This window comes from Ascaphus truei, chromosome 12 (assembly GCF_040206685.1).
Source record: "Ascaphus truei isolate aAscTru1 chromosome 12, aAscTru1.hap1, whole genome shotgun sequence".
In the NCBI taxonomy this organism is placed as follows: Eukaryota; Metazoa; Chordata; class Amphibia; order Anura; family Ascaphidae; genus Ascaphus; species Ascaphus truei.
The window spans coordinates 19,667,778-19,739,866 of NC_134494.1; the positions used below are offsets into that span (position 1 = coordinate 19,667,778).

At 41.8% G+C, this 72,089-nt stretch overlaps 1 protein-coding gene across 1 annotated transcript; it reads right to left on the reverse strand.

Annotated features, from left to right (window-relative positions):
• Positions 1 to 14,058: 14,058 nt before the first annotated feature.
• On the reverse strand, positions 14,059 to 56,233 carry LOC142463850 (uncharacterized). The gene is made up of 42 exons (XM_075566662.1): positions 56,164 to 56,233; positions 55,644 to 55,724; positions 54,358 to 54,405; positions 53,804 to 53,914; positions 53,535 to 53,597; positions 53,068 to 53,329; positions 52,085 to 52,199; positions 51,787 to 51,877; positions 51,595 to 51,698; positions 51,054 to 51,270; positions 49,894 to 50,019; positions 49,563 to 49,680; positions 48,973 to 49,111; positions 48,647 to 48,757; positions 48,439 to 48,508; positions 48,050 to 48,187; positions 47,686 to 47,850; positions 47,227 to 47,321; positions 46,746 to 46,872; positions 46,082 to 46,337; positions 45,731 to 45,783; positions 44,530 to 44,630; positions 44,009 to 44,160; positions 43,687 to 43,825; positions 43,327 to 43,434; positions 42,969 to 43,148; positions 42,189 to 42,428; positions 41,096 to 41,252; positions 38,560 to 38,688; positions 37,535 to 37,685; positions 36,896 to 36,936; positions 35,273 to 35,518; positions 22,996 to 34,506; positions 20,755 to 20,991; positions 19,237 to 19,335; positions 18,735 to 18,775; positions 18,348 to 18,476; positions 17,406 to 17,504; positions 16,514 to 16,642; positions 16,223 to 16,277; positions 15,641 to 15,767; positions 14,059 to 14,580 (listed from the first exon to the last, which is right to left on the reverse strand). Exons 2-42 carry the CDS (start codon positions 55,702 to 55,704, stop codon positions 14,403 to 14,405), a joined length of 16,719 nt encoding a protein of 5,572 aa, XP_075422777.1. The 5' UTR covers positions 55,705 to 55,724; positions 56,164 to 56,233; the 3' UTR covers positions 14,059 to 14,402.
• Positions 56,234 to 72,089: the final 15,856 nt, after the last annotated feature.

Genomic DNA, 72,089 nt, shown 5'->3' on the forward strand with positions numbered 1-72,089 from the left:
GGAAGGGGTGGGGGGAAGAGAGGGGGCTCGTGAGGTGTGAAATGGGGAGGAGGGGGGGCGTCGGGCAACACCGCCGACACGGGGGGGGCCTGCTTAAAATGTTTGTCCCGGGCCCCACGATTTTCTGTTGGCGGCCTTGATGACAGATAACAGAATTTGGCCTACTGTACCTTGTCTGCCTATTTTGCCTTCTTGCTACAAAATCATATCCACCAGATACGGGAGAAGGAGCGGCTCAGTGAGTAAATACACTGACTAGCACTGAGTTTGGAGCAGGGGAACCTGGTTCAATTCCTGGTGCTGGCTCCTTGTGACCTTGGGCAAGTCACCTTATCTCCCTGTGCCTCAGTCGCTAAAAACATAGATTGTAAGCTCCATGGGGCAGGGACCTGTGCCTGCAAAATGTCTCCGTAAAGCGCTATGTAAAACTAGCAGTGCTATACAAGAACACGCTATTATTATTAGTATTATTTGTATTATTATATAAGACCAATTTTGGGCACATCCTTCTTTTTAGGGTTATCAAGTGTCTATCGCGAACATTTTTGAATACCTGTATTAGCCTCTACAACCTTTGCTAGATGACAGTTTCACGAGTCCACCACCCTCAGGAGAGAAGGACCCTCACTTTTCTTTGAGTCTCTGACTCGCCAGTTTCAGAGCATGACCATAGCATGGTAATTCATGCTCCAGTTTCAGAGCATGACCATAGCATGGTAATTCGACCTATAGTTTGAGCATGACACATACTGTAGCATTCCTCTTTGTCTTAATTCCATTATGCACCATACTGACATCCTCTATGTTTTAAAAAGCCACTCTCTAAGATACCCTCATTCTCCTCCTTGCAGTCTGTCCATTCTTTTTTTATTTCAAACATTTTTATTGTTTTCTGACAGGGGTACATTCACATCACATGGTTGTTTATAGACATTAAACTTAATTAACATATACATTTAAAAGTGAACAACCCGAAGCATCTCAAAGTTGATTGATCAAGAAGAGTCGATCTGCTCCTAGTATTTTGTAACCTCCTATGCATTTAGATTCTATTATGTAGATCCCCGTCCGGGAGAATTAACAGTTATAGGAGGATCTTAGATCAAACCCCTTATATTAGTACTGTAAAGGATAGACAGAGAGAAAGAGGGGGAAAAGAGAGAAAAACAGAAGAAGAGGGGAGAGACGGGATAGGAACGGGGAAACCATATCTCATTTTTAATCTCTTTAATTATAAGGCCACTGTGCCCAAACTTTCTCATATTGTACTATATTCTGTTTCAGGAGCGCCGATAGGTATTCCATAAGCTTGACCTCGCTTACCTTGCGAAGGACCATTTGCTTCGAAGGGGGTTTAATCTTTTTCCAATTAGCTGCTATTGAGCAGCGAGCCACAGTCAGGATGAACGAAGCCAATTTTTTAAGAGGGACAGAGATATCTTCGATGGGTTTCGCGAGTAGGCATATCAGCGGGTCCATCCGGATCTCAACTCCTACCGTCTCCTCAACCAATGAGCATATCATATTCCAGAAAGTCTGGATCTTTGGGCATGTCCACCATATATGCACCATATCTCCTCTCTGGCCGCACCCCCTCCAACAGAGGTCAGACAGGCCAGGGAAGATTCGGCTCAGCCTACTCGGGATTAAGTACCATTGATATAGAATTTTATATATATTTTCCTTAGTAGTAGTGCAAATAGAAGTTTTGGCTGCTGCTTCCCAAATATCCTCCCATTCATCTCTGTCTATATCAAGATTGAGGTCTTCAGCCCATTTCATCATATAATTGTGGTTGACGGGACTCCTGGACCGTGCTAGCCCCGCGTAAATCTCTGAGATCAGACCCTTCCGGTATGTGCCTACCATACACATCTTTTCAAAAGACGTTGGACCTTCAAATTTGGATGTTTGGGAAATTGTTAGGAGAAAGTGTCTGATCTGAAGATAACCATAAAGTGGGAGTTTCAAGGGGAGGCATTTCTCCTGTAAATCAAGTAACGGAATAATAGTCCCTTTGTCTATTAGATCTCTTGCTGATTTCATATTAGCCAAACTAAATGCTTTAAGGTTCCCTGGGACACAACCCGGAGGGAATTCTGGGTTACCAAAAATGGGAGTGAGTATGGAGGGTGAAGACGTCAGTTTATATTTTTTTCTTGTTTTTGTCCAAATTTTCCACGTGCATCTCATTGCTCCCAGGCCTGTTCTGTCCGATATTATCTTCTCTCCCCCTCCGGACCAAAGTATTGCCCCGAGTGAGAGGGGAGCGACACAGGAGGACTCAATTTCCAACCAGCCACAAGACACTGGATCGTTGTTCCAAACTATCGCTTGTTTTAGGTGGGTCGCTTGATAATAATTAATTATATCTGGTACTCCCAGACCTCCACACTCCCGTGGTGCCAACATTACCGATCTAGCCACCCGCGGCTTTTTGTCCTTCCAGATGAATTGGAAAATACTATTTTGAATGCTTTTGAGGTCTGCCAGCGGAACACAGACCGGGAGGGTCTGGAAGACGTATAGTAGCCTGGGAAGGATGTTCATCTTAACAGATGTCACTCTTCCGAGCCATGAAATGTGGTACTTGTTCCAGCACTGGAGGTTTTTTTTAATATCTGTAAATAAGGGGGGGAAATTATATTTATATAAGGTAGCATAAGAATTTGCGATTCTGATCCCTAGGTATTTAATGTTGTTAGGGCTCCATTTATAACTAAAATTAATTTGCAATAGTTTTACCTCGGGGTCGAGGAGAGATAGGTTCAGGGCTTCAGATTTATCGCTGTTAATTTTATACCCTGATACCCGGCCAAATTTTTCCAGCTGTGACTGGAGGTTAGGTAAAGTCGTCATTGGGGCCGACAATGACAAAATGATATCATCTGCAAAAAGAGATATCTTGTATTCTCGCACTCCAATAACAATCCCTTTTATATCATCGTCATTTCTAATTGTGGCCGCTAGTGGTTCAATCGACAATGCAAACAGAAGTGGAGATAAGGGACAACCCTGCCTTGTACCATTCGTAATTTTTATGGGACTTGAGTCTCCTCCCGGGAGTTTTACAACCGCTGTTGGGTTTTTGTACAGAGCTCTGATCCCCTGTAAGAAGGGGCCCCGGAAGCCGAATTTAATCAATGTTTGGTCTAAAAAGTCCCACTTAATTCTATCGAATGCTTTTTCGGCATCCAAGCTTAACAAAAATGCTCTTGTACCTGAGAGATGCACGTGGTCCACAATGTTTATTATTTTCCGAGTATTATCTGAAGCTTGTCTGCCCGAAATAAATCCAACCTGGTCTTTATGAATCAAGCTCGGAAGAATCGGGTTTAGTCTGTTTGCTAAAATCTTACTATATATTTTTAGATCAGAATTTAGGAGAGATATCGGCCTGTAATTGCCACATTGCAGTGGGTCTCTACCTTCTTTGTGAATTATTGCCAGGTTGGCTGTAGACATAGAGGCCGGGACATCTTCACCCCCCATAAATGCATTGAAAACTTCTACTAGGTGAGGAACCAGCACGGCCTTAAACTTCTTGTAATATTGGTTTGAGAACCCGTCTGGCCCTGGAGTCTTATTTATTTTTAATTGTTTTATTACTTCAAATAGTTCTTTGGGCGTTATTTTTTCATTTAATTGTGAGATAGTTTTTTCTGGAAGGGCCGGAAGGTTGCATTCCTCTAAGTACTTTGAGATGGTCGTCAATCCGGACTGAGTATTTTGGGAGGGATTTAAATTATAGAGTTTCGTATAATATTCTGAGAATTCTTGGGCAATCTCGCTTTCTTTAAATGTTTTGAGACCAGATTTGGTTCGGATTGCTGTAATTTGGTTTTTGACCCTTTGACCTCTTAATTTATTGGCCAATAACCGGTCTGCCTTGTTTCCTTTATCGTAGAAACGTTGATTCGTCCATCGAAGTGCCCGCTCTACCTCCTCTAATTGGACTCTTTTAAATTCAGTCCTTGTTTCAACTAGGGTCTTATATATTTTTTTAGTAGGCTTGGATTTATGTTCAGTCTCCAGAGCCTGGACCTTGTCCATTAATTCTTTATATTCTTTTTGTTTTTTTTTCTTTTTATATGACGCTAGAGAAATGAGAGAGCCTCGAATAGATGCCTTATGGGCTTCCCACAGCGTGATCGGAGACTCGACTGACCCCTTGTTTAGGTCAAAATATTCTACTATTTTTTGAGTAAATGTGCTCACTATTTCTGGGGAATTTAACAGGGAATCATTTAGTTTCCATTTATAGCTGGAATTCTTTATAAAAGGCAAAGAGAGCTCCATTTCGATGGGGGCATGGTCAGACCAAGAAATTGAGCCAATATTCGACTGGGAGGACGCCTGGAGAACATCCCTGGTACCTAGAAAATAGTCAATCCTCGAGTAGGTCTGATGTGGGGTTGAGAAGAAGGAGTAATCTCTCTGTCCCTGGTGTTGGGACCTCCAGATATCAAACAGTGGGAAATCTTTCATTATTTCCTTAAATTTCTTAGCATTAAGGATAGTAGTCTTGGGTGGGACTGTGCCATGATCATTGGCTCTATCATGTTCCGGGGAACTGATCATATTAAAATCACCTGCAAGTATTACTGATGTGTGATTGTGTCTACTTACTATCTCCAACACTGTCTCGAGGAAAGGAACCTGGTTTTCATTTGGTGCATAGATGTTCACCATGGTGATCGGCACCCCTGAAAGAGAACCCAATAGGATTAAATATCTTCCCTCCGGGTCTGCAACGGATTTATCTATCGCAAAAGGAGTGTTACTACGAAATAAAATGGCCACTCCTCTCTTCTTCTTGCAGCTTGATGCATAGTACGCCTGAGGATATGTGTTATTAAAAGTGTTGGGGGGTGAAATAGAGTTGAAATGTGTCTCTTGCAGGAAAAGGATATCTCCTTTGAGCTTATTCAGTTCCTGCAGAGCTAATCTTCGTTTCCTCACTGAGTTTAAACCTTTCACGTTCATGGATATAAGTTTTAATGTTGTTGTATTAGTCATTTCATGGCTGTTGGATTTGAGACCCTTGACTCGGCCGCTTTCCCAAGGCAGCTTAGGTCTGGGATGGGGAGGGAAGGAGGGAGAGGGGTATAGGACAGGAGATAGAGTAAGAAGATAGGAAAGGAAACAGATGGGCTTTTAAAGAGCCCTAACATTGGATCCTCCGGTGCCCTAGTGGCCGAAGGTAAGAGCTTATTGCTCTTTGGAGAACTTCCTGTGCGCCCCCGCAACGGCTCCCTGAGAGAGGACTCCGAGCCCTCCTTTCGTGCTTCATTTCTACCAGTTATGTACATAAACTAATTAATAAAGGCACTTTAACTTTTTCTAGCATACATATTATTTTCCCTGTCTCCAGGTCCTAGGAGGCATCTGTGCATTGCAGTTTTTCCCTTTTTTTTTTTAACTTTAAACAAATTAACATCTTATAAACGAAATTAACTCTTCAACATATATGTGACTTAAAATATTCAGCCTAATACCCCAACCCTGAAATTGACCCTCATTGTCCACCATTGCTTCCTATACGCCAGATCTGGTTTCTTCATGTGTTGGACTCTCATTCTTTTAGTAGGATTTTGGCGCCTAGCCTTCGTGGTTTCACAATTCATCGCAGCGTGGGGTCCCCAAACCTCTCCCCCCTCCCCTGCCAGCCCCCAGGCCTGGAGTTATTCCTGAATGCAATTCGAATAGATGCTCGCCTGTTCCTCGTTTGCACCGAGTCCACGTCCACCTCCTGCTCCTCCTCTGCGACCGCCGTTGGGGGCAGGCCTATATCCTTAAGGAAGCGTGGTGCGTCTTCTGGATAAGTAATTGAGTGGAATTTGCCATTGATGGATACGATTAGCTTGAAGGGAAAGCCCCAACGATAGCGTATATTGTGGCTTCTCAGAGTTTCCGTAATTGGACGCATTTCCCTTCTTCGCTCTATCGTGGCCCTGGAGAGGTCACTGAAGATCTGGAGTTGGGCACTTCGAAAAGTTATGACACTTTTTTGCCTGCTGGCATTTAGGATTTTCTCCTTAACAGTGTAAGAGTGGAACCTTACCAGGATATCTCTTATTCTCCCTGGATCCGGGGATTTTGGTCCAGGCGCCCTGTGTGCTCGATCTATTTCAATGTCCTTTAGAGCTAGTTCTGGGGCTATTGTTATAAAGAGATCCTTAAGATATGGCCCCAAGGCCTCCATTAAAACATTTTCAGGAACGTTCCGGATACGGAGGTTTTGCCTCCTGTCTCTATTTTCCTGGTCTTCAATTTGATCCTTCAGTGCTCTGATTTCGAACCCCATCCGGCTCATATCATCTTCCATGGAGGATTGTGCTCCTGCCACCTCCTCTATCTTGTGTTCTAGCGTATCTGTGCGCTCTGTAAGGGAGTGTATCTCAGACCTCACCTCTTTAATTGCTGAGGCTAGGTCCTCCTGAAACCCCTTTCTCATTCTGGAGAATAACCTCTCCATGTATTCTCGATTGATCTCCCCCCTCAATCCGCCTCCCTCTATCACCGAGACCTCAGCGGGCTCTTCAGGTATACACTCGGAACCGCCATCTTGTGAGGCTTCATTGAGGTGGGACGGCCGTGGACCCGGCGAAAAATATGTGGAGACACTTGGCGTTTTATTTTTATGTTTATTTGACATCTTCACTCCTTGCTCCTGTTCAGTGTATTTTAAAGTAAATAATTTGTGTTTTAAAGGTTTTACTGTTGTGTTTTTTTTTTTTTTTTAAATTTATTTATTTATTTATTTATTGACACTCCCCCCCTCTCAGTTTGGAGGCTGGAGTCAACGAGGCCCCAAGGCTCCTCCCCAGCACCCCCCACGGAGCTACCAGGGAAAAGATACAGGCCACTACTGGTTGGGGCAGCTCAAAATGGTGGTTCCTCCTCCTCAGCCCTGCGACCGGGATAGGAAGGGACTTTATTTAATTGGAGTTGGTCCAGAGTTCCTTCCTCCCGTCTTAGATCCAGGTTAGTTTTATTATTTTATTGTTTATTTATTTATTTAAATATGCACCGGAAGGAGGAGGGGCCGCGGGGTCCACAACGCTGCAATGCTGATCCGGCTCAACCTGCTGGTTTTCTCCGCGATCTCCCTCTGTGATGCTCCACAACTTTGCAGTCCAGCTTGCTCCGTAGGTTAGTTATATGTAGTGTATGTTAATTAATTTATTTTAGCGTAGGGAGGAGGAGGGGCCGCGGGGTCTGCAGCGCTGCGATGTCGACTCAGCTCACCCTGTGAGAGCTTATACTGCTGTTAGTTTTCTCCGCAGTGCAATGGCGGTTTCTTCCCTCCTCGGCGCCGACCACCTCTTTTTGGGGGGTAGAGCAAAATCGCTCCTACAACCTGGAAAGATGTTGTAGAATTATGTCCTGGAAGCTTTAATTAAACATTTCTCAACTTTTGGTGTGTTTTTGTCGTGGTATGTGCTTGTGCTATTATTTTCTTTTGGATGGGCTCTGGAGCTCGTCTCTCAAACCGCCATTCTCCTTGACGTCACCGGAAGTCTCCCGTCTGTCCATTCTTTTAACCTTTCCTAAGAAGTAAGACATTGCACACTCTGTCCCATATTAGTTTATCTTCTTGACCCCTTTCAAACATTTGTATTTTTTCTGGGTTGTTTTATATACTGTATGCACTAAAGTTTGACTGATTGGGCTTTTTATAACAATGCCTGTTATTTCCCTCAGATCATGCATGAGAGGTTGCTACAGTATTAGTATTAATCATCTGTTTTAGACATTGTGCTTACCAATTAAAATAGCTTTGAACACTACCTAATGAGTCCCATTATTGATGGGATTCTATTATTGGGCCAATATGTGTCATATGTTTCTTCATTTAAAATGATTTGTTCCTTTTTAACGGACCGTAGACTCATTTGTTGTACATGGGGCCGCATGGATTCCAGGCAGTTCATTAATTTTCTTAATCATTTAACCTAAAAATCACAAACCAACACAAAGGTTTGTTTCCACGATAAATGATTGAAACTGAAACATTGAGCAAAAGAAGCAGAGAGACCCATGCATCCAATTCTCTTTCACATTGACAATAATGGCGAGCCACGGAGGATGTGTTTCCACCGTGGCTGTAACTGGAAGTCACTGAGCAGCTCACACAGGGAGCCTATGCACCTTATTTTCACAGTGACTGTAGCTGTGTCAAATACCGTAGCCAGCTCACACAAGGATGCGAAGCAGCTGATTCTCTCACACAGTGGCTGTGGCCCTGACTGACACAGCAACACATGGAGGGAGTCTCTGCACCTCATTGTCAAACAATAACTATAAAATAGCTGGGTGTCCCAGAGCAGCTCACACAAGGGGACTTCTCCTACATCCGCTGAAGCAGCCATTCAGGTAGTTGTTGACTCAAATTCCCATTGATCTCATACTGTAACAGAGCGGGTGGTAAAAATGACATTTAAAAAAAAAATTTCAATACTCATCTCTGTTACATGACAGAAGAAGCCTCACATTCCCCTTCTTTTCCCACTGATCCCATCACAGGTTCCCTCTCCAAAAGGAAAGGACACATAAAAAAAATATTAGGACTTCAAGGATCACAGAGCAGTGGAGATCAGCCCGCCCTGACTGCACAGGGTTCACATGATCTTAGCACCCAGTCTACAAGACAATACAAGTGTGTCATGCCAAGTGAACCCATTGTTAGACTCGGAATGAATCAGAAATGTGTGCCCTGTACTGAGAGGTAAATGTGTCAGCTGAGATCCCTTGTAATGAAATATAATTTAGAGTAGTTTCACAGCTGTGTTTGCACTGTAAACCTTCCAATATCTGTGCAAGGTGAGGTGTAAATAGCAGAGCTACATGACCTTTCAGCCAACTCAGGAGACAGATGTGAAGTGTTGAAGTTAGGATAATACTTTAAAAGCTCTTATTTTAATAGATCCGTTGTCATTTCTGAGACAGGAAGTGGCGGTGAAACCTTAGCACATGTAGCCCCCCCTCTTGGGGAACTACTAGTTTATGCAAAGGGTTGATTGCCTTACGGGGTTAACAGTGTGATGTATGAAGTCAATGTAAGGGTATACAGTATATATCTGCCCCTTATGTTCTAGAAGCAGGTTCTTCAGAGTTCTGACTGGGGTCCTCACTGTGAGTCCTGTATATACAGTAGGGTTTTTCCAGTTAGTAACGTGCCCCTTTTAAGCTAGCACACGTTAAAGAAACAGGAAACCCACGTTTGTGAGAGGGAGATGCCAATCTCCTGGTCTTATAGGGTTTCCCCTACTGCAGCCTGATCGCCACTGTCCTCATATGGTTGCCTATACTGCAGTGAGCACTCACACGGAACTTGCCCATCCCGCAGGTTCTCATTGCAACCTATCCTCCCTGCAAGCTGTTTCCACTTCATCCTTTTCAATGGGTAATGAAGTACTGCTGCTCCACTGCATAGGAGTGGGAACTACCAGGGGATAACATCCAGAGAATTATAGATTGCCACAAATTTTTGTCAAGGTACACCATACAGTATGTCAATACATGTGAAGTGTTTTAGACGGCTGTCAATAAAGCCTGACTTTGTTTTATAGAATTTCCAGGAGTCCATCTTTTTCTCCATTCACTTACATCCACGCCCAGCCGGCACCTACCCTGCAGCCTATGACGGCCTGAGAGGCTGAGCATTGCCATTGTACATAACTAATCTGATGTGAAGTCCTTTAGAGGGGGGTTACACAGATTCCTCACAAGTACTGTAGTGTTTTTTGGCTTCTAGTCTCATTTTCTCTATTCTCAACTGAATGAGGGATGGAAAAAGCACCAGGGGTGATGTCGGCGCCGTGACGTTGACATAGGCGCTTCACGGGCTATTGGCCCAGTGGCGTCAGTGCCCCGCCTCCCGATCGCGCACGCTGGCTCGTCTGCTAGTTCATGCAATCGCTCCTGATTGCGCAGACGAGCCTCAGCGTGAGCGCGGAGGAGCACTGACTGCTAAACTATGGATGCAGCCTTAGTCATAAATCGCATACTGCACAGGGGGGGAGGGATAGGCTTCAGTCAGATACATTCCAGGATGCACTGCTTTAAAGTAAAAACCTCTCTTGCTTTATCCATTGTAACATCGCCGGAAGAAGAGATCAGTGTATCTTGAAAGCTCGCACAAATAAAAGCATTTCGGTAGCCACAGAACTATATCGTCTGTTCATTTTTGACTTTAGATTTAAGGTCTCACAAGATGTGATAAACTATCCACCCCTTTTTATACTGTCCGTGGCCTAAGGTTTCAACCTTTACAAACCAGAGTCTATTGCAATCCAGTAGGCACAAATGATTACAAATACTGTATGAAACCAATGTTTGTAAACTTTCAGGTAGAATCTCCTTTATGGCTTAAAATACAGTGAGCAGTCTGGATGCTAATAGGCTGGCTATGGTGTGACACTGGAGTATGATACCTACGGTGCTCGAGGTTACATATGTAAATTGAGGGATAGTTGATATGAATTTTAGATTTTTCAAAAATTATTTATATTACATAATCCTTCTTTTTCCCTGAATATACTTCATGAATGTACTGGCTACTTTGCATGACCCTTTAATGAATTATTCGGTTAAGATTTGGGTTAATAAACCTTTTGCTGAGAGCGTTTCGAAACATGATAATATCTTGCAATAATGTGAAATATCATACATATTCCAATATCAGGTACTTAGGCCTCTAGGGAGTTAGTATTGATACATAACAATGTTTTAAAGTTGCGCTATATTTCTAATCAATTTGCTGCTACTAGTTGGCAGTTTGTCATTTATTTATCTGTGATTTACTTTCTATGAATGTTTTCCACTCTGTCGCATTCACTAATATGCCACATTGGCTTTTATTGATTATTGATTATTCGTTGTGTCAGCGTGTCCATCTCTTTTTGCAGTCTTTTATTCTTTTTTGTGTTTGATATGTTTTGTTAGAATTCACAATTTATCAAGGGTTAAGATATCACTGTTGATCGCTGATGATTTCCCTACACCATGACAGCCGTATTGAACTTTCCGCCTGCCTCTTTTCTGTTTTTAAACTGCTGCCAGGTAACTATTTGTATACACTGATGTAGCAGCGTCTGTATAAAAAAACCAGAATGGCGTCTGAATTGTAGCTAACTTGATGACACTAATTTCACAGGTGTTTAATCATTTAATACTGTATGTATATACGTGGTGTTTGTAAGGTACATCATTATCTTGACAAAGGTCCCGAGTTACGGACCGAAACGTCGATTCTGGTTAATAAATAATTTGAAGCAGGTTTGTATTTTATACTGACTGCGTCCTTTTTGGTGTTGAGCGTGCAACCGAAGCAATTCATTTGTGAGAGTCAAAGAAGTGCACCTTTTTCTTCAACTTGCTTTTTGTTGGTTGAGAATCCATGGGGATTAGTTCGTAGGGGTGCTAGAAACTCAGGCACCCTCACTAGTAAGTGATTTTAGTGCCAATGAGGTTACTTCGGCTTTCCAGTGGCACTCAAGAGGTTAATTATCCCCTAATATCTATTTATATATTTATATATATATATACTGTTTTTTTGTGCATGTATTTGTATTTATTTTTACATATTGCTCGTCGTCATCTGTGAACAACAACGGCTGCCCTCGGTACCAGTGGAGGGCGTAACCTTGAGGGTCGTCAAGCCGAATCACCCACACAGCAGTTGGCTCAGATGCTGGCTGCAGATCGGTGGACTTCTGATTACACAACGGACAGGCTGAGTGTCGTTGTCAAAAGCGCTTTTAAACGTACTTTTTTTGTACGTGCATTACTTACCTTTTTCACATTGCCAATATAATTTTTATATTCTATACTATGAGTGGTGGTGCGCTCTCTTTTTTTCTTTTCCTTTTGATCTGTGTTGCGGAGCCGACAATTTTGAGAGGCAGCAAACCAGAAGTGAACTGATTATTTGCACTGATATGTTTTCTATTTTTCACTGCATCGGGACTGTCAATAGTTTATATATATATATATATATATATATATATATATATATATATATATATATATATATATATATATATATATATATATATATATATATACTACTTGAGTCTCCGCGCTGGAAGACTTTTTCTTTTTTCTACAAAGCTGTTTCTGGAGGGACTGGAACTACCTCCTTGGACTTTAAGTACATTATAATATTTATATATATATATCCGTATTTTATTGTATTTGTACTTATTGTTTTAGTCAGAGTTGGGTCCTGGTTAACTGACTGGCGCTACTTCCCTTTTCTTTGTATTCTTCACTGTAATTGGTTCCTGTGAGGGGTTGTCCCACTACGTTGGGATCCCTCATCAGGTGGAGGTGCTGTACCAAGAAGGGCGAGAGCACACCCAAGGCTCCCAGCGGCTGAGGCTTAGGCCTTCTGTGAGTCACAGGTAACGTCAGCACGTGTAGTTCCTATTGTCATAGGGAAAGGGGGCTACATATTGTTAGTGGTGATTCTAGACACCATTACACTTATTAGCTGTGCAATTCATATTTGTATTCAGTCACAACAAATTGAGCGCAGCTCTTATTGTTTTTATAATCTTTATACATACATACATACATGTACTATACATACATACTGGCGGGTCCACTCCACAAGAGACTGTGTACCCACACCCCCACTGAGGAAAAGCTGTTAGTCACTGCTCTTCTCTTTTACAAAGCCTTGTATAGCGCAAACTCAATGCATTGCAGAACACGATCTCGCAGAGCAGCTCAGTGACTGACAGCTCGGTCTCCATAAGGCTATGTCCCCTGTGACCACTGATGCGTGTGCTATGGCATGCACACTACATACCAGAGCACAGCCCTCTATGGGGAAGGCCCCAGTCGGTGTGTCTGCGTGCACTCACAAGGCGCGATGAACGACCGCCTTGGCCAAAAGACAAGGATTTTGTTTTTTGACGCGACGGCCGAGCATTGACAAGGTCACATCACGTGGCGGTTCAGTTAATGTGGGCGAATTAGCCGCGTGGCGTCATGGCCACGCCCCCGCCACACACCTTCCCCCTCCATCGGATTTCCTGCTCTCCACTGCAAGCGCAGCCGCAGACCACAGGTCGGGCTGAATCGGGTGCACTCATTCCCAGACGTGCAACCGTGACCAATGGGGCCGTAACCTAGGGGTACATGTGCGCTGTCTCTCTATTCTTTACAGAATCTCGCTGGCATGTTTTAGGCTTCTATGTTGCACATACATGCATAAATGCGATCTTTGATATAAAACTGTTAATATGTGACAAGATTACACAGCAATTACAGTCGTTTTAAACTTAGTAGTATTTATTTAATACTGTGGTGTGGTCAAACAATTCAAGTATTTTCACATCCAAGCAGATGTTGTAAATATTAGGAATTAGTGTTGAAAATATGTACTGTAGCACAATAAGTCTTGAAAACGTATTACAGCTCAACCTCGTTATAGCGCGATCCGCTACAACACGGATCCACTTATAACGCGGTGTGAGCGTGGCTCCCGTTTAAAAATATATTTTTTGGGGGGGGGGGGGCAAACTTCCAGGATTTGCCGAGAGGAATGTCCATGTCGGTATGTTACAGGATCGTGGTGCTGGGGATTGTGGGGCTGGTGCTGCTGGGGCTGATGCTGCCGGTGCTTCCCTCCCCTCCCCCCTCTCACACAGACACACACCACCTCCGTTGGAACCCATGATCGGGCGCAGTGGCCATTTTTTCCCCACGATCCCCGTTATAACGCGGTGGCAATATGTGGACCCCAAGTACCGCGTTATAAGGGGGTTTAGCTGTATAAGTATTGGATGAGGTTTTGAAATATATTTGTCTGTTGTTAAATGTTGTGGCCATGTGACTGGAACAGTAGATGATATTTGTCTTCCTCTGTCTTTTTATTTTGTTATAATGAGTAGATTACCCTCCCGGTAAGGGACTGATATTATTTCCTATATAAGCACACCATCTCTTAAATTTCCCATGCAACGCCTCTCCATGCAGTCACAATGAACAAAGTAGTACATTTGCTGGTTATTGCTTTGAACTTTGAAGTTTATTAAGGTTTACATAAAAAATAGGATTAACAGAAGAAGAAAAAAAGTAACACTAATAAAGGGTCTCCATCCATCGCTTATCATAACATACATCTTAGAGTTATATCCCTAAAAGCCTTAAGCTATTTCATTGGACTTGCCATTGGGCAATTTGAGAGCTTTGGTCACCACTACACATTTCCAATTTAGAGCCAAGAAGGAATAGGAGAACTCATGTGAAATTCTACTCATTTAGTTTCTAAAATCATAATATAAGATTCGGGTAGGGAACAAGGGACATTTACAGAAGATGGCTAGCTCTCTGCTCTCATAGCTCTAGTTTCTCTTCTGACTTTCCCTGAAATATTTGGACAATTGTTAGTAGTTCTTCTCAGGGGTACAGATGGCCCCAGCGCAGCCACATCTTATCACATCAGTGTAAGTGTAGCTCTTGCGTTGTCCATTGGTGCACAGCAATTGGACGCTCTTCTGTCCCACCTCTAGATCTGAGCAGCAAGTACACTTATGGTCAATGCTGTTCGAAGTCATTGAATACCTGGGAAAATAAAGCATGTGTCAGATATTTGTTTAGATATTAGTGTAGGGTTGAAGTCACCATTATTGGCCTTGAAGAAAACTAGGTTTTTTCACAGGTAATTTGTCTCCCTAATGGACAGTTATGACATGTTGTTATAAGTGGATTTAGAACATGAGCTTTAAAAATCTCACACATTTTAAAGCTTTACAGTGCCAGGGATCCAGCAGCACCAGAGCGCCATGGGACCTCTAGCACTTCCGGAAGCCAGAAACAAAAGTGGAGGGGGATCCACTGCTGTTTTTATCAAGCTGGCTGCTTCATCAGAGTGGTCAACCCACAATCAACTTCTAGAAAATAAGGAAATGTCTATGTCATACCTGGTATGCTACAAGGGTCTCTGGCATGCCAAGACCCATGCTATACAAGACATATCATTAGAGCACTGTAAAGGTTACAGAAGTGGCGAATGAGTTCTGTAAAAACATACTGTGTGGTTACTACACTTTGATTTAAAAAAAAAGGGGTGAACAACGTTGAGCTTTTTGTGGGTTTTGGCTTGATATTCATTTTGATTCCAAAATTATTTCCAAAGTTTGACTCGAACGTCAAATTCTCAAACTGCTGGGAATTCAAATCAAATATTTCATCCATGGTATTCAGATTTCAAACACAAGAACGTGCCCAACCTTAATTGAAAGTTTAACATTATACATAGTGGGCTGTTACAGTATATGCCGTTGTTGTTCCTATATTATACCTTGCTATACTTTTGTTAATTGCATTAGTAGTCCCCCGTTTAGCATAAAAAATATAGATGCTTTTAAATCTACAGTATTAACTGTTTTGTGTATCAGAATTATTTTTAAATCTCTTACTCTCTAAAGTTGTAGAGATTGTTTAGATCCCGTGCTTATTAATCATTGAAGCTTGGATCTAATGAAATGAGTTTAAAGGCCCTGTATGATCACATTATTTGGAATCCAGTTGGTGAGTATGTTGGGCTTGTAGGAATGCTGTAAATGAAGTCCCAGTGTAGTAAAGCCCCCTCTGACGGTGAATGGGTGAATAATTGACTTACATGGAAGATCCCATACAGGGGCCTCCGCAGTATGAGAGTTCCACCGCCAGCTCGCAGTCATCTTGTCTCAGGACTGTCACATTCTTTCGAACACCGCAATTTTCTATGATCGTCGGTTTTTCTATTACTTTAATTTATATATAAAAAAAAGTATTAATCAAAGAGGAACTTTCATTACACAATCAGTTCCCTGGACTTTCTAGGATCTACCGGTACCCATTCACTAAGCTATGTCCTGGAGGTGTACTATGTTCTGAGTCACATCACTTTTGTCTAGCGCTGGTCTTCTCTAGATGTATCACAAGTGCCATCCCCCAGTGATGCTCTATCCCAGGGTCAACATGCTCTGGTTTTCCATGCCCATTCCCTTAATTGTGTATTAAGAAGCCCTATGCTATAGTATGTATGGCTGCCCAATTCTGTTCAGTTGTTCTGTCTTAGAGATGCCATTTTTAATATCCCTTTGCATACCTCCTGAACCATTAAGCCCACTAGTTCACTAATCCATATAGTACCCAAGTTTCCTGAGCCATACAGTCCCGGTGATGATAGACTCTTGTCTACTCCGTATACCCTTCTTACCTGATTTAGGTGTACATGTCTGACAGCAGCCGTCCTCATCATATTTAAGTGTACTCTAAAATAGACAAGGAGTTTGAGCTTAAAATACTACCACTGTTATGAAGCGGCAAATTCATCTTGATAAGTCTGTCTCTTACTTGTCTACTAGGTACAAAGTGTTAAGGTTATTCCAAAAGTGCAGTAATGGTAAATAAAATAATATGGTACTGTATATCAATAACATAATATACTGTAGTACATCATAAGCATTACTTGGTCAGAAAATGTTAAGTGATTGAGTGTATAACATACCAGGTCACACTTGGCGATGTCCAGCTCCTGGCAAACCTTCTTCACCTTGGTCAGGATGGGCTGGCCATTTTCTTCGTTACATTCATAGTAGCTGCAAGTGCTTCCCTTGGGACGATAAGTATCCCCAATCTACAGAATGAAGACAGGATTATGAATCTTCTAGTATCTAAATTAAACCTCCAAGGTGGAAATGATCGGACCTCAAAGTAGTCCAGAGAATGAGATAATATGAAGTCTGCGACAATTAGGGTTGCCAAGTGGCTTCCTCAAAAATACTGGACACAATGGTGAAAGGTGCGACACGCTCGAGACACATACACAAACCCTCACCTCTCCATGGTGTTTCCTTCTCTCCTTGATCCTACCCCCAGGCTCCTGACACCTCCTCCTGATTGGTTGCATTACCCAGCAGCAGCCGATGAGGAGCTGCTGGGCAGGAAGCTGCCCAGCTTTCTAGAAACAGCCCTGCTCTCTCCTTGCTTGGGGAAATCCCATGGCCCCCCCAAGCCGGTCAGGTTACTATGTCCGGAGAGGTAATACCGGACACATACGTGTCCAGTATTAAATCTATTTTTTTACTGGACAGTGTCCAAATTCAGGACAGTCCAGTTCAATACTGAACACCTGGCAACCCTAGCCCACAAAGTGTGACTGCCGCATTGTGAAATAACTACAGTATGTGATATAAGGTGCTGTGAAAGAGAATTTAAGGATATAAGGCATCTGACATATTGGAGGTGATAATATATAAAACAGTGAAGAAATAAAGTAAGTTTTGTGTTTGCGAGAGTTGAATAGAGCATTGTTAAAATACAGTGTCCCATACATTTTTTTTAGTTGAGGCTCATGCCCTGAGCCTGATACAGTTTGACACATCTTGCTTAAGAGTTACCTTAATGTCTACTTCTGTATTTTTCTCTCCCTTCATGGTGCATTGTTTGGCCACACACTCACCACAGCACTGCCCTGTCTTCTCCCTGTATACATAACCCTAGGGTAAAAGTTAGAGAGAAGAGGCGATCGTGGTGAGAACATACAGTATACAAAACGATCTGCTCATTTAAAAATGTCTGATGAGCAAGAGATGTACAGCTGCAGCGGCCGTTTTTTAAACAAATCACGCGTTGTGTACATTGGGATACCGATGTCATGACGCGGGATGTCTTCCAACCTTTCCGCCTTAAGACGCGAGTCTGGTTTTTAAACACCTTAAATTGGCACAGTAGCACAGTACTGTACACATTGCAATTCATTCATTTCATTGCACCCAAAGAAACAGAATCCATGAAATTCAACAAAGCAATTGCGATAAGCGCAGGTGCCTGGGGCGATTGGCCGCGTTCATGCTGCGTGGAGTACAGCAGAGCACACGAAATCGGCGCCGTGGTTTTTTTGAATACATGCCGCTGCAGCTGTAATTGGTGCCAAAATTATGTCGTTCAAATATTTGAATTTGAACTATGTAATTATCAATTACATCAGACATATCATAATGCTGTCTCCTGTGCAACATCTGCTGTATCTGAGGTACAGTATCTTCACTGACAACAGAAACCTTATTTAAGCAATACAGAACAGGTGTAGTTGTACTGTATATATGGAGTTCCCTAAAGCTTGTTATGACTTGGCATAAAGCATCTACATTTACAAAAAGGGAGTATTGGTTCTTTTTTCATTGATAGCCGATATTGACAAGTTTAGAATTGGTCTAGTACCAACTGGGCTCAGGGCGTATAGAACAGGGCTGAATCCACACGTGGTCTTCAGCTAAAAAAGCAGCATGGAATATAAAAGATTCTCATGGAAAAGGTTTTACCGCAGGGAGAGAACTTACTTCCTTGCAGGTCTTCTCACACACAATTGGCTGGCATTTTACAGCATAGAACTCGGATTCCATGTCCATATTGTGGGAGCATTCACACGTCTGACAGGCATCCTTGGGTTGAGGGATGATTGATCCACGCTGAGGAGAAAGAATGGGGTAACACATTAATTCACCACCACCTTTAACATTATAGTCCATAAAAGACGTGCAAATTAAAGTCCTCTAGCTGAGAAAAAATATACCAATAATAGTAATAGAATATCCCCCAAAAGAAGACATCTATCTTTATGTGGGATCTTCATTGTACCATTGCCAGAGCATTATGAACTAATTATACATAGTAGTCTCCAGCTCAGGTGAGTAGGTATAAAAAGGTATATAATAGCAGTATTTTACCTGGTATACATCATTTCCAACCACGCACACAGAGTCAGGCACTGTTGATAAAAAAGACAAGGTAGGATACAACCACTTATTTTTTTTTGCTTATTTCCATGTTGAACTGTTGGAAGTTGTGCTACCATTTAATGGGTCTTAAGAGGTCTTCATACAGTAGATGAAATAATAGTGTACCCTTTAAACTTTGTTTTCATATAACTTATTCAGTATATTCTGCTCTTTCTTTATAAAAGATTATTTAAATGCTAGAGATTCCACATCAAACTAATGTGCAACAGGTACTGAAGCATTAAGGGAGACTGGTATTGGCAGTGCTTTTTCATTCAGTCTACAATAGGGACTCATGTATTAGCTAGAAGGAATCCTATTGAAGGATAATAGGTAACACTGTAAGAATTGGCTTCTATCAGATATGGAATATATATTCATGACTCATCTTGCACCTTTGCATGACTGCTAACTGCTAAGAGGCAGAGTATGTCCGTGAAATGGCACTTACCACATGTAATGTTGGCACAGCAGGCTCCTGGTGGCAGGAAGGAAACCACACGATAGCCGGATCCACATTTTGGCATCTGGCACACACACGGCCCACAGGCTATAGAATATTCAAATAAATAAAAAAGAGTTTAATACCCTGAACCTTTCAACTACAAAGTGTTGGAGTATCAATGGCATACTTTTATTTAGCTACCTGTATCTGGCAAATATATATATATATATATATATATATATTACAGTATGTATGTATACATCATAGTTGGCAGCTAATAAATTGTACTAGAATGTAAATATATATCCCCTGATGAAATCCGCCGAGTCGGAAGAAACGCGTCGGGTCACGTGGTATAGGAACTATGGTGGTGGAGCAGTCCAGACCCTTAAACACAGACACCAGTACAGGAGTTCCCTGTCATCTCATCTGAGAAAGAGCCGTGCCGGGCCGTGCTGATCAGGAACTGCAAGTTGCTCATTCGGGTTGCCGGAGAGACGCTGAGACGGTGACACCAGCAGCAGTGAAGCCTTGCGGTTTGCACAGCTAGATGGAACGGAAGGAACTTGCTGCGGTCTGACATCTGTTTGGTGCATGGGCTTGTCCCATAAAACGCTTATAATACACTGGCAAAGTGTGAGTGTGCAATTGTCTGTGTTCGTGGTAAATTAAACCTTTATTATTGGATTTTACACATGGATCGGGCGCTTTTTCTTTCTCTTTTTTTCTAATAGGTATCGTTTGGGAGGTTGTTGACCCCAAGAATGAAGCTGCCCGGACCACAATTTTCCTTTAAGGTTTTTTACACAGTTCCAGGACATTTTATTATTATTTTTCATTTTTTAACAGACATTTTTTGAACTTTTTATTATTTTTTTATGTTAACAATTTAGAAATTTTGTTTATTTGTATGGTTATATTTTATATCATTTTTTCATTTGCCCATTTTGTCACTTTTATATATATATTTTGCATATAGGCATCTGTGCAGGGTGTGGCATTTTATCAATCAGGACCAGGGTTGCAGCAATTTGGGTGTATGGTATCACAGGCGCTGTCTATTTATTTCTTTACCAATATATATACAGTATATATATATATATTACAGTATGTATGTATACATCATAGTTGGCAGCTAATCAATTGTACTAAAATGTAAATATATATCATGTGTCCCAATGTGACAGCAGGTTGATCTTAACTTTTAATTGGGCAGTTCTGCTGGCGAACTCATACTTAGAAATATTGTAAACTATGTATCAAGTCAATTTGGCAAGAAATAGGAATGCAAAGAGCCTTATTTTCATTTTAAGTTCTAAAGCATCAAGGTATCCAGCTATTTTTCTCCAATTTTGTGTCAGCTTACAATAGGAGTTATACAGTACGTAGGAAGAAGTTAGAAGATGTCATTGCATTGTAATATAACCCTGCAGAATGAATCATTTTTTAAGGTCCCTGAATCTAAATAATACTACTTTACCACCTTGTGCTGGCACTGAATACACCCTGTAAATTCATACTCACTTGGACTGCCGGTTACTGGAACAGCTGTTGATGGTGTTGGACTTGACTCAATTGAAGTTGTATACAGCGAGGTGGATGGGGTAGTTGAAGGACTACTAATAGTGGACTCCGTTGAAGATGAGGTGGTGGGAGTTGTTGTAACACATTGACCCACAAACCTTTCAGGTGTGCACACATTGCTACATTTTGCATAATATTCACAGCCATCAATGTCTGAGGTTTTGTAGATAATGTCACCTGGGGCACAAGAAAATAATTAATGAGGCTTCGACATTCACATTTGCGAATAAGAGAAAAAACTGTCGTTAGATTCACCATGATTGGCTCACTCTAACAAATAATAATCTGAGACACATTTGCTATTGTCATATTATAATAATGATACAGAACACTTATGAGTACATTGTCATCTCACGCAGATTCCCTACACCTGTCTTACCCCCATTGTCACACAGCAGGCATTGAGCACTCATACTGTGTCACTTTCACTTGCTATCAATTAGGTGTAAATATTGTCATATTGGATGGTATTCTTGTTTAGGTTGGAAAAGACTAACAGGCCACCAGACCTGATTTGTAGCCGTGCTATATCATTGTCAGGGATTCAAATGTATTAACTACCAATAATATTGATCAGATTTTACTGCATAGTATATACCCTTAACTGTTTTCAACAAAGAACATTTGCATTGTACAGTATGAGATTACCAATTTTAGTATCCTCTCTGCATGTGGCATATATTGACTTCTATCCTTTCCTTACTTTAGTGACTACTCACCATGGGACCTACAGTATGTATGAAGTGACGTTAAAGGCATTTTGTCGTGATGTTTGGATGTTGTCTGTGGTGCACATACTGTATGCAACTGATATCTATAAGAAAATTGTGAGCACATGCCACTCTTGTGCACCATAAATCTATTGAAATCGTCTGTCAACTTTTCCTTGCAGATAAGTAGACACAAACAATTCTTAGCGCGTTCTTATGTATGAACCCGATGGACTCTTCGTAGTGTACTGGAGAAGGAGCACTCAAGCCATGCTGGGGTATACTACCATGAGTGCTAAAGAAAGCTGGAGAAATCCAGATGTGTCGTTAGAAGAAGGAGACTAGCATTCATGTGCTACTCTGCTTCTACTAACTGAAGTTAATGTAGACGGTACAAAGAATAAGAAAATATGCGCCCAATGTAAGAACATGAATAATTACATAACAAAATATGCTGCTAATAATTTGTGGGGAGAAACTGGCTTTATGTCGCAATGCACACTTTCAATTCACTTTTAAAAAACTATTCTTAACACATAACCTCCCATATAGTTTTCAATGTTTGTTTTTATACATAGTATTTGTATTCATACAGCAAGTGGTGCCAATTATTGTATTTCATCTCTAAGTGCCTAAATATCTAAAACAAAGTCTATATTGGATCAATAGAAGCCGTTGGGGTTTCATTAAAAGGTGTGATTACATACAGCAATAAGGATTGTAGGTGACTGAGAAGGAGAGATTTTATGGATCAATAGGAAGAGTTGTAACAGCTTAAAGTAGGGCAAGAAGAGAAATTAGAGGGATAATATAAGATGTCGTGGAATAAAGCTTAAGTCTCCCCTGATATCCAAGCAACATGTATTCTAAACTTGATTGTATTGTACAGTATATGTTACATAAAATATTTATCTATATATTTTAAATATACAGGTTTAATATTAATAAATATATAGTACTGTATTTGGGTATTTTCATGCCCAGGTCTATATGAGCATTATAAGGTGTTTTTAGGGAAGCTAAGACCACGAATGGCTGTGTATTTCCAAGAAGGACATGTGTTGGCCGAAATATGTTATATGTAATAAACAAACAAAAACCTGGATATTGTATCATTCCTAGATAAAACAACAGAGGTTAAATACATAAATGCCGGTGCTCTAAATCCATGGTCTTTTCTGTAATTGTCCTGGACATGCAGAATGCAAAAGATGAAGGATGGGCACTTTCCGTTTTAACATTCAAAGACGAATTTGTCGCCAAACATGACCGACGTTTCAGCTGTCACAGCACCATGCCATTGTTCTGAGTAAAGGCTGTTCTAATAGCTGAAATGTCAGTCATGCTTCGCTGAATAGATCGTCTTTGAATTTAAAATCCCAAAATGCCATTCCTCCATTTTTCTGTATCACACGTAATATATAAACATAATCTCGTATGAATGTCACAATGGAAAAATGTTTTAACTCACCTGGAGTAAATAAGGTTTCATTTACTCTGCAGAAGCATGATGTTGAGCTGCTGATCATTGATTCCGTAGTTGGTGATATGGTATGTGAGGATGTTGACATGATGGTCGATCCAGATGTAGTGGTCTTTGTGCTCTCAGATGTGGAAATCGTTGTAGATAATGGTATAGTACTATCAGTAGATGATGTGAATGATGTAATGATTGGAGTGGTAGATATTGGAGAAGTAGTTGTTCCAGAAGTTGACGTAACTGTGACAATTGTGGAGGATGTGATAGTAGTAGAAAAGGTTGTTCCAGAAGTGGTGGTCAATGGATGGGAGGGAGATGTAATTGGAAGGCTGGTGGAAGGTGTTGGTGAAATAGGTGTTGTAGTTGATGTGGAAATTGAAGGAGTTCCTGGAGTTGTTGATACTGTTGGTAAAGAGTATATTTTCTGAGTTGTAGTTACAGTCACTGGCGTTTTTGATGGTATGATAGAGGTAGAAATGGTCTGTGTTGTTGTTGGTTCGCAATATTTAGAACAACACTCGATTCTCATCCTATAGTTATGACACTGTTTGAACCACCCTTTCTGATCTTTATTGTTACAAGCCAGTCCACTATTCAGGTCACATTTGTAAATTTGTATTTCATCTTCACTGCTTGAACCTGAAACTTCTATAGCTTCGCATTCAATTTTGTTTTCGATTTCCTTTTGCGTACAGATCTGATATCCTCTTGCTTTTATTCCTACCAGGCTTTCTGTCTCTCCTCCCCAATAGCCAAATGTAGGTTTATTGGTATCAAACCAGCTTGTCCAATGACATTGCATTTTATATACACAACTTGTCGAAGAAGTAGTGGAGGGGGTAACTGGTGTAGAATGTGTGGTTGATAAGGAGGAATACGGTGCAGGAGTTATTGTTGTTTGTGATGGTTTGATAGAGGTAGAAATGGTCGGTGTTGTTGTTGGTTCACAATATTTAGAACAACACTCAATTCTCATCCTATAGTTAGAACACTTTTGGAACCATCCTTTCTGATCTTTATTGTTACAAACCAGTCCACTATTCAGGTCACATTTGTAAATTTCTCTTTGTTCTTCACTGCTTGAACCTGAATAATCTACAGCTTCGCACTCTATTTTGTTTTCGATTTCCTTTTGCGTACAGATCTGATACCCTCTTGCTTTTATTCCTACCAGGCTTTCTGTCTCTCCGCCCCAAAAGCCAAACGTAGGTTTATTGGTATCAAACCAGCTTGTCCAATGACATTGCATTTTATATGCACAGCTTGTCGAAGAAGTAGTGGAGGGGGTAACTGGTGTAGAATGTGTGGTTGATGAGGAGGAATATGGTGCAGGAGTTATTGTTGTTTGTGATGGTTTGGTAGAGGTAGAACTGGTCGGTGGTGGTGTTGTTGGTTCACAATATTTAGAACAACACTCGATTCTCATCCTATAGTTATGACACTGTTTGAACCAGCCTTTCTGATCTTTATTGTTACAAGCCAGTCCACTATTCAGGTCACATTTGTAAGTCTGTATTTCTTCATCACTGCTTGAATCTGCAACTTCTACAGCTTCGCACTGTATTTTGTTTTCGATTTCCTTTTGCGTACAGATCTGATATCCTCTTGCTTTTATTGCTACCAGGCTTTCTGTCTCTCCACCCCAAAAGCCAAATGTAGGTTTATTGGTATCAAACCAGCTTGACCAATGACATTGCATTTTATATGCACAACTTGTTGAAGGAGTAGAAGAGGGGGTAACTGGTGTAGTTGGTGTGGTTGATGAGGGGGGATGTGGTCCAAAAGTTGATGTCTTTGTTGTGGATGGAGTACTTGTTGAAGAGCTTGAAGTTGATACTGTTGGTAGAGAGTGTATTTCTGGAGTTTTAGTTACAGTCTCTGGCATTTGTGATTGTGTGATAGAGGTAGAAATCGTTGATGTTGTTGAACTTAGTGAAGAAGTTGTGGAGAGGGTAACTGGTGTAGTTGATGTTGGGGGTTGCGGTTCAGAAGCTGATGACACTGATGTGAATGGAATACTTGTTGAAGGGGTTGTAGTTGATTCTGTTGGTACAGACTGTATTTCTGGAGTTGTAGTTACAGTCTCTGGCGTTTGTGATTGTGTGATAGAGGTAGAAATCGTTGATGTTGTTGAACTTCGTGAAGAAGTAGTGAAGAGGGTAACCTGTGTAGTTGGTGTGGTTGATGTTGGGGGTTGCGGTTCAGAAGTTGATGTCACTGATGTGGATGGAGTACTTGTTGAAGGGCTTGTGGTTGATTCTGTTGGTACAGACTGTATTTCTGGAGTTGTAGTTACAGTCTCTGGTGTTTGTGATTGTGTGATAAAGGTAGAAATTGGTGATGTTGTTGAACTTGGTGAAGAAGTAGTGATGAGGGTAACTTCTGTAGTTGGTGTGGTTGATGTTGGGGGTTGCAGTTCAGAAGTTGATGTCACTGATGTGGATGGAGTACTTGTTGAAGGGCTTGTGGTTGATTCTGTTGGTACAGACTGTATTTCTGGAGTTGTAGTTGCAGTCTCTGGTGTTTGTGATTGTGTGATAGAGGTAGAAATTGTTGATGTTGTTGTTGAACTTGTTAAAGAAGTAGTGGAGGGGGTAACTGGTGTAGTTGGTGTGGTTGATGTTGCGGGATGTGGTTCAGAAGTTGATACTGTTGGTAAAGAGTATATTTTCTGAGTTGTAGTTACAGTCACTGGCGTTTTTGATGGTATGATAGAGGTAGAAATGGTCGGTGTTGTTGTTGGTTCACAATATTTAGAACAACACTCGATTCTAATCCTATAGTTAGAACACTTTTGTAACCAACCTTTCTGGTCTTTATTGTTACAGACCAGTCCACTATCCAGGTCACATTTGTAAATTTGTTTTTGTTCTTCACTGCTTGAACCTTGATATTCTACAGCTTCGCACTGTATTTTATTTTCAATTTCCTTTTGCGTACAGATCTGATATCCTCTTGCTTTGATTGCTCGCAGGCTTTCTTCCTCGACACCCCAATAGCCAAATGTTGGTTTATGGGTATCAAACCAGCTTGTCCAATGACATTGCATCTTATATGCACAACTTGTTGAAGAAGTAGTGGAGGGGGTAATTGGTGTAGAATGTGTGGTTGATGAGGAGGAATATGGTGCAGGAGTTATTGTTGTTTGTGCTGGTTTGATAGAGGTAGAAATAGTCGGTGTTGTTGTTGTTGGTTCACAATATTTAGAACAACACTCGATTCTCATCCTATAGTTAGAACACTGTTTGAACCACCCTTTCTGATCTTTATTGTTACAAACCAATCCACTATTCAGGTCACATTTGTAAATTTGTATTTCTTCATCACTGCTGGAACCTGAAACTTCTTCTACAGCTTCGCACTGTATTTTGTTTTCAATTTCCTTTTGTGTACAGATCTGATATCCTCTTAATTTGACTGCTTTCAGGCTTTCTTCCTCTACACCCCAAAAGCCAAACGTAGGTTTATGGGTATCAAACCAGCTTGTCCAATGACATTGCATTTTATATGCACAACTTGTTGAAGTAGTAGAGGGGGTAACTGGTGTAGTTGGGGTGGTTGATGAAGGGGGATGCGGTCCAAAAGTTGATGTCTTTGTTGTGGATTGAGTACTTGTTGAAGAGCTTGAAGTTGATACTGTTGGTAGAGAGTGTATTTCTGGAGTTTTAGTAACAGTCTCTGGCGTGTGTGATGGTGTGATAGAGGTAGAAATCGTTGATGTTGTTGAACTTTTTGAAGAAGTAGTGGAGAGGGTAACTGGGGTAGTTGGGGTGGTTGATGAAGGGGGTTGCGGTTCAGAAGTTGATGTCACTGATGTGGATGGAGTACTTGTTGAAGAGCTTGAAGTTGATACTGTTGGTAGAGAGTATATTTCTGGAGTTTTAGTTACAGTCTCTAGCGTTTGTGATTGTGTGATAGAGGTAGAAATCGTTGATGTTGTGGCTGAACTTGTTAAAGAAGTAGTGGAGGGGGTAACTGGAGTAGTTTGTGTGGTTGATGTGGGGGGGTGTGGTGCAGAAGTTGATACTGTTGGTAAAGAGTATATTTTCTGAGTTGTAGTTACAGTCACTGGCGTTTTTGATGGTATGATAGAGGTAGAAATGGTCTGTGTTGTTGTTGGTTCACAATATTTAGAACAACACTCGATTCTCATCCTATAGTTATGACACTGTTTGAACCACCCTTTCTGATCTTTATTGTTACAAGCCAGTCCACTATTCAGGTCACATTTGTAAATTTGTATTTCCTCTTCACTGCTTGAACCTGAAACTTCTACAGCTTCGCACTGTATTTTGTTTTCAATTTCCTTTTGCGTACAGATCTGATATCCTCTCGCTTTTATTCCTACAAGGCTTTCTGTCTCTCCTCCCCAATAGCCAAATGTAGGTTTATTGGTATCAAACCAGTTTGTCCAATGACATTGCATTTTATATGCACAACTTGTCGAAGAAGTAGTGGAGGGGGTAACTGGTGTAGAATGTGTGGTTGATGAGGAGGAATACGGTGCAGGAGTTATTGTTGTTTGTGATGGTTTGATAGAGGTAGAAATGGTCGGTGGTAGTGTTGTTGGTTCACAATATTTAGAACAACACTCGATTCTCATCCTATAGTTAGAACACTGTTTGAACCATCCTTTCTGATCTTTATTGTTACATACCAGTCCACTATTCAGGTCACATTTGTAAATTTGTATTTCTTCATCACTGCTCGAACCTGAAGCTTCTACAGCTTCGCACTGTATTTTGTTTTCAATTTCCTTTTGTGTACAGATTTGATATCCTCTTAATTTGATTGCTTTCAGGCTTTCTTCCTCTACACCCCAAAAGCCAAACGTAGGTTTATGGGTATCAAACCAGCTTGTCCAATGGCATTGCATTTTATATGCACAACTTGTTGAAGAAGTAATAGAGGGGGTAACTGGTGTAGTTGGTGTGGTTGATGAGGGGGGATGCGGTCCAAAAGTTGATGTCTTTGTTGTGGATGAAGTACTTGTTGAAGAGCTTGAAGTTGATACTGTTGGTAGAGAGTGTATTTCTGGAGTTTTAGTTACAGTCTCTGGCGTTTGTGATTGTGTGATAGAGGTAGAAATCGTTGATGTTGAACTTGGTGAAGAAGTAGTGATGAGGGTAACTTCTGTAGTTGGTGTGGTTGATATTGGTGGTTGCGGTTCAGAAGTTGATGTCACTGATGTGGATGGAGTACTTGTTGAAGGGCTTGTGGTTGATTCTGTTGGTACAGACTGTATTTCTGGAGTTGTAGTTACAGTCTCTGGTGTTTGTGATTGTGTGATAGAGGTAGAAATCGTTGATGTTGTTGAACTTGGTGAAGAAGTAGTGATGAGGGTAACTTCTGTAGTTGGTGTGGTTGATACTGGTGGTTGCGGTTCAGAAGTTGATGTCACTGATGTGGGTGGAGTACTTGTTGGAGGGCTTGTGGTTGATTCTGTTGGTACAGACTGTATTTCTGGAGTTGTAGTTACAGTCTCTGGTGTTTGTGATTGTGTGATAGAGGTAGAAATCATTGATGTTGTTGAACTTGGTGAAGAAGTAGTGATGAGGGTAACTTCTGTAGTTGGTGTGGTTGATATTGATGGTTGCGGTTCAGAAGTTGATGTCACTGATGTGGATGGAGTACTTGTTGAAGGGCTTGTAGTTGATTCTGTTGGTACAGACTGTATTTCTGGAGTTGTAGTTACAGACTCTGGTGTTTGTGATTGTGTGATAGAGGTAGAAATTGTTGATGTTGTTGTTGAACTTGTTAAAGAAGTAGTGGAAAGGGTAACTGGTGTAGTTGGTGTGGTTGATGTTGCGGGATGTGGTTCAGAAGTTGATACTGTTGGTAAAGAGTATATTTTCTGAGTTGTAGTTACAGTCACTGGCGTTTTTGATGGTATGATTGAGGTAGAAATGGTCGGTGTTGTTGTTGGTTCACAATATTTAGAACAACACTCGATTCTAATCCTATAGTTAGAACACTTTTGTAACCAACCTTTCTGGTCTTTATTGTTACAGACCAGTCCACTATCCAGGTCACATTTGTAAATTTGTTTTTGTTCTTCACTGCTTGAACCTTGATATTCTACAGCTTCGCACTGTATTTTATTTTCAATTTCCTTTTGCGTACAGATCTGATACCCTCTTGCTTTGATTGCTCTCAGGCTTTCTTCCTCGACACCCCAATAGCCAAATGTTGGTTTATGGGTATCAAACCAGCTCGTCCAATGACATTGCATCTTATATACACAACTTGTTGAAGAAGTAGTGGAGGGGGTAATTGGTGTAGAATGTGTGGTTGATGAGGAGGAATATGGTGCAGGAGTTATTGTTGTTTGCGATGGTTTGATAGAGGTAGAAATGGTCGGTGTTGTTGTTGTTGGTTCACAATATTTAGAACAACACTCGATTCTCATCCTATAGTTATGACACTGTTTGAACCACCCTTTCTGATCTTTATTGTTACAAGCCAGTCCACTATTCAGGTCACATTTGTAAATTTGTATTTCCTCTTCACTGCTTGAACCTGAAACTTCTACAGCTTCGCACTGTATTTTGTTTTCAATTTCCTTTTGCGTACAGATCTGATATCCTCTTGCTTTTATTCCTACCAGGCTTTCTGTCTCTCCTCCCCAATAGCCAAATGTAGGTTTATTGGTATCAAACCAGTTTGTCCAATGACATTGCATTTTATATGCACAACTTGTCGAAGAAGTAGTGGAGGGGGTAATTGGTGTAGAATGTGTGGTTGATGAGGAGGAATACGGTGCAGGAGTTATTGTTGTTTGTGATGGTTTGATAGAGGTAGAAATGGTCGGTGGTAGTGTTGTTGGTTCACAATATTTAGAACAACACTCGATTCTCATCCTATAGTTAGAGCACTGTTTGATCCACCCTTTCTGATCTTTATTGTTACATACCAGTCCACTATTCAGGTCACATTTGTAAATTTGTATTTCTTCATCACTGCTCGAACCTGAAGCTTCTACAGCTTCGCACTGTATTTTGTTTTCAATTTCCTTTTGTGTACAGATTTGATATCCTCTTAATTTGATTGCTTTCAGACTTTCTTCCTCTACACCCCAAAAGCCAAATGTAGGTTTATGGGTATCAAACCAGCTTGTCCAATGGCATTGCATTTTATATGCACAACTTGTTGAAGAAGTAGTAGAGGGGGTAACTGGTGTAGTTGGTGTGGTTGATGAGGGGGGATGAGGTCCAAAAGTTGATGTCTTTGTTGTGGATGGAGTACTTGTTGAAGAGCTTGAAGTTGATACTGTTGGTAGAGAGTGTATTTCTGGAGTTTTAGTTACAGTTTCTGGCGTTTGTGATTGTGTGATAGAGGTAGAAATCGTTGATGTTGTTGAACTTAGTGAAGAAGTTGTGGAGAGGGTAACTGGGGCAGTTGATGTTGGTGGTTGCGTTTCAGAAGTTGAAGTCACTAATGTGGATGGAGTACTTGTTGAAGGGCTTGTAGTTGATTCTGTTGGTACAGACTGTATTTCTGGAGTTGTAGTTACAGTCTCTGGCGTTTGTGATTGTGTGATAGAGGTAGAAATCGTTGATGTTGTTGAACTTGGTGAAGAAGTAGTGAAGAGGGTAACTTGTGTTGTTTGTGTGGTTGATGTTGGGGATTGCGGTTCAGAAGTTGATGTCACTGATGTGGATGGAGTACTTGTTGAAGGGCTTGTAGTTGATTCTGTTATTACAGAGTGTATTTCTGGAGTTGTAGTTACAGTCTCTGGCATTTGTGATTGTGTGATAGAGGTAGAAATCGTTGATGTTGTTGTTAAACTTGTTAAAGAAGTAGTGGAGGGGGTAACTGGTGTAGTTGGTGTAGTTGATGTTGGGGTGTGTGGTGCAGAAGTTGATTCTGTTGGTAAAGAGTATATTTTCTGAGTTGTAGTTACAGTCACTGGCGTTTTTGATGGTACGATAGAGGTAGAAATTGTCTTTGTTGTTGTTGATTCACAATATTTAGAACAACACTCGATTCTCATCCTATAGTTATGACACTGTTTGAACCACCCTTTCTGATCTTTATTGTTACAAGCCAGTCCACTATTCAGGTCACATTTGTAAATTTGTATTTCCTCTTCACTGCTTGAACCTGAAACTTCTACAGCTTCGCACTGTATTTTGTTTTCAATTTCCTTTTGCGTACAGATCTGATATCCTCTTGCTTTTATTCCTACCAGGCTTTCTGTCTCTCCACCCCAATAGCCAAATGTAGGTTTATTTGTATCAAACCAGCTTGTCCAATGACATTGCATTTTATATGCACAACTTGTTGAAGAAGTAGTGGAGGGGGTAATTGGTGTAGAATGTGTGGTTGATGAGAAGGAATACGGTGCACGAGTTATTGTTGTTTGTGCTGGTTTGATAGAGGTAGAAATGGTCGGTGGTAGTGTTGTTGGTTCACAATATTTAGAACAACACTCGATTCTCATCCTATAGTTATGACACTGTTTAAACCAGCCTTTCTGATCTTTATTGTTACAAACCAGTCCACTATTCAGGTCACACTTGTAAATTTGTATTTCTTCATCACTGCTCGAACCTGAAAATTCTACAGCTGCACACTGTATTTTGTTTTCGATTTCCTTTTGCGTACAGATCTGATATCCTTTTGCTTTTATTCCTACCAGGCTTTCTGTCTCTCCTCCCGAAAAGCCAAACGTAGGTGCATGGGTATCAAACCAGCTTGTCCAATGACATTGCATTTTATATGCACAACTTGTTGAAGAAGTAGTAGAGGGGGTGACTGGTGTAGTTGGTGTGGTTGATGAGGAAGGGAGCGTTGTCACTGTTGCAGATGGAGTAGTAGTTGATACTGTTGGTAGAGAGTATATTTTTGGAGTCGGCTTTGTAACCTCTGGCATTTGTGATGATGTGATAGAGGTAGAAATGTCTGATGTTGTTGTTGAACTTGGTGAAGAAGTAGTGATGAGGGTAACTTCTGTAGTTGGTGTGGTTGATATTGGTGGTTGCGGTTCAGAAGTTGATGTCACTGATGTGGATGGAGTACTTGTTGAAGGGCTTGTGGTTGATTCTGTTGGTACAGACTGTATTTCTGGAGTTGTAGTTACAGTCTCTGGTGTTTGTGATTGTGTGATAAAGGTAGAAATTGTTGATGTTGTTGAACTTGGTGAAGAAGTAGTGATGAGGGTAACTTCTGTAGTTGGTGTGGTTGATATTGGTGGTTGCGGTTCAGAAGTTGATGTCACTGATGTGGATGGAGTACTTGTTGAAGGGCTTGTAGTTGATTCTGTTGGTACAGACTGTATTTCTGGAGTTGTAGTTACAGTCTCTGTCATTACTGATGGTGTGATTGAAGTAGAAATCTCTGATGTTATTGTTGAACTTGTTAAAGAAGTAGTGGAAGGGGTAACTGGTGTAGTTGGTGTAGTTGATGTTGGGGTGTGTGGTGCAGAAGTTGATACTGTTGGTAAAGAGTATATTTTCTGAGTTGTAGTTACAGTCACTGGCGTTTTTGATGGTACGATAGAGGTAGAAATTGTCTTTGTTGTTGTTGATTCACAATATTTAGAACAACACTCGATTCTCATCCTATAGTTATGACACTGTTTGAACCACCCTTTCTGATCTTTATTGTTACAAGCCAGTCCACTATTCAGGTCACATTTGTAAATTTGTATTTCCTCTTCACTGCTTGAACCTGAAACTTCTACAGCTTCGCACTGTATTTTGTTTTCAATTTCCTTTTGCGTACAGATCTGATATCCTCTTGCTTTTATTCCTACCAGGCTTTCTGTCTCTCCACCCCAATAGCCAAATGTAGGTTTATTTGTATCAAACCAGCTTGTCCAATGACATTGCATTTTATATGCACAACTTGTTGAAGAAGTAGTGGAGGGGGTAACTGGTGTAGAATGTGTGGTTGATGAGAAGGAATACGGTGCACGAGTTATTGTTGTTTGTGCTGGTTTGATAGAGGTAGAAATGGTCGGTGGTAGTGTTGTTGGTTCACAATATTTAGAACAACACTCGATTCTCATCCTATAGTTATGACACTGTTTAAACCAGCCTTTCTGATCTTTATTGTTACAAACCAGTCCACTATTCAGGTCACACTTGTAAATTTGTATTTCTTCATCACTGCTCGAACCTGAAAATTCTACAGCTGCACACTGTATTTTGTTTTCGATTTCCTTTTGCGTACAGATCTGATATCCTTTTGCTTTTATTCCTACCAGGCTTTCTGTCTCTCCTCCCGAAAAGCCAAACGTAGGTGCATGGGTATCAAACCAGCTTGTCCAATGACATTGCATTTTATATGCACAACTTGTTGAAGAAGTAGTAGAGGGGGTGACTGGTGTAGTTGGTGTGGTTGATGAGGAAGGGAGCGTTGTCACTGTTGCAGATGGAGTAGTAGTTGATACTGTTTGTAGAGAGTATATTTTTGGAGTCGGCTTTGTAACCTCTGGCATTTGTGATGATGTGATAGAGGTAGAAATGTCTGATGTTGTTGTTGAACTTGGTGAAGAAGTAGTGATGAGGGTAACTTCTGTAGTTGGTGTGGTTGATATTGGTGGTTGCGGTTCAGAAGTTGATGTCACTGATGTGGATGGAGTACTTGTTGAAGGGCTTGTGGTTGATTCTGTTGGTACAGACTGTATTTCTGGAGTTGTAGTTACAGTCTCTGGTGTTTGTGATTGTGTGATGAAGGTAGAAATTGTTGATGTTGTTGAACTTGGTGAAGAAGTAGTGATGAGGGTAACTTCTGTAGTTGGTGTGGTTGATGTTGGGGGTTGCAGTTCAGAAGTTGATGTCACTGATGTGGATGGAGTACTTGTTGAAGGGCTTGTAGTTGATTCTGTTGGTACAGACTGTATTTCTGGAGTTGTAGTTACAGTCTCTGTCATTACTGATGGTGTGATTGAAGTAGAAATCTCTGATGTTATTGTTGAACTTGTTGAAGAAGTAGTGGATGGCGAACCTGGTGTAGTTGGTGGGGTTGATGTGGGGAGGTACGGTTCAGAAGTTGATGTCACTGATGTGGATGCAGTACTTGTTGACGGGCTTGTAGTTGATTCTGTTGGTACAGAGTGTATTTCTGGAGTTGTAGTTACAGTCTCTGGCGTTACTGATGGTGTGATTGTAGATATAGTGATTGACAATGTGGTGGGAGTGTTTGATAATGACGTTGAAGGAGTTGCTGAAGTCGGAGTAGCTTGTATCTCTGTTGTTGTGCATTCCTTATGTGAGTGACAGCATTCAATCTTTATCTGATAATTGTAACAGATTGGAAAGTTATTGCTGTTGTGACAAATTAGACCGATATCTTTGCTGCATGTTACATCTTGGTCTAAATCTTCAAATTTTTCATCAGGAAATTCCTTTGCTCTGCACTGTACAGTTCGAGGAGTATCACAAACGGTATATCCATTTTTCCTGATATTTTCAAAGGTTTCAAAATCCCCTTTGTCATTTCCAAATTTTGGATAGCTCACATCATACCAATCGGACCAAACACACTCTGCACACACTGAAAAATAAAGAGAATTGTTTGAGTTGTTCAATAAATATTCAGTTTTCTTAAGTGAGTTAGTTCATTCTAGTTTACCTGTCTCCGATTTTTTTATCTGTGTATAAATGAGTCATTTAAAAAAAATGGTAAATTCACAACAGACATACAGTATAATGAATACATGAAAAGATCTGAGAATTTGAGATGTATAACCTGTTTATTTTATGTTCACCAAGCCTCTATGGGTATATATTAGTACATCAACTATGATTTCAATATCATTATGTTTGTCACTAATAAAAATACTTCCCACTGTATTTTCTTTCATTTTCTGATAATCAAAAGCAAACAATGTCAGTGGTGCTTAAAGTAAGTTATGAAGGTAAGCTAGCAGAAGTATTGTATGTATGTATCCGTTTCATTCTGTTCTTTTTATGGTTCTGTTCTTTAAACTGAGACTTTAGATTTCATGCAAAAAACTGCGATATTGCTTGGAAACCCATCTCGGTGTGTTCATTAAACAGTTATATACAGTATCCCTCTCTCTTTCTCGGTCTCTCAATAAGTATGATGAGAACTCCCAAATCTATACTTCTCCAGGATCAATTCTCTATGCTATTTCAGAGACACTGAAAAGGTGATTCTCTTTTTCATTGCAGTCTGTCTTTTTGCACTCTCGTATATAAATGACATTTGCAGTTTTTGCAGAAGAATGCGCCTCATCTAATTGATATTTCTATATCTTTTATAACACGTTTTAGGGAAAAGCAGATATTTACTGTACCTGATGTGACTGTTGCACTGGTTTGAGTGCTGATGGGGGAAGTTATGGGCACTGTAACAGGCGGGCTGGTAAAGAAGCTGAATGTTGTGGAAGGAATTGTCGTAGGACTTTTTGTTGAACAATCCGTGATTATTCTCGCAATGTGTGCATAATTGCAGTATGCTTTGATACAGCCTCCAATACCATCAGTGGTAGTATAAATTGTTTCCCTGTTCTTATACATCTTCTTGTTATAAAGGCAACAGTCTGCAGAAGAATGGAGATGTTAGTGACCAATATACTAATTACCAGCTGCTTTTTTTATATACGTACTGTAGCTTAAGAGATGGAAACTCAGATGGTGGTGATATAACCCCTGACAATAGTGGCTTCCTCTTGACCCACATAAACATTTCCCATTATCTATAGTGCTGAGGCATACATTCAGAATAACATTTGTTAAGGCTCTAACTGTCACCCTTGTTTGTGGTCTACAGATGTTCCAGTCGTTACTGCTTTTGCTATAGCAGGATTAGTTCTCAAAATTACACGGTTTTGCAACACACAGCTACATTGAATTGAATTGCAAATCGCACAATAACGCTCAGCGACTTGTGTCGGCAGTAACTCATTATCGCGATAGCGAGAGTAATAAAGGCTACTACAGTACATCTGTATCTCTTATAGACTTCCGTCAAACTGGCTACTGATTTAAAGACAACTGTCTACACTGCAACTCACATCATTCCAACATTTATGGGAGATAAAGTGGCTCAAGTTAAAAGATAACCCGAGCGTATAAAATAACAGCATGATAACGCATTATCGTGCAATAATGGGCATCAGAACTTCTGCTACCTCTGTAGTACTCATGCAGAACATTCAATTAGTTAATGGACACTCTAATAGTCAATGTTCTAATCTCAGTACAATTAAACTTCCAGTTGGAAAACATAGCCAGAAAAGCAAAGCAGTGAGTTGGCAAATGCAGAACATTGCTGCTTTCTAACTGCCCTGCAGTCCATGTGGATTTTCAATTTGTTTCCTTGTCAAATTTCCGAAATAAAGGAATAAACCCTGAGACCCATGTTATCATTCACATGTATCGTACACAATAGAAGGTATAAGATCTGAGTAAGTCATACATTACATGACGTTCACATGTAAGGAGGGACACTACTCCCCAGAGCATCTTCTTGAATGAATGTATTAAAACGAACACCTACTAAACTCAGAATATAATTAGGGAAATGGGGTTTAAGATAGATAGTGATGAGTAAGTGAATTCCTTGGAGACTCGTGAATGGGAAATTCACGAATGGTAGAGAACACACAAAGCCACAGTGAGTTTTCTGGTTCCCTGAATGGATTTTTTGGATGTTTGCAAACTTGGTGTACTAATAAGGAAAAGTCGTGCTAAAGCACTGTGCAAGGTTGACCATCATGACCATTATGATTATCACCACCTAATTGAGTAACCCTCACAGGCATTTGTATGGGTTCTATTCAATTACTTATTGCACTTTGAGAACAGCAAAGAAATATGTACACCAATGTACAGTATACTAGGAATCATCCACACATCTATGTATAGAGTTTGAAAAGAAGTATAGTATCATATCCAGAACTGTTGTGATCTCTTACCTGTAAGGGTTTTGCATGTCATGCCCTCTTTGGTGCAAGTGCTAAAAAAAATCAAAAAAATAACGTGTATGGATATAAATCATTTTAAATTTATATTTGTAGATCTGAAACATCAACATGTTCACCAATGGAAGAAGTAAAACTTAAATAAGGAAATACAATTCCAGAGGTTACCATCCGTGCTCCAAGTGAGACATTGTCAGAGCTCATGTCACGAATGTATCACAATGTTCGAAAAGATTATGCTATCTGTACGTTGCTAACATTACAGGTCTTACGAAAAACAAGATCGTAGCTAGATGATTATGAATAAAGAGGGATAGGGACTCATTTTTTTTTTTCAATCCAGAAAAAGGGATCTACAGTATTTGAAAAACAAGAAGAAAGGAATTTCACCACTTATTACAAAGACATTTCAGTCAGGTTAGTTAAAGTTCCCCTTAATCTTAGGTACCATTATAATGAAATAGAAAGAAAACATTTTCTACTTTGTGCTTCTAGTGTTATAAGGAAACCTTCATAAGAGTTGTGAAATTTGATGGGCCATGGGTTTAATTACTGGCTTTTGCTTAATGTGTTGTAGGAGGTCAAGTATGTATCTGCATCGTTATCATGATGCCCTGCAGAATCTTTTCTTACCACGTCCTACAAGAAGTAGTCTCTTCATTAGGCATCTCCTGTCCAGGCAAGTACATTTTGCCGGATCCATCATAACAGTTGCAAGCTGACACACACTGCATTGTGTCTTCATCAAGGAAAGGTCTGTTCACTGGGCAGTTAGGGTAGCAACCTGCATACAGAAGGCATAGAGTTGTACAAGTTATGTTTGTAGTACCACCAACCATTTGAATTAAAGCACACATGCAAAGTATTTGTTCTCTGATTATGAATGGCCGTGAAAATGAGATGGTAGAAGGACAACTACAGTACTACTGATTTCCATTCTTATATAGATCAGATTAAGAATAAGGACCATAAGAAAGCTACTGTCAAAAGAGTTCTCCCAAGCCTTTTTATAGGATGTTCTTTTTAGGGATTTAATGAATATTCATCTTATGTCGTAATGCCTTTTGGCCAACAATACAATTGTTCGTAGATGTAAGAGAGTGTACAGAAATGGTAAATCCTCACAAACCTCTTCTCCATATGCCCATGTATTAATCTATACATACATTAGAATTCAACAGTAATGCTTGCACAGCATGGTCAGTGGCTAAGGTCTCGTCCTTGGTAATAGATGTATTTACAGTGGATCGCATTTACTGCACCGACACACTTTATTCGAGCAAATACCCGGTATGTACCTGGCAGATACCTGGAATGCGCCACTCCTCACCTCTGACAAGCCCCGTTGCATTTGCCTTCCCAGCCTGGGTTCATGCCTGGCTGATGGGCGGCTGATCTGTTAAATGATAATGATTAGGATTTAATAGGCTGCAATGCTTCGCGTGTCTACCAGATGGCATAAATTCATGAATTGTAATGCAGTATATATATATATACTGTGCATTATTGCAGCCAGCGGGAATAAAATGCTTCAATCCCTGCTTGGAAAATACCTCAATGCACTCGGGCAGAAAACAGTCACAAACCTCAATACACCGGGTATACCCGAATTCGTGGGACTAGCCGAGCTCGAATAAAGTGTGTCGCCAGTGTATTACCTTCTAAGCCTGGAAGATTGTGGTAGCATGTTCCACTGGGGTTCTTGCAGGTCTTCATGCATGGAGCACCACATGCTTTGTAGTGCCACTCGCACTGTCCTTGACGGTTGTAGAAATCACAGAACACAGCTGTTTTGAGAAGGAGATTAAACTGAATATTAAAAGTGTTAAAGAACATATAACAGAGAACATTCAAATATGGTTTCCTCATAGCATTACAAGGAGTAGCTCAGTGGTAACGTCACTCACTTTGAAATTGGGGAACCTGGTTTGAAAACCAGTGTCACCTCTACTTGTGACCTTGGACAAGTCACTCTACAGAGAAGTACGGTGTACACTGACAGCGCAACATAAGATAAGAATATTATGATTGCATTATTAAATCTTTCAAGAATATGAGTATATATATATATATAGCAAAGTTTTTTTTTTTTGTATCCCCCTGAGGAAGGTCCCATTCTGTAGGACCGAAACGTTGGGTTTCTGGATGTATTTTTGCTTTCACTAATACACTTTGATTTTCAACATTGAGTGCTGTCTCTTGTTTACCAATCCTTGGAACGGTAACGTATAACTACATTCTCTATATGGGACGTGCACCTGTGGCTTACCAGCACCTATTGGAGTGCCAACTGCCTTATCTGACTATATATATATATATATATATATATATATATACACACAGCTGAACCCCGATATAACACGGTACTCGGGGTCCACATAATGAGACCGCGTTAGAACCGGGATCGCGTAAACAAAACACAGAGCCCCGCTGAGACCGCATTGTAGCGGATGGCACTATAACGGGGTTGATCTCTATATACTGTATATATAAAATCAGAACAGGGCATGTACAAAACAAAATACAAAATAAGGGTAAAGGTAGGGTGCACTTCTATATGAAAAAAAGTGAACTCTATTGACTCAATGTTTCGGTACCCAATGGGACCTTTCTCATGACCCATTGGTTTTGCCATTTTTGGTTCTGGCTGTGCCTAAGGTTCTTTGCTTTTGGTTTTCTATTATGGGGAAAATGTGATGTCCTATTATGTACATTTGGAGCTTTTTCACATCCTATACAAGTATTTACTGTATGCCATTTACAAAACTATTTACAGAAAAATAATAATTGAGGGAGAATTGTTGACAAAACTGGAGATGAATGACTAATATTCTGGAGAGGTCTGAAATAGATCAGATAGTAGTGGTGTCTCTCTGCCTACCTACATAGAATATATATATATATATATATATATATATATATATATATATATATATATATATATATATATATATATATATGTATATATATTACACACATGTATATACGGATACAGAGTGAGAGGAGAGTAGCAGTTTTAACTGCATTGCTTGGGCGACGCCACTATACTGTTTAGTGTGGACATTCCTGTTGTGATACTAAAGGGTCCATTTAAGCGCCACGAGGCCACGAGTGCCAGCTCTTTGGATACCAGATACACCACCACTGAAGTGGACAACATCATCCCTCCCCTCTCTACTCCTGATGACATCTTATACTGATAAGTATCTGCCTTATACATCTTCAGCATAGCATCATTGCTCTGATTATACCCTGGCTGCATCTTCCCCTCCACACAGTTCCTGGAGGCTTACAGATTGTCTCAAATGAATGTTTTTTAAGAATTGAAGTGAGTGCATGTCCTGGCGGCCTCTCTGTAATGTTAATAAATTTGTGTTTTTTACAACAGTATTATGCTATGGAGCTGGCGCTTCTTTTTCTTTTGTTCATATATATATATACATATATACATATATATATATATTACACACACTTTGTAATGCATTGGTAGCCTCCAGCAGCAAGGCGGTTAAATAATTTTCTGCCATAGGGTTTCGTAAAAAGTAATTTTACTATACATAACCATAGATTTCTATGAATTGTCACTTATTTGTATTGCTAATGCTATACAGTATAATGTTGAGTTAACCCAATTTACCTATATGCAAATGAGATGAAGATCACTAACCATTTATAAATAAATAGGTCCCAGTGAATATGGCGGTAATTAGACTTTTCTATGACACAAGAGGGAAATGTTTTGTTTGCCTTCCTCTGGACCTACAGACCTATACCTACAGGATAAATATCTCACCCAATTTGAATTTAATAAATGTATTTTTTCTACCTCATCTGTGTATATACATCCCATTGAACATAATATTTGTGTGTTTTACTGCGTGCATTATAAATCACATTAAAATATCATTTATACATAAAAATTATATAAAAGGTTACATAAAAGAAAATGCAAGAGTGCTCTTCCATAAAATAGATTAGAGGAAAGACTCCAAAAACAAGGAAATCAAAGATTACAACGTATTTGGGATGAACATCAGTCAAGGTAACACATACTGTAGACAGTATAAAATATTTCTGTCCTGAGGTAGAACTGAACACAGCGAATGATACTACTTAAGTCTACTGCCGGCCTTTTCATTGACTGAGGTCTCTAGAGCTTCACATGCTTTTCCCCCCCCAGTAATTCATACTCACGGCACATGGTTGGAGTTCTCCAACTAACACAGACTCCGGCTTCACTACAGATCTTGGCGTATGAGGCTACTGCGGTACAGAAGCACTCGCAGTCTCCACCAGTGTCACAGGAGCAGGCATCATTAACACAAGCATCATAATATTTAACTGGGTCTACCTGCGAGTGGAGAAACATGGGGTTTGATTCCAATACAGTAGTTGTTAAATATGCCACATGGTAAACATCATTTGCGCACTGTAGATTCAACTGTGCGCATTTGGGATCTGATATAGTTAATACACAATACTAAAGAACTAAAGATGTAGATAACAGGTGCTCAGCACAAAGAAAAGCCCACACAGATAAACAAACAAAAAATGTGATAAGAATGAGAACAGAAAATTGTCAGATACAAGAAAATAAATGAAGGAAATAAATTGAGAAAAGAGGTTTGAATTTAACTATAGGGAGAAATTCTGGGAACGACAGGAAAGAATGTTGGAAGTTAGAGGAAAAGTGTTAGTATAAAAAGTAGACGATCAAAACGTATCTTGATTGTATAAAGAAATGTAAGGGGGACACACATTAATAGACAGATGCTGCAGGATGTGGTGATGTTGTGAATAACAAAATAGGTACAGATGTACCAGACTTTATTGCACTCGTTATGTTGCAGTAACGGGATAAATTCATGGCAGGGGTAATGGATAATCATGTTATAACATGTGCAATCACATCAGCTACATCTGTAGTCAGGCAAAATGTAAGGATAATTCAAGAGAAGCCAGTACAGTGAGTTAGTACAATGGGGACATATTGAAACCATCCATATGGTATTTAGTACAGGCAGTCCTCGGTTATCCAACAGAATCCGTTCTGGAATTAGCGTTGGATAGTGAAACCATTGTAAAGTGAGTCCCATGTTAATCAGTGGCGGTGAGCATTGGATAACGCATTCAGGCGTCGAAAAACGGCCCATAGGGTTGCATTGCAAAGCGTTGGATATGCCATTCATTGTAAAGTGAAACGTTGGATAACGAGGACTACCTGTAGTTACATATCTATGCTTCCAGTTCTGTATGTGTCCCCATTTACATGGTGTAAATTACATACCAGAGGATGACAAGTAGAGAATGCATCACTAGTGATGATGCTGCACTGTCTCTGTGCCCATGCCTTCCTGTATGGGTTGGTAGAACAGGGATCCCGGACAGTCGCAGCATCTGGGCAGCTTGGGGAGAGTTTCCAGCTGTTACCAAATTCAATCACATCACCGACCACAGAGTGACTTCTGGTGGTAAAATCATTGACAGCATTTCCATCGTAGTTACCACAGAGCCCACAGATTTTACCCTACAAGGGGAAAAAAGGCAAAATATTAAATCTACCAGCACAGAAGTATTCCTCGTACTAGGAAACTGATATTGACAGGTCAGATAGTTCATTTTAGCCAAAAGAGCGCTATTTGTTTTTATTATTTTTCTGGAAATAGCTATTTCTCTCTTTGGGGGTCTATGCATCAACATAGAGAAAAGTGTGTTGGGAAGCACTGCTCTATTTTTTTTGGGGGGGGCACAGGGAGATAAAATGACTTGCCCAAGGTGACGACACCAGGAATTGAACCAGGTTCCCCTGCAACAATATCAGTGTCAGTCAGTGTCTTTACTCACTGAGCCACATCTGTATCATAAAATTGTACAGTAATGTTTATAGTGAAGAAAAAAGCTAAAATAGGCTAATGTCTTCAAATTTGCTTTGTGAACACTTAGAAATCTCTGAAATATTGTTTGTTCACCAATTACCTGAGAAAGTGCAGATGCAATATGCTATAATTCTCATTATGTAATCACTATTCCATCCCTGCATCACTATCTTGGTTTCACTGAGCCTTACCTGGAAACTTGGCTCCAGCTTGATAAAGATACTTGTCTTCTTGTCCCACACCACAACCAGTCCATTCAATGCTTCAATTACCATGTAGATGCCCATTTGATGCACCTTGTATGGTATATATTCTCCAACATCCCTTTTTACCACCTCAAATTTATCCTCCCCAAGTATCAGCTCATTGTTCTGGAAAAAAAATAAAATGTGATTTGAGAAGCCTTATAAGAAACAACATTTCACCTTTAAGTTATAAAGGAAGCTTGGTAATCAAAGTAATATTAAAAAAAAAATTGTAAAATGTATATCATATGTTAAAAAAAAAGGCCACTCTGTCTAAAGGGTTATGTTCACAGATAATACTTACTCCCAGAAAGATCTTAATTGATTTGGAACAGGTGGTCCCTGTGGTACCACATGGGATGTTCTCGGTGATGACTCGGAAAGTGCCTTTGGCGTCACCTTTGCAGAAGTCCTGGGATTAGAAGAACACAGGTCAAGGTTCAGAGATGTCCATACAGATACCCGTACACCAGGATGAGAAAAGTAGCTCAAAGGCGTTATGGTAGAGTAGAATATTACAGGCTTTCTCTGTTACACATTAATGACTGGATTTCACACTAGTATTTACAATGATATGTAAACCAGTTTTTTTTTAAAACTATTAAGAAATCAAATACAATATAAGTAATCTACACTTGAAGGGAAAAGAACGAGCGGCATTTACTTGAGCCAAGGTATATTCACAGTCTCCATTGAAGTTGAATCTCTTGCTGTCAAAGGTGAGGTAGTGTCCATCTCCATATACAGAACAGGTGCCCAGACACGTGTTACTGGTGCATTTCCACATTCTGTTTTTGCAGGTACTGGAGGGAAAGAAAATGGTTCTTGTGCATGAAAAAGATAAATACTGCAATCCTGTCTTACAGTGCTTTTTTTCCGCTGTAATATTTCACTTTTTTTGCCAAAGGATTCTATTACTATCTGACCTATTCTATAAATAAAAACAAATAATAATGATGTTTGGGGTGATGCCTTCTAGTTCTCACCAGGTGTTGCATTGGACTCGGATCTCAGAGCCTGGTTTGTAGACTTCATTGTTGTGTATGCATGGGCACTGTTCCTCACGCACGCAGCTTCCATTCCCATCAGCCACCAGTCCATTGGGGCACAGGCAGCCGGACACACATTGGGCACTGTACTGTTGGGCACATCAAGAAACAATGTTTTCTTTCAAAAATCAAGGAAACACATGTAGTGTGAAGAAAACATCAATTCACAGAACTCAAAATACATTTTACATTATAGTAATGTAGGTATGTTACTGATTGTGTAAGTATTGTAAAGCACCCCCTTATCAAACAATTGTTTGTGCACTCCTGGCTATAGCAGGTTTATCAGGGTGGGAGGGGGTAGTTGCTACCTTTTTTTAACAGTTGTAAGCTACTTGTCAAATGGGTAATAAGTCAGCAACTAAAGGGGGCATAAGCTAATCATTTGGGTTTGTTTAAGTTAAAAATGGGTTCTCTTAACATATAAAGAGGTTCTGCACATCTTTAGGGTAACTTACACAGTGCATGTCAAGGGTCTGGCAGCTCTTCTGGCACTCTGATCCCTTTGTGCCGGCGTTTTTGTTGGTGCAGTCAAAGTAGATCATGGGGGCATCACACACTAGAGGATAGAAGAACTAAGGTGTTTACTGGAATAAAACGCTTAGTTGAATATTCATTCATGACGAGTTACCAATTGTAAACCCATGTGAGAATTTGCAGTAGATCACTGTTGAAGGATTTGCTCAGTTTTGCACTATTGAAGAAAGAGCCTTGATATCGGCACATGAACATGCCTCATTAAAAGTACAAATTGTTTATTACTCGCTTTTCACTAGCGATTTTCTGCTACTATTTCTTCTCTGCTGAACACCAGCAGAAACTGTTGGTAGTGAGAGAACGGAGAGGGGTAGAGTGAGAGAGAAGGTGGGAGAGTAAGAGAAGGGGGGGACAGTGAGGGAAAGAAGAGTGGAGGATAGTGAGTGAGAGAAAGGAAGGGGAGGAGTGAAGGGGGTAAGAAACAGTGAAGGGAGTAAGCGAAATAAAGAGGGGGTATGTAGGGGAGGTGCAGGTGAGAAGAAAAGTATGTGGGGGAGAAGCTATTGAGGAGGTGAATGTGGGGGGAGAAGCTGGTGAGGAGGGAAGCATATGGGGAGAAGTTGGAGAGGAGGGGAGCATGTGGGGAAGAAACTGGTGAAGAAGGGATCTGAAGAGGACCTAAATAAAGTGTGTGGCCCGCGAAGCTTACCAAGCTTGCAAAGTGGCCCACCAGACAGAATAATTGCCCACCATGCTGAAGATAATTGTTTTGCTTTTTTTTATGTGTTAGATACAGGCATAACCCAAATTAACGTACGGAATGGGACCGGAGCATGAATGTAAAGTGAAAATATACTTAAAGTGAAGCACTACCTTTTTTCCACTTATCGATGCATGCACTGTACTGCAATCCTCATATACATGTATAACTGATGTAAATAACGCATTTGTAACAGGCTCTTTAGTCTCCCCGCTTGCGCACAGCTTCGGTACAGGTAGGGAGCCGGTATTGCTGTTGAGGACGTGCTGACAGGAGCATGCGCGAGCTGCCATTTGCCTATTGGACGATATGTTCTTACTCGCGAGTGTAATTAAAGTGAGTGTCCTTAAACCGGGGTGTGCCTGTATAGATGTAGAGAGTTGTTTTTGGAGAAGGTGCAAGTAAAGAAGGGATCCTTTTACCTTTCGATTGAGGTTGCTTTCCAATGCAGTCCAGTTTTCCCAGCGTGCAGGTGCTGTAATATAATACAGAATTACAATAAACATTGGTACAATAAAATATATCATCTGAAAGAGAGACTTTTTTTAATCTTAAAAAGTTAATTGCAACAACTACTATGAAGAATTCTCATAGTGGTTCCATAAAAGGCATTGACGGGAATAGTGGAGTTCAGGACTAATACAGTCACAGTAACTCTAGCCTCATAAACTATATACTGTATAACCATAACATAGAAATATACTGTACAGAAGGTTTTATTTCACTGTAATGTACATGAAATGTGGAACAGTTCCATAGACAAACTTGCTTACCATATGGCCTTATTCTCGTGGATTACTTCTCCTGGTGGTACCGCTGTTCCCTTATAGAAACAAGGACAGGAAGAAGGAAGAACACACTTTCCGCTGTCATCAAGGTAAGTTCCATTCTGACAGATGCAGCCATCAATGGGGACAAAGGATATGTCACAAGTGATGTCAGGCTCACTGAGGGAGCGGCAGGTGGGCTGGCAGGTGCTGACGACGTAGCTGTACGATAGGGACTTTGGGCAGGTTGTGGTGTATGATTCTAGGGTTTAAACATAGAGACGGGTTTAGACTATGTGCTAGATTATTTCCCAAGACACATGCACATTGTTTACTGTCTCCTACTCCTCCAGATAATTCTTAGATTAGAAGCTCTTCAAGAGGAACTCAACGTTCTTGTCAAATTGTTTCTACATTACTTGACGCACAATATATTCAGTGTGTGGTGATATGGCTAAGCTTACATGTATTTTGTTCTAGAGACACAGAGGCTAATGTTCAATCTACTTTCTAGAAAGAACAGGGCAGCATTTGCAGAGATAAGAAGATGAGATCCCTACTAGACTATAACAATATTACATGATCTCTACCCAACAAAAGAGGTTTAATTAGTCAATTGTTCTGAAAATCTGCTCTCCGTAAGTAGAACAATAATATCTCAGAAACTTACTGCAGACATTCGTTCTCCATCCCTTTAGCATGACTCCTGCCTTAGAGCAGGCATGGACGTAGGACGAGAGCGCTGCACACATGCACTCCTCACTTTTAGCACAGTTGCAAGTATCAAACATACAGTTCTGGAGAGATACAAAGACACAGACTTTATTAGAGATCTGTACATGCAGCACCTGAGAACTGACGATGTTATAACACTGTCATTAAAACCTTGCCATCTGCTGTTTTTGTTAACGCCCCAACCTGAACGCTTGTTGTATGATATAACACACACATATCCACTGGCAATGTATATATTCATCACCAACAGAAAATATAACGTGACACATTTTCCTTTCTCGTCACTGATACAACCGGTCAATAGGATTATTGAGAAAAATCTTGTTGTCCATCTTCCTTTTACCTCTCGTCAGCAAACATTCTTTCAAAAGCCGAATCAGGTTTTTAATAAAGAGGTATAGAGAGGCATATCTTACCTTCTGGTAGACAGCAGGATTCACTTTCTGATGACACTCAGCGAAGGGTCCTTTCGTGTCAGATACCATTGCGCACCAGTGTGTGGCGTATTGCTCTGTAGACAAGGCATGTTGGAGTTAGTACAACATTTACCTGGGCGGTCTACATTTATTATAAAACAAAAAAAAACATCATCGATATCTGAGAAGGAATAATAATAATGTGAATAAAATACAAAGTCTACCCATGATCTGTGATAGGGGGACAGAGAAAAATCATACACGTTTTATGTGTAAAGATAGTAAATTAATTCATATGTTCCCCCAAAAAAGAAACAATTGATCAAACTACTGTATAACTTGTTATATGCTTAATTTCACCACGTAAATGTTTTTTGCAATCTATCCCTTCCACCCTTAGCCTCTTTCCATGTGTTTGAAATGTATTTATCGCATGTTTGAATTTGAAGGCTGACCTACCATTTTCAATACTGAGTGAGCATGGATTCTCAAAGCTGTTTTTGACATTTGGACAGTCAGCCTGGGTCTTCCAGGTGTTGGCAAAGGATGAGCCAGTCCCTTCAATCACCCCACTAAGAACTCTAAAGTCATCAGCTTGAATGTTGTTGAAATTGCCACAGAGACCTGTGAATGGAGGAGCACATAGAGGTGAAATTAATTTACCTACAGAGAAACAGAGCATGAAGTCAATGCATTGTCAATACAAATTTTCAACCTCGCAATATGCTTGGCATGTCTCGGGTTATTTTTTTTAATTCATTCAGTTGCATCAAAAAACATATGTTATGGATTAAAACATGACAGTGAAAGTAAAGATCCGTACCGCAGACGTGATTCTTGAAAGATGGATCCACAGTAATATAGATCTGCATAGTAGGAACCAGCTGGATCTGAAGCTGAATGCCGATTTTAGTCTGCACAATGATGAAGAATGTTGAAGGCTTGAAGATGGTGACACTGGCTGTGGACAACAAAAAATTGTTAGGATGAGCAGCATTGTGCTAAGCTACAATTTATCTTACTTGGTGTATTACCCTGGAACCACCATTGTTACAGCTAAGAGGCCAAGTCTTTTAAATATTGGATCCAATGATTAGAGAACAGCATCTGAGATCCATTAAGATATGTGCAAAAGAAATCCTGTCTTCGGAGAGGAGCTGACTACAGTGGCCATACAGTGTCTGGCTTCCACATAGAACAGGCCCAACTTACCCGATGAGACTGGCAGCTGGGTGTAGATTGAGTTCACAAAGATACTGCCACCAGATTTAATGTAGATAAGCTGGTGAGATAGAGTAAAATAATGGTGTAAGGTAGAGGAATAAAAACTGTGCCAAACAAAAGGATTGAGTGACCGTTATTGTTAGTTTACTTGTAGCTAAAGCATTATAGATCTCACTCTGCTTCCTGGTGCACTTACATCCTTTCCATCATTCAAATTGAGGGTGATACTCTTTAAACATGTCTCAGTGTTTGTCAAGCCGCATTGGCGCAGTTCTCCCAGAACGCTGAATTTGTTTCCGTCACAGGTCTGAATAAAAGGAATGAAACAAAATGAATGGCCATCAAGTCTAAGAAGTGACATGCTTGTCCTTAAAGAATATAAGTTGTCCAACATATAAAGGGTCAGAAAATGCCCTGCACCACCAGTACAAAAAAAAATTAAGAATTTAGTCTGCTTGTCTTATCGTTGGACAGTTTATAGTCTTGATCTCTTAGAACATCAAAATATTATCATCTGCTTACCTTTGAGAGCACATAGCTGCAGTCTCCATGGAAGGTGTAACGAGTAGCATCAAAGGAGGTGATATGAGATCCTCCCTCGATGGCACAGGTCCCCATGCAAGCTTTTTCAACACAGATCCATTTCCCTCCAGAACAGGTGCTAGAGATAAATATTAGTATTATGGCAGGAATTTACTGACATTGCTTCATAGTTATTTATTTTCTTATAAAAAGGGAAATATACTGTAATGTTGTTGTGGGAGAATAGGATCTAGAAATCCCTCAAATTGTGGTTCCACATAACGTATAAGCAATGCCAAGTGTGGTTAGGTATGAAATTAATAGGAAGCCCTCAACGATTGTTGAATTGCCATGCTGTCTTTCCTACGCAATGGGATGCAGTTGGTCTACATTGTTCTATGCCAAAGCATCGGCACTCATTCTACCAATAGAATAGAGCCAATTCCAAAAGGCGCCATTGGTAAGTCACAAAAGAAATGAAATAATACTATCTAAAAGCTTGGGAAGGCCGGATGTAGGCGACAAAATTACTTCTACTATTTCTAGGGATGGGTTCAGACTACTCAAATAAAAAGGCAAAGACAGTTTACCATGATTGGCATTGGGCAGAATATCCCTTGCCTGCCTTATAGACTTCTCCATTGTATGTACAAGAGCACTGATGCTTGGGGACACAGCCAGAGTTGTTGATGTCATCAAATACGGTTCCTGCAACATAAAAGAACGTAGATAATGTCACACAAATGTTTAAAGGAAAATTATAATGTATATCGCTTAACTATTCACATCATTTGATGTTTTTTATTTGAACCTCAGAAACATGTGAAGTATTTGCAATTTTACATGAGCTTTTGAAAGCAAAAATGTAACCTGTTTATAATCATCTGCAATCAGTTGTTTTAGTGTCAGAGAAAACGTTACCTGCAGGACAGAAGCACCCATCAATGCAATGGTTCTCACAGACCAGTGAGCGCTCAGAGTTGGAGCAGGTGTTTGGACATGCGCTCCCACATTCATTGTACTCCATGTTGTAATTACATTTTAAAGCTGGAATAAACAAATAAAAATACCTTTTGATGTTTCTTTGTGTAAGCTGTAGACCCCACATGAAGCTGTTTAACTTTGTAAGACCGTATCTATAATTCCTACAGCATACTCTGCATGTTCTATAAACTAGAGACTTATTACTTTAATGCCGGATTCCCCAACGTACCAATTTGGGGTTTTACACAGCAATCCAGTGTTAACTGCCATCGACTTCAATGGCAGTTAACGCCAAGTGGGTCTATGCATCAATGTAGAGAAAAATGTGTTTTGACGCACTGCTCTGTGTTTTTAAACAGAGTTGCGGCACATGAAAGACATAAGCCACTATAGCTGCAGCCTGGCAGATTCTTTGTTCCAAATACAATGGAAAGAGAATGACGCAAAGAGACCCGAGATTAGGATATACAGTATCTCATGATAATATGTGCACCATGTAATTCCTCCCCTACAGTCACTCCCCAAGTTGCTAACTACTGTAGGGCAGTTGGGACAAAAGTAGAGCAAAGTACTTTGATATGTACTGTAAGTACAAGATGAAAATGTACAGGTTTCTCACCGCAATTACCTTGATACATAGAGATATACCAAATAAGTAAACATGGGAAGGATGTTGATCCAGGGAGTAATCTGACTGCCAATATTTGTGGTCAGGAAGGAATTTATTTTTCCCCTTATGAGATATCATTAGATGAAATGTCACTGTTTTTTTTTTTTTTGTTATCCTTCCTCTGGATCAATATACTTGAAATACTCATATAGGATAAGTAGCTGTCATCTAAATTTAGCATACAGTACTGTAGGTTGAACTTGATGGATATATGTCTTTTTTCAACTTCATCTATATAACTATGTAGCCCTAGATAAAGGTACGATACTCACATCAGCATTTAGTGAATCTCCCGCTTCCTGTGGTTTGTTATAGAATCCATAATACAGTAAATACCACAAAATATCCAATAAATAGAAATAATGTCATTGTCTACCGGTCTTCTATAGACAGATGAGTAATGAGATTAAGGATCTGTATAACTCACGGCACAGTTTGGAGGTTCTCCAGTTACTAGGGCTCCCTCCGGCATGAGCGCACTGACGTGAGTACTCAGTGAAGGTGTTACACAGGCAGAAGCCAGATGCATTCCCTGCACATCGACACAAGTCCTGCACGCAAGCGTCTATGTAGAGAGCTGGATCCACAATCCGGTTACAGGGTAAAAATGCGGAGTTGGTCAGGATCACCTCACATAATCTCCTCTGTTAAATAATTTACACAAGAAGGATAAGGTGAGGACATTGTTACGAGAGCAGGAAAATATAATATGGGAGCACAACAGTAAAAGTTAACAGACCAGTCAATTATAGCAAGATCTAGTCTACAACCATGTCCTATTCCAAAATATATTGTCACATACTGTTCTTCAACTTCAAGCTTTGAGGGAGTTTTGCCTCATTTGCAAAGGGGGGAAATTGAGCTTTGTACCACTGATATAATGGGGAATTGGAAATACTGTTAAATAGAATTGAATGTTGTGATTATTCACAAATAGACTCTGTACAGTATGATACTGTTATACTTACAGAGTCTGTACAGTTGTTTTGGGGGGCCACGGTCAGATCTTGACACATTTCTGTCGGTCCATTCATCTTCTGCATGTTCCCATACTGAATGTCACTCATTTTCACTTCTGCAAGAAACCACATACAGTAGCTGTTAGTTTCCTTGATGATTATTTATATGCTTTCTCAAACCCAACATGGAAATTGTCTTACTGTTTGTAATAAATTCATTGAAAATTGGAATTCCATTGAAGTCCCCACAAAGACCACAGGTCTGGTTGGCAAATTTCTTATCCAGTTCCAACTAAAAGAAGAAAAGAACGTTTAATAAAATGATGCCCCATTGCATTATGATAAGACATATTATAGCTCATCATGACTACTTAGGATATTTCACTGCATACAAAGTGTCATGAAAATCAAGATACAAGTTTGTTTTTCAGGAAGGAACAGCAGGGGATAGTTTGGTACAGCACTGGATTCCATTGGCATGGTATTTGGTGACAGTTACCAAGATGGACTCATCTTCATTCCACATAAATTCCAGGCCCAATTTGGAAATGACTCTGATGTATATTCCACTCCTATCCACCTGGACTCCTGAGAAAGTGTATGGCAGCTGTATCCTGTGAAGGAATAACAACATGATTTCAGAAAAAAGAGTAATACAACATATTTACCATTCATAACTATATTTTATGCTATCTTAAGCAATAACACGTTGAATGCTAATGAGAGAACATATATATATTCATAAAGAAATGTTAGTGCTCTTTAAACTTCTTTTCCCAGAGGTACGAATGAGTATTGTAATGCAATTTTAAATGATTTTATTTCATAGGAAAATAACAATGTGAACATTTAAGTACAGTATAGCATCTGTACCATATTTGTATTACCTTAGCCTAAAGGTAAGGGTAGGTGTGAAATATTGCATTTAGTTGCTTAGACACCTGGCAAGGGCAGATAGCCTACCAAAGGGGTCTTCAACTACTGTAGTTCTGCAAATGGTGAAATCAGAAAAACATGTAGAAATTGAAGGGCCACGTGCTGATTGTAATGTAATTTTAGGTGCATTTAAAGATTAACAAATTATTATATTTCAACCTTTTGCAAGCTTTTATCATCTGTACCATATGCATTAACATTACATTAACTCACAAGTGAGTTTCTCTGCACGTACTGTAGCTGTCTAAACAACTAGTATGAAATTAGAAGTATCCAAAGTAGGAGTTATTTGGCCACGAAAATCGCTCTGGGATGTACAGTAGTTACAGGTGAATCAAAACCGTGTCTGTTGAAGAAGACGTCACTTCATTCGCAATAGAGGGTAGATCCTAAACAAAGGTGAATAAATCGCCTTTGGGACCCCTGTCCTTTTTGTATGTCATGGTTAACATTTCTCAACAGTCACCAACACAAAAGTGGTCCACTTCTCATCCACTATTTGCACAATTAGATGAGTGGCACACTAAATAACAAGAAGCAACTCACGGGTGGCCATTGAAGGTAATTTTGTCACTGGTCAATTCAATAGAGGTTCCGTCGATCTTCATAATGATGTGACTGATGGTGGGAAGGTTCTTCACAATGGAACGCCTGATCTGAATGTTAAATTCTTCAAAGTTGCTTTTGCAGTTTGAAGCAAACAAGTAGTTGCATTTCCCCGGGTAGTGGAAGATGTCTCCATCGAATGTCTTGTAGTAGGAGTTACCCCAGGTACTACAAACTCGTCCATTGTGAGCAGTCGCACTCTCTGTAAGTCAAACAGTTGATCCTTAGAAAGTGTCCCTTATATCCCTCTGAATCATATGGTGGCACATGCATGAAGGTGGAATCTATAGTAGCTCCTAATAACCTTTGCGTTTGATCCACAAATTATTTCATTATTTGTTTATTAGTTTCTTATTCAGCTACAGTATCTCACATCCCTATCCTCTACCACGCCTAAACTCACTTACTTCTTATTACTGGAGCTGTTGTCGGTGCAATAAACGTCAGCTTTGAAGCTTCTGCAGGTTTATCTGCAGATAGAACATAGCAAATTAGGTGAGAACACATTTCCCATAAAATCCAAACACTAAACTTTTGTAAATGCTAGAGTTGAAAATAGTAACCATCCATGATGGCTATCGGAAAGGAGGAGGAGGAGTTTAGGGTTAGGATTCAAGGATGGTCCATCAAGACAAAAATGGAAACCAAAAGAAGAAAAACAAAACTGTCAACTTACTTTTGTCATAATCATTTCGTTGCTGATGATACCACGAGTTGTCAGCCTGCTCCACTTCTTCAGCAGCTTGAAATTCGTCATCTTGACTGTCATCGTAATAGTCATCATCACCTTTGGAGTGGGAGATTTCTATTAGAGATTTCTATTTGGGAGTGCTAATGAAGCTGTTATTGCACTCATTAACGTGTTGTGTTAACACTAGCGCGTTCTTTAACAGCTGTTCAGTTCAAAACAATGCCTAGCAGTTCAAAACAATGACTAAGGAGATAGCAACTGATGCCTTATTTACAGTATTATTTAGGGTGTTATTTCTCGATAAAGCGGGTAATAGCATCTGCTATATCTGTTTATTGCGAAAAAACAATGTTGCTTCCATGTAAGGACAGAAGTCATGTTTTCGTTGCGTTGCACAATTTTGGTTTATAATTTGTTGCAATGTATTCTTTAAACTGGAAAAAAATTGTTTTAATACAAGTTACAGTTAAGTACTAGCTGAATTTAAATGAACACATTTTGAAACCTAAATAGCACAGATAGACTTAAAGTGCACAAACCATAATCATCATTGTTCACAGCAGGATGTCCAGACACAAACTTTTGACCTGTAAGGAGAAAGGGACACAAATTCAAGCCCCCATATTGCACATTTACAAGATCCAAACTCTCACTTTCCAAAGGCTCTCTAATAATAAAAACTTACAATCAGCAACTCACTGCATGCAAAATGTGTTGATTAGAATTGGTGCAAGACCATTCGTGCAGAATTGGAGATCATCAAACTTATGGTGCAGATCAAATGTCTTGGATGACCACAAATAAAGCATAATTGTGACTTATTTCCAGAATCCTTATATAGCATATCTGCTAGACTGTAATTATATCATTAAACTTGAAGCACCTGGCACGTATTTTTAATTTGGGCAAATATTGTATTCCACAGGTAATTGTGGAAAAGTATGAACATCTGTTCAAACCAATCTATCTGCACAATGGTAAGACTTTCCTTGTCCCTATCTGTAATAGTGTCACTCAGATTATTTGCAATACATTTATGGTTCTCCACCCAACAGTAGAAATACACCATGGGGCTTATTCTGTACGGTGTGATAGCGCAGATCTCGTGCTATCGCATGAAAAGGAATTCCTGAATGTCCCTCTTCCTTCGCCTTTGGTCCTCCTTCCCTCCCTCCCTATAAGGCAATGCTTCTGGGGTCGATGAATTGTATTTTTCTGTTATAATGTATTACACTGTATATTGTTGGCAGTTGTTTATGGTGGGACACTGTAAGTGCTATTTCGTCACAGCAGCAGTATATTTGGCATTAATAAAATATATTTGGTCCTGGAACAGAACGGTTTGCCCATTTTTGAAGGATGACTATATGGCGGGTTGACAAGACGCTCCAGGCTTGGCTGGGTCGGCGGGCTTGAAAGGCAGTTCCACGTTTGGAGGTCCTTTGGAGACCAGGTTGGGTCGGCAGACTGTAGCTGTTGTTGGGGCACGGGATCCGTACCCTTTGGATTTTGGGCAGGCTTTGCCAGGCAATTCCCCTTTACGTGGTATGTTTGTTTATTTTTTGGTTATCATTTAAGATGTGGCCTTTCCTCCTAAACTGGTGGTGGTATTATTTATGGGAAAGGAGGGGGGTGGGGGGGGGGGACCTCTCCTGATTCCAGGGTCATGTACACTATACTTATGCCATGTTTTATAAACCTAGAGGAATTTTGATTGTGCTAATTCCATGCATTTCTTTAAATTGATTTCCTTTGCTCTCATCTTCTTTAGTGGGAAACTGCTACATGCATTCATCATTTTATCAGTGAAGATGGACTGTCTTACCAGGTTTATCCAGCTTCTGAGACGGGTTTGTACTTGACGGCTTAAAGGAAGCATCTTGCATGTTCAGATTCCCCTGTACAGCTTCACGGGGGGAAAATGAAAAAATGTTGCTAAAAATAATAATCAAACAGAAAGTGCCACATATAGTGTAGGGACAATCTTTGACAAACAGCTAATTGATTTGTGGGTTACGGAATTATACTAGTCCTCGGAGAGAGCGCGTAGTGATGCAGGTAACCTGCTGGCCCTTGTAATATAATCTATTACAATACTGTCTATGGCTAGACTTGGAAATGGATTAACATTCACTGGGATACAATAAACAAATAACTACACCTCTGAGGGGAAACCAATAACGTAATTGTTAGAGATGGGTCTACATACAATTCCTAATCCATACAGAGAAATACAATAAATACAATAAAATGTGGTACAGTATATCAAATTGTGTCTACCTTAGAGAAACATACCCTTTCTCTTACCCTTTTTGTCTTCATGACTATAGAAATTGAGTGCTTACCTTGTATCCGGAGACAGGTAAGAACTGTTATGAGGGCAAATATAGGTATCCATATCCCCCTAAAAGTCCCCATTTTTCCGGCAGTTCGGTCACCAGGTACCAAACCTCAGAGTGTTCAGAGGAGGTATAGTTTCCTGAGTCCCAGCTGAGCCTTTTATAGAAGAAGCCCCAGCCTTCAGTCAACGATAGAGGACAAGCTCTGTGGATGGATATGGACGTCAAACTTAACAGATACTAAGGCTGTTACAGCATGGATCCAGGATGTTTGTGTTCTGGTAGTTGGGTGAAATTTACCTTTTTGACATGTTTTGAAGGTGATTGTGAGGAGTCAATGACAGAACAACTTGAACAAATGATAAATACTGTACATGTTTTCCTGAACTGGAAAAAAAAATCTCAGGGCCTTTTTAAATGATAAATACTGTACATGTTTTCCTGAACTGGAAAAAATCTCAGGGCCTTTTTAAATGATAAATACTGTACATGTTTTCCTGGACTGGAAAAAAATCTCAGGGCCTTTTTTAAATGATAAATACTGTACATGTTTTCCTGGACTGGAAAAAAAAATCTCAGGGCCTTGTGTAGCCAGGTCACTTGATGGCTACTATTCTGCCCTTGGGCTGGCAGTAAACCCTGGTACAATCAGGTTGCCAGTAGTTGATATGGGTTTTTCCCCCTCCTCCTGGCAGTACTTAAAGGCAGGACCGCCCTAAATTTGTAGGTTCTCCTTCCCCACTGAGGAAGGCAGGTCGCACAGTGGAAAGGCCTTCTCCAGTCCTCTTCCCTGCGGGGGAGAGTGAGTGTGGACCATACCTCTGCTAGAGAGGTGGGGAAGAGCTAGGACGGCTGCAGGTGCCCTTGGGCTGTAGTGACGGTCCAGGGACCATCATCCGGGGAATAGCTGAGAGTACTGCATCGGGCAGAACCTGCCTTGTTTCTGTAACTGTACAGAAGAGTAATAAAGCCGTTCCTGTGTGTATATACCTCTGGCCTGGTGCGTGACCTTACTGGGGGGAGAGGTAATACGTTCTACCGTGGGAGATCACCTTCAGTTCCTGGAGCCTGCGGCAGATGAAGGTGATGCACTGCTAAAGAGATATGTGGGGTATGAACCCCAGAAGCCTAGTCCTGTCAGAAGCCACTACCATCGGCGGATGACTCAGTCCTCCTGTTTCCAGCAGGTATCATGCACCACACGATCAGTAATGGTAGAAAATCTCCCAGGGGGTGTGGGAAACACCGTTACATTTGGAGGCACTGCTGAGATCTGTAACAGGACAGGCTTTCAGCTAAACAAAGCTGTAAGTAACGAGGTACGCTTCCAGAACAAGTGCTAATGAAGGAGGGAGACTAGGTATAGTGTCCAGGGGACCCCGGCATACCATAATCAGGGCCCATTTTCCCCGCCATGGAACTATGACATAGACTGCCCTATCAGGTGAATGGTTTGGAGACAAGGGCTATTGCTGTTCTATGTCGCCCTGAGGCGGGTAGTCGGGATGCCTAAAGGGGGTGCTCTGGTTAACTGAGTTCCAGGGACCTCTGGAGAGAGTCCGCGATACTGGCAGTCGAGTGGGGCAGCGTATGAGTACTGATTGGGAGTATCTTAAGAGGGGTACCTGACGTACAAGGTGCCTGAATCTCCGCTAGAAGAAGCCCAGAGTACTACTAGCCGTAGCCAAATCATGGAACCACAAAGTGCTTGCAATGGACTGTAATCGTGTGCAGCGTATCAAGATGGAGCTTTGCTAACCTGGGGTACAACCAACTCTTGGTTGACCGACACCATGTGCTGTACAGATCCACAAGAAATGAGTTCCCGCCAAAATCACGCAGACCGCGTGGTCCAGTTGCAAAATAAAGAGAATGGTGTTGCCACTTTATTATGGAGTGCTACCAGGGAATATGGACTTTGATTTCAAGGATCTGACCGGCTCTGATACCGAGCCAGATGATGATGAGTCTACCTTGCTGCTGACGATCAGAGAGTCTAAGGGCTCTAAATACTGCTAATGGGGATCCGTATGCCCCGATGATTGTACCAGATTGTACCAGATTCAGAGATGGTTCCAGACCCAGTTCCCGACAAGGTGCCAGAGACGGTCAGAGATCTGGAACCAACGCAAGTAACAATCGAAGTGTCCCCGCTGGCATCTCACCAGAGCGGTGGTAGGACAGCTGCGGTGTGTATCCAGCCAAAGGTGTTCCCGCTTCCTTCCTAAAGAGGAGCCGAGAATCGTGAGGGCACGGCCAAAGTGACGGATGGGCGTTCCCTTTACGGCGACCTAGTTGGCGTACCAGCATTCCGATCTGAGGGTACCAACGTTCTAGTCTGTCAGCGGAGCAGTGATAGACCACCTCTTTACTCCCAGCAAGGTCCAACTGAGACTTCCGGAGAGAAGGCCTTGGACGGTCTTGACCTCTACGAGGGGGACGACAGTGACACGCTTTCCCAAGGACGGGATGTCGACGCACTTCCGGTGAGGGGCCTGGACTTGCTTCAGGATCTCGTGATATCTTCCTGTATTAATGTTACTGCTACGGCAACTGCCGGGGCGGATGAGAAGAAATCGATCCTTGCTCTGGTGAGTACTGTCTTATCAGAAACCCAGAAGCCTAGTTCTGTGACCCCACTACCATCAGACCTCCTGTTACCAGCAGGTATCATGCACCACACGACCAGTAATGGTAGAATCTCCCAGGGGGTGGGGAAAACACTGTTACACTTGCAACATCTGAGCTGTGGTGTAAAGCAGTGATTTATATTGATCCATGCAGAGATGTCCATCGTTCCCCAAACTTTTTACACTTTTTTTTTCTCAATTGTGACTTTTGTTCACATTTTTGTAACATTTATAACTTTTTAAAATGTTGCCGACAAGTATGTAGAGCAGCGGTGCGCAAACTGGGGGGCGCGCAAGATTGTTTAGGGGGGGCGCAGGAAGCAGCGGCGATTTTGCCAGGAGCAGAGGGAAAAAAGCCGTCTGCAGCTGCAATTTTTCTTTTGGCCTTTAGGTGGCGCTGTGCTACAGTACACAGCAGCATCTCGTTGCTTCCTGCATCAGCGTGTGTGACATGGGGAGAGAGGGTGAGTGAGACTGGCACATGGGGGGGGAGTGAGACTGGGACATGGGGGAGTGAGACTGGCACATGGGGGAGTGAGACTGGGACATGGGGGAGTGAGACTGGGACATGGGGGAGTGAGACTGGGACATGGGGGAGTGAGACTGGGACATGGGGGAGTGAGACTGGGACATGGGGGGGAGTGAGACTGGGACATGGGGGGGAGTGAGACTGGCACATGGGGGAGTGGGACTGGGACATGGGTGAGTGAGACTGGCACATGGGGTGAGTGAGACTGGGACATGGGGGAGTGAGACTGGGACATGGGGGAGTGAGACTGGGACATGGGGGGAGTGAGACTGGGACATGGGGGGGAGTGAGACTGGCACATGGGGGGGGAGTGAGACTGGGACATGGGGGGGAGTGAGACTGGGACATGGGGGGGGAGTGAGACTGGGACATGGGGGGGGAGTGAGACTGGGACATGGGGGGGGAGTGAGACTGGGACATGGGGGGGTGGGAGAGTGAGACTGGGACATGGGGGAGTGGGAGAGTGAGACTGGGACATGGGGGAGTGAGTGTGAGACTGGGACATGGGGGAGTGAGACTGGGACATGGGGGAGTGAGACTGGGACATGGGGGAGTGAGACTGGGACATGGGGGGGAGTGAGACTGGCACATGGGGGAGTGGGACTGGGACATGGGTGAGTGAGACTGGCACATGGGGTGAGTGAGACTGGGACATGGGGGAGTGAGACTGGGACATGGGGGAGTGAGACTGGGACATGGGGGGGAGTGAGACTGGGACATGGGGGGAGTGAGACTGGGACATGGGGGGGAGTGAGACTGGGACATGGGGGGGAGTGAGACTGGGACATGGGGGGGGGAGTGAGACTGGGACATGGGGGGGGAGTGAGACTGGGACATGGGGGGAGTGAGACTGGGACATGGGGGGGAGTGAGACTGGGACATGGGGGGGTGGGAGAGTGAGACTGGGACATGGGGGAGTGGGAGAGTGAGACTGGGACATGGGGGAGTGAGTGTGAGACTGGGACATGGGGGAGTGAGTGTGAGACTGAGGCATGGGGAGGGTGTGAGTGACATGAGGGGGGTGAGAGTGTGAGATGGGGAGGGGGGTGAGAGTGAGTGTGACATGGGAAGGGGGGGTGAAAGAGCTACATGGGGATGGGGATGAGAGAGACATTGGTGGGAGGGAGGGAGACACTGGCAGGAGGGAGAGAGACACACAATGGCTGGTTGGAGAGTGCAAGAGAGACACTGTGGGGAGGGAGAGGCAATGGCTGGAAGGAGATTGAGAGACAATGGAGGAATGGAGACACTAGGGGGAGGGAGAAAGAGAGAGAGACACACAGGGGGAGGGAAAGAGAGTGGGGGAGACACTGAGGGGAGGGATAGAGAGGGACTGGAGGGGGAGTGAGAAATACAGGGAGTTGGAGAGACTGGAAGAGGAGTGTGAGACTGGAAGAGGGGAGAGAGTGAGAGACAATGGGGGAGGGAGAAATAGACACACACTGGGGGGAGGGAAAGAGAGTGGGGGGGGGAGGGGGAGACACTGAGGGGAGGAATAGAGAGGGACTGAAGGGGGAGTGAGAAATACAGGGAGAGACTGGAAGAGGTTAGAGAGGTCCTGAGGTGTTCTAATGTGGCGGGAAGAGAGAGATTAATAATACAGCAGAAATGGGAACGCTATTAGACAAATATTATAATATTTATTTTTAAGTTATGTAATTTGTGCTATAAATACTTTTTTTGTAGACGCGTGGCGGGGGCGTTACAAAGCTGGTTCGCCCTCAATGGCTGAACCAGCTCACGTGCGCTGACGTCATGTGATTTTGATTACATCAGGCAGGGGGGGCCCGAGAAATTTCATGGATGAAAAGGGGGGCTCGGCATAAAAAGTTTGCTCACCCCTGATGTAGAGGGCCGGGTGACCCGAGCTTCAGATCTTGTAACCTTGACTCCTGATGATGAAATTGTTTTGGTGAACTTTACTTTTTTGAAAGAAAGTTACATATTTTATTTGGGGGCATTTTGCCTAGTCCAGGACCTTCAGTTAAAATGTTGCGTATCTCTAGTCAATGGGGTTGTCCTCCTCCAGTACCTGGCAGAAAAGGGTACATGTTGAAATAAATCTTTAGATGAATGTATAAAAGTGCAATGTATTTCTTCACACAGGAACTGGCAGGTTAACACCACTCAAGGCCTTGCAGATTTAATTGATCTAATGTGACAGGAGAATTGTGGCACTTACCAACACCAATTTAGATATATCTTATTGTAATATTGCTTTGACTAACCCTCCCTATAACTTGTCTCTCAACTGCTCAAAACCGTTTCCAAGTCTGTGCTAAATGATCCAAACAAAAATGTTATATTTAGCATATACTGTATAGTGGTGTTAAAACAAACAATTCTTTGTATTGACATATTAACCTGCAGTAATCTCTGCTATTCGCTGGCATTTGGAAGCCTGCCCCATATATCTACAAGAGACTTAAAAATGCAAACTGTGCATTTTACAGTATGTTTCACGTCATATAAAAGTTTCCTTTGACATATTGCATTTATTTTTTTGAATGAATGTGTCAACTTTATTCCATTTCTCTAGTACCTCTATGTAGAGCTATGTATGTATGTCTTTATTTATATAGTGCCATTAATGTACATAGCGCTTCACAGCCGTAATACACTGTATACAGGCATACCCCGCTTTAAGGACACTCACTTTAAGTACACTCGCGAGTAAGTACATGTCGCCCAATAGGCAAACAGCAACTCACGCATGCGCCTGTCAGCATGTCCTGAACAGCAATACTGGCTCCCTACCTGTACCCAAGCTGTGCGCAAGCGAGGAGACTATAGAGCCTGTTACAAATGCGTTATTTACATCAGTTCTGCATGTATATGACGATTGCAGTACAGTACATGCATCGATAAGTGGAAAAAAGGTACTGCTTCAGTTTAAGTACATTTTCGCTTTACATACATGCTCCGGTCCCATTGCGTAAGTTAATGCGGGGTATGCCTGTACAGCTGTAACTGTTTCATACGCTCATAATATATATTTTCTTTAACTGTGCACGCAATGTCTTGTATATAATGTATACCTTGTTCATTTATGTAACTGTACTTGTAACCATGTATTATTTGTTTTACTCTGTGCCCAGGACATACTTGAAAACGAGAGGTAACTCTCAATGTATTACTTCCTGGTAAAATATTTTATAAGTAAATAAAAAATAAAATAATACACGTGACAATCATATAAATAACAAATAGTACAAATAACAGATCATGGGAATAAGTGCTTCAGACATAAAAGTAACATTGTAGAAGAGGAGTATCTGCTCCGAAGAGCTCACAATCTAATTGGTGGGGAGAATGTACAAAGACAGTAGGAGGGCATTCGGGTAAATGCGTCTGTAGGGGGCCAAGCTTTATGTATCTTGTATAGTATTAGCCACGGTGCTACTCATATGCTTCTTTAAGCAAGTGTGTCTTAAGGTGGGTCTTAAAGGTGGATAGAGTGGGTGCTAGTCGGGTATTGAGGGGAAGGGCATTCCAAAGGTGTGGGGCAGTCAGTGAGAAGGGTTTAAGGCGGGAGAGGGCTTTAGATACAAAGGGGGTAGAGAGAAGAAATCCTTGAGCAGAATGCAAGAGTCGGGATGGTGCATAGCGAGAAACCGCCCAAATCCAGGTGGGTGAAACCACCCAAATCCAATTTCACGGATTCTTGCTGGTTACCCCCAAAATCCGTTTCGTGGTATAAAATCCGCACATGGATTTGGGCGGTTTCAATTCACGCGGATTCATCAAAATCCGCCATTGGATACAACCCGTGCACAGATTTGTAGAATCCAATCCATGGATTCAGCGATCCGTTGGTGGATTCTTAAGAATTGGCCAATGAATTGCTGAATCCGCTGATAGGATTCTACATATCCGTCCACGGGTTGCAGAATCCGAGGAGTGTATTGGTAATAATAATAAAAAATCCACAAAACGCGAATCGCCCCTTTTCACATTGATCTGCTGAAATCCACGGACCAAAGGAACCGGACGAACTGCTGCAGATCCAAATTCGCCCCCAAAAATTCCCCCATCTCTAGATCTATGTCACATCTGACCTGGTGGAAATTTCTGATGCAAAAGAAAGGGAAGAAAGAACAGAGACACACATTTTAATAAAGCCCATTACAATATGTATTTCTCCATATATGTGCAATAATATGCTTAATGCATCATTACTGTTCCCTACAACGCCTCATATTCCTTAATGTGCGGTACATTCTCCCTGTAACTTAGCTCATTGCTCCATGCAACTCACTATATAGTAACTCCTCCTTAACTCCTAATATAGCTCCATGTAACCACTCCACATAACTCCTCTTCATTGTCACATATTCTCCTTCCCATTGATACTTCCCAAATCACAAGTTAATATACAGAATTTAATAGGATCAAGTGAATGATCCCCTGAGGAAGTGACATTATTACGAAACGCGTAGGGTCAGAGGTCACGGCACCTTTGGAGGAAGCTGGTTCTGTGTTGTGTTTTGGACCATCCCCACAGGAAGTGATGTCATCGCAAGAGAGGTCTCATTGCATTCATCCTTATATCTCCGCTTCTCCGTATCATCTTTTGGAATCCCTTGGAATCGGAGGGAGTTTGAAGCAATATTCTACCTACCCGAGTGTTCACGGAGGACTCGCTCTGCTTTAGTCATCTGCCCCTATTTTTTCTTCTACGCCCATTGTATCCGGCCCTGTTGTAAGTAGGGTTTTGGGTTCTAACCCCTTGATGATCCGCTGCAACAGGCTCCTCTGTTTTAATAAATTAGTTTATATTTTCAGCTTCTGTGTTTTATGTTGTTTCATGTTGTTTGTCCTTTTTGTTTATATGTAGTTTGTGTATGTATGCAGTATACACTATGATTTTTTCTTTTGTATCTGTCCACATGTCACGGACCAATTGAATGGAGTTTCCATATTGATTTGGACCTACTGGACTTTCACCCCATTTGGACTCGTTGGACATTATCATTTGTTGTGGGCGCTGGTTTGTATTTGTTTTTCTGGGTTCCATCTGGTGTTGTTCTTACCAGTTGATTCCTGGCTGCCCTGTCAAAAAAAAAATACTGTAGAAGTATACTATTTTTATATTATTAATATATGTGTTACTATATGAAAATTCATGCCTTGTGTTGCAGTGTATTATGGGTAGCAGTGAAGCAGTAGAATAGACATGAAAGACGTTTTTTTCCTGAACTTTATGTCACCTTATAATAGCTGACTCTGTGCTTATTTTCTAGAGGTAGGCCCCTCGAGTTCTTATCTGTTAATTGTCTCTTTGTAGAGTTAGTCAAGTGATATACAGCTGTTAGCCTTGAAGGGGGAAGATGAGGTTGCCAGGCACCATAAGTTTTTTTTATTTTATGTTGAGCCTGCCAAAATATATGGCAAATGTATACCCAATAATGACATCATATAAGATAGGAAATGAGACGCCAAATGACAGTAATAAATATACTGACATGTGAAATTATGCATGGCCGTCCCCTTTTTGGGGTATAAGTTAGATTGCTTGGGACTATCTCAGTAGTGTCTTTTCTGGTAGTCAGACAGCAATGTTTGATATGTATTAAATGAACTCTTGCATACAGCTGTTTGCAATAAAAGTTCTCAACCACATCGCTTACCCGAAAAGTGACAAGCATGGACTCAATGTTTCCACGACAATACCTTCTGGTGAAAGGGTTGATGGCTGCTTTAATTACACATTGTCCTAATGACAGAGATCCATACTTCATCCTATAAGGTGCATGTCCCACTCAGGTTTTCTCATCTACATTATGCTTAGGCTTTCATTTATTGTACACAATGTCTTGTTTTTATCTGGTCGCAAGCTTCTGTGCCAGCTTGAAACTGAAGAGTCTTAAGGTGAAATATATGGTTCAGTTTCACTAGCATCTCAATTCCAGGGCACTGATGCACAAAAGGTTTCCCAGAGCAGACTAAAAGCAAAGGTTCGAAACCAAGACTAGTTTGGGCTGTCACTGTATTATTGTACAATCTGCATACATTGATGCTCTTCTTGATTACTAGATTGGGCGCATTTTCATTGTTGTTGTTTAGCTATTGACAATAAACCTGTTTAATTAAAGCTGCATATTTATTTATATAAGCATTGTGGGTCTCAATCTCAGAGAGAAGAGCAGCGATTGACAACTTGCAGTGTTTCTATTTCTGCAGAAATGAGACCCCATGCACACAACTACGCATGTGGCTAATTTTGTGGGGTCCAGGCATGGTATTGGTGTCTAAGAGCCAGATGCACAAAGCTCAGGACAAATAATGAGAGGGGGATACCTGGAAAATACAGCTCAACCCCCTTATAACGCTGTGCTTGGGGTCCAAAGAATCACATCGCGTTATAAGCGGACCGCTTTAGAAATAATGTACAATTGTATGCGTTGTACAATAAAGTATTTAAGATACCAATAGTCACGTTGTAAAGTATTCCTAAGTACAAAAATTGGGAGCCACCCTTACATCGCGTTATAAGTGGATTCGTGTTGTAACGGATCGCGTTATAACGGGGTTGAGCTGTATGCTAATACGATATGCAAATGACTATTACAGCATACAGTATTTCTCAGGTATCTGAGGTCTCTTTCCTCTCCAGCAAAATCCATATTTCTGGGTATGGAAGGAGACAACGCTACCTTGAGCCACACGAGGCCTCTGTAACTCCCTCTTATCTGCTCTCCAGCAGCTTCTGGCAACACGTCGCCATGACAACATGGCTTCAAATGACGCCATGGGGTCAAATGGCAACGCGACATCACATGACGTTGTGATGTCAAATTATGCCTCAGATCCTGGAGATGTGTGTGTGGGGGGGAGGGGGGTGGGGCGGGGGGAGGCCCTAGCAGGGGGAGAGCAGGCATGGGGGCTCAAATAAAATAGATTGTGCACCCCTGGTTTAAATGATTCTGCCATGTCCATATTTGAATTCTGTGATGTTAGAAATCTATTTGGATTCCTGGTATTTCAAATTAGAAGATTATTTCCAACTCTCATTTGAAATGTTTTTTTGATCTGTGAACTGACATTTTCGGAGAAAAAAGAAAACGAGTAAAAAATGTCCCAAACATGGTTTAAATGATTCTGCCACGTCCGCCTCTTCATTCCGTGGTCTTAGAAATCTATTTGGAATCCTGAATTTCAAAGCAGGAGATAATTTCAAACTGGGCATTTGGAGAAAAAAATGACTTTAGACCTGACATTTTTAAGAAAAAATTAAATGTTTCAAAAATGTCCCAAACATGGTATAAATGATTCTGCCATGTCCATCTTTTAATTCTGGGGTGTTAGATCTAGGACCCCTTAGGAACTAATCCACATGGTGCTAATGTATCAAAAACACTATTAAAATATATCCCTGCCCCTAATTAAAATGAGGATGCTTGAATTGAGTTCTCTCTATGAGACCGTTTCTACAAGTTGTGAATCCCTTGCATCTGAAACAACCTTTCTTGAGGGCAGTGGTGGATTTGGAGATCCGCTGCCCCTTGGCACTTACATGTGGCGGGCGCCTCCTTGCTGCTACCCTCCTCCTTCCGAATCTCAGCGTTACCAACATGGCGTCGCACAGCGTCGCATTGCCATGGTAATAATAAATAATAATAATAGTTTTGTTCTTGTATAGTGCTGCTAGCTTTACGTAGATAATGCAACATAATGACGTCATTTGACGGTGCGACGTCCCATTGCCATGGCAACGAGAAGCCGTGCAACGTCACGTTGGTGACATCCACAGCGTCATTTGATGCTGCAATTTGGGAGGAGACGGAGGGCGGCCGCCACATGTACAGTAAGTGCCTTTCTATCAGGCCTAATGGGAAATCCACCACTGCTTGAGGGGACTGAGACGACATTGACGAAAAAGATGAAGGTATTTATCCACCGGGTCGCCTTTTATCAATAATTCTTTAAAGTTTTTGTTTCGTCTGAATCCAAGCAGTGGTTCCGTGGTTTCTGCTGTGTAAAGGGGAGCAGCTTCGTGTTGGTATACATATAGATATATAGATGAGCACACAGTGCCACCTTTTGCTTCAAAACCATATAACATAGTCCCCTATAAGCTTATGCTTGCTGCATTTCACAGCATTTGAGCACCCCTTGCTGCATTGGAAGCCCTGTATGTTGGGTGATAATGGTGAAAGGCAGGGTTGCAAACCTGTCTAAGACATGCAAATTAGCATACAGTAATATTTCCATTTGCTATATTGTCATGGAACAGAAATACCCATGTCTGCCTTCTCTGTTTCAGCCCCCCTTCCCTTGGCAGTTCCCCCTGCTAGCTGCACTAGGATGTCACTTTCCTTGCAGTTCTCTCTCAGTGCAGATGGAATGGATACATTATGTATCTCTTTTTCCTTCCAGTCTGTCATACCCCTGGTTGCTCTGGCAACTTCTCCAGTCCTCCTAGTTTTGGGCTTTCCCATTTTCCCCCCTGTCTTTTGCTGACAGTTAGTGCAGTCTCACTGAACCTTTAGTGTGACCCTTGCCCCTCACTTCCCTTTCCACCATTACCTCTGGATGAGTGAGCACTGCTGTATACTCCTGCATGGTAGGATTATCTTCTCACCTGCTCTTAACTACCAAGGCACCCACAGAGAGACACTATTCATACATCTACATCTCTTCACAAGTGACTGTATTTTATGCTACTTTTATGCTACTTTCCCCAAATAAAGTAAAGAAAAGAAACACAACTTGTTGTGCTTGGAAAAGAGGGCCGAGTTGACACTATCTGGGCTAAATCATCTCACACATGACCCCTGGCTTCCAGAATAGTGAGAAGATACCATGTGCCTTACAGACACTTACAAGAGCTGCTACTCCAAACTCCACGAAAAAACAGAGCAGTCTCTGCACACAAAGAAGCACCAAGTAGCTCAAACTGCACACAGCCTGCAGCCTTAACAGACAAGCAGCAGCTTACACTGCACAGCAGCTTACACTGCACAAGCAACCTTGCACAAGAGGCAGCAGCTTTGCAGACAAACAGTGCTCCTTACACAAAACCTAATTGCCATTTCTCTGTCTGAGTGCACCCCCTGCACAGCCCCATAGTGAGGATCCACCATCTCACCTACCCCTGCGCACGTCCCCACGGCCAGCGCCATCAAGGGCTACGCCACCGGACACCCGCCAGGACACGGGTCAGAGCCACCGGACACCTGTGAGTACAGCTACCCCTACGCTGCACACTGCAGGACACCGCTCGGCATCATCTGAGACAGATGCCCATTGCTGACAAGGTAAAAGACCGCACGCCACACGCACTGGCTGAAGGCCTACACACACCTACAGCATGGCAGAACTCAGAGCCTCACCAGACATCACGCAGGAAAGCGATCACTCAGACACAGAGACCGCTGCGCATCTGCAACAGGCGCAGGCAGGCGCAAGGCCCAAACGGACAGTCACACTGACACAAAAGGCCCGTGAAAAATACGAGACTGACATTGAAGCGCACCGCGCTAAATTAGAGTTGGCCTGGGAAACAACCACACTGGGAATACGCAATGTCACTAGTGTTGGCAACTATGCGCAACAGCTCGAGCAGGCAATAACGCAATTAAGGACTGATCACTCGCGTTATCAAGAGCTGTCAGAGGCGTACATTACTTACCTGACCAGGGCCAACCAGCGAAAGCCTGCAAGAAAGAGACTTACAGAGTAACATTGACCTGGCACGAGACAGCCGCGTGCGGACCGCTATCACGGAGGTTGAGAGTAGAAGAAAAGACATTTTGCTGGAAACAGCATCACAGCGCTCCAGCGCATCCAGACACTCATCAAGGTCAGCAAGATCAGCGCAATCTAACGCGTCAAGCGCAAGTGCAAACGCTACCAAGGCGCGAGCCACCGCAGAGGCCGCACGCGCCAGGGCCGAATATAGTCGCAGAGAAGCAGCCATAAGAGCAGGAAGAGCGCGCATAGAAGAGGAGGAAAAGACAGCCGCCGCTAATGCCGCTGTCGCTACCGCCACTGCTGCTGCTAATGCCACTGCCGCTACCGCCACTGCTGCCGCCACTGCTGCCGCTACAGCCGCAGCGACTGCGCGCAGGAAAGCCGAATTCGATGCGGAACTAGAGGCACTTAATCAAGAGAAGGAAGCCGCTGCCGCCATAGCCCAAGCTGAAGTCCTAGAAGCAGCCGCGCAACAGGACAGCGGGGAGCAACCGTACAGACGGATAGCCTCAAAGGATCCAGCCCAACGCACTGAAGACTACGTAAGGAGCCTCTTCAGTGTAAACACCAGCGCACCATCTCAACATGGATTTAGTGACTCCACAGACAATAAAGACTTGCTAGGTCCACGAGGAGAAGATGCTGTTCCTTCAATGGTACGTGCTGCCTGGGATAGCCACAGCCGCAATAGTGATCCACACGCCAGCGTGCACACAGATGCACCACAACAGACTCGCAATCCAGGTACACCCACGCGGGAGAAAACAGCCCCTCACACTGGCCAGCAGCCATCACGCGTCCACGCCAAGGAAGAGGCGACCGCACGAACCCTCCCAGCAACTACCTCAGAACGGGACAAACACGCCGATGCCTCAGGCCTGACAGACATAGTCAAGTACATGATCCGGCGTAACCAGGTGCAAGCAGGACTCACCAGCTTCGACGACCGCCCTGAGAACTACCGGATGTGGAAGTTCACGTTCAAAGACGCAATCAACAGCTTGGACTTCTCAGCAAGGGAAGAGCTCAATCTGCTATTCAAGTTCCTGGGGAACGAATCCAGAGAGCACACGAATAGACTGCGGGCGGCAAACGCGCACCAACCCCAAGTAGGTCTTGACCTAGTGTGGGAAAGGCTAGAAGAGTCCTACGGCAGCCCCGAAGCAGTCGAGGATTCGCTCTTCAAAAGAGTCGACAGCTTCCCCAAGATCACAACTAAAGACTACTCAAAGTTACGAGAGCTCGGGGACCTGCTGCAAGAACTGGAGTTCGCAAGGAAAGACCATTCCTTAATAGGTCTCAACGTCCTAGACTCAGCTCGTGGAGAGAGACCCATCCTGGAGAAGCTACCCTTCAACCTCCAAGAAAGGTGGATTTCACAAGGTTCCAAATAGAAAAGGGAGAAGCAAGTCGTCTACCCCCCATTCTCAGTTTTCTTGAGCTTCATTCACGAAGCAGCAAGGACGAGGAACGACCCAGCTTCATCTTAGGGGCGCAGACTACATCCAGCGCCAGCCACCCGAGGAATGAGAGACCAGTGGCGAGATACGGTAACACTCAAATACCCATCTCGGTCCACAGGACGGACGTGCCTCCCACGACCCAAACTACTCCCGATCAGCCGGTCAACGGAGACGAGAAACCGAGGGACCCAAACAGGGAATGTCCCATACACAAGAAGCCACACCCACTTAACAAGTGCTTTGAGTTCAGGATGAAGTCCCTAGAGGAACGCAAGAAGTTACTTGGAGAATTTAGAGTTTGCTTCAGGTGCTGCGGTTCCACGACTCACCTAGCCAGGGACTGTAAAGAAGAGATCAAATGCACAGTGTGTGAAAGTGACAAGTACGTGACATCGTTACTTCCAGAGGCGCTGACACTCCACCAACTCAAGAACCCATCCTCCGTAGCGGAGCATGGCGGGGAGGAAGGTGAAGGAGAGTCAACATCCGTCACATCTCAGCGCACTGAGGTTTGCGGAAAAGAAGGTGACAAAATATCCTGCTCCAAAATATGCCTTGTCGCAGTACACCCCCAGGGACAACCTGAGAAGGCTATTCGAATGTACGCAATCCTCGACGACCAGAGCAACCGATCGCTGGTCAGGTCAGAGTTCTTCGACATGTTTAACATACAAGACGGTGCTTCTCCTTACACTCTCAGAACGTGCGCAGGGCGAATGGAGACCACAGGGAGAAGAGTGAATGGCTACACCGTATGCTCAATAGACGGCAAAGTGAACATGCCCCTTCCCACACTCATCGAGTGCAGCCACATGGCCACAAACAGGGACGAGATTCCCACACCAGACATGGCACTCCATTACCCGCACCTCAAGGGAATAGCCAACTACATCCTGCCGGTAGAACAAGGCGCCAAGATCTTGCTGCTGCTCGGCAGGGACATCATGAGGGTACATAAAGTCCGTAAACAGCATAACGGACCCAGCAATGCACCATACGCCCAAAGGATGAGTGATAGTAGGCAACGCGTGCACCAACAAAGAGCACGGGCAAGACTATGTCGACGCCCGCAGAACAGTAGTAACAAAATGTGGACACACATCTCTCTCTGAACCATGTCTTGGCCATCTCCAAGTGACCGAAGGGCCAAGTGAAGAGAAAAGACAAGGTCACAGCCCTGAGGCCAACAAAACCATCCTTGCATCGGGGGGACGTGACAATGGCCTAGGATGCTTAGCGTTTCAAATAACCAAGGATGACGAGTCAACTCCACTGAAGGAAGAAAGGAACCTCCCAAAGGTGGCCGACAAAGGGGTCATCCAAAAGACAATAAACAATCGGACGATCCTCTCGCGAGCAATGGCACAGCTAGGACGTACAGTCATTCCTCTCCACAAAGTATCCAGCGATAAAGCAGCCAGCTGTCACGGCTGGCATAACCACAAAAGATTCCACCCTACAGGTGAAGCCACAGTGCCAAAAAGACTGTCCTCTCACACGTCTAAAAAAAGACAATCACAGAGACATCTCATAAAGGGATTTACTAGGGCAAAAGAGACTGTTTTTCGTCATGTCCAAGGTGAGAACAACCTCCTGAGGGCAGTCAACAAAGAG

Excerpts from the sequence above, each read along its gene's own strand:
- LOC142463850 (XM_075566662.1), bottom strand. The coding sequence starts at position 55,704 with ATGCAAGATGCTTCCTTTAAGCCGTCAAGTACAAACCCGTCTCAGAAG. Across the intron at positions 44,161-44,529 it reads AGACCCTTGACATGCACTGT|TACAGTGCCCAATGTGTGTC; the intron begins GTAAGTTACCCT and ends TGTGCCCAACAG. Across the intron at positions 38,689-41,095 it reads GAGAACTCCAACCATGTGCC|CTGTGTTCTGTGATTTCTAC; the intron begins GTGAGTATGAAT and ends TTCTCAAAACAG.